We start from the raw sequence: 72,089 nt of genomic DNA on the forward strand, positions 1-72,089 counted from the left end.
ACGGACTTTAATCACGGAAGGGTGCAGTGTGGAATGTACTGTGTGTCCATCTACACAACGGCGTACTGGGCATGCTCACACACTTAGCATTTGCAAAGGGCCATCTTGCATGCACACGGACTCTACTCATGGAAGGGCACAGTGTGGAATGTACTGTGTGTACTGGGCATGCTCACACACTTAGCAGTTGCAAAGGGCCATCTTGCATGCAAATGGAGTGTACACACAGAAGAGCACAGTAAGGTATAACTGCCCTCACGCACAGGGCAGTCACACATGCAGTGACCTGTACACACACAGCTGCCATCACAGCTGTCACAGGTGCAGCTCACACACGTACACACTGCAGTGTACACTGTAGCTGTCAAGTCAGCACCATGTCGTTGGTGCAGCACTACACAGCCTTACGGTCCCACAACACCATGTGACACATGACCACTGGGCTGTACAGTGGTGTACACCAGCTGTGCAGAGTACACACGTACCAACAGGGATCCAACAGGTGTTATGCATTGCAATGATACCAGTATACATGAACAGGTCGGCTCAAGACATACCGTGGCCCTTACACAGCTGTGACACCTGACTGTTGCTGTACACCAATGAACACACATCTCGGTATGTCATACATGTGATTGTGTGGATGTGTGCATGGACTGCACACACAACACATACATACATAGCCTTTGATGTACCTCGTGCATAACACTGGCCTAATCAATGCTACACATGCGAATTGAAGGTGGGCCCATGTCTGTTGAATGCTCACACTACAGGGGGTAGCAGTGTTGACCGGGACACATACCCTTGTACTGGTCGCCTGTGACACCCGTGATATCATACCGCAGTCCATGTGTTATGTATGTCAACACACATGTCCAACAATAGCAATGCATACAAACATGGCAACAGGAGACACATGTGACATCTGTACTGTGCATGCAGCAAACATGCATGTGCAGTGGCCGATGTCCGTAACATAGTTGCACCTACCTACGACATGCAGACGCAATGCAGACCCATCATTGACATCTGTATACGGTGACATACAAACAGCACGTATGGAGGGATGTGTGTACATAACGTGGTGAACCACCTGTCTAGATGTATGTGAGCAGGGGGTGGCTCACAGTTGTGTCACACACCATCCAATCATGCCATTTGCAAACAGTACGCTATGTCGCTGTTACGTGACGGTGCTGACATAATGCAAACACAGCGGTCAGGTGTTAACAACTATATGTCACATGGCACCTGTAACACCTACATCCTCCCGTGTGCATATAGCAGCACATTTGCCAGATATAGCGTTGGTACACATAATGCAATCAATACCGCTGCATGTCCATCAAACGTGTCATCATATGGCAGGTGTATCATTCCCAGCACTGCCATGTGTGTCCGAATGTGTGACCAGGGATGCCACATATTGCAGGGAAGATGTCCCAGTTGCTACACATCCCTGTACACCATTGTAGAGATCTGTACATACGTCAGTGTGGGAAGCATGACGTTCACCGGTGAGGTGCATCACACACGTCGGCTGTCCGTATACACATGTGTGGTCACCACAGTGTGTGTGTGTCTGTATGTATGTCTGGTGCTTGGTGTGAGTGTGTATGCTAATATACAGTGGGAAATGTTCTCTAGCCCTATGTGGTGACTAACCCGTAATGGTGATGCATTGCACAACCCTGTTGATGCCATAGGTCCCAGCCATACTGGCTACCGGTGCATGTCCCTTCTCTGTGACATGTCATGTGGGTGCATAGTACTGTGAGGGTGATGACCACACAGTCAAGGGTCCCCAGCTGCGCACTATGGGGTGTGCGTTATAGTGGTGTACACCCCATGAATGCGGCCATGTTCCCATACTGGTACAGGGTCCTACTGCTGCACAGTGTGGCCTCCAGCTACCAAGTGACACCTCACATCATCATTGGCCAGGCCGCTGTGTACAACCCCTGCACCATGTCACCATATCTGTAATGTGTCCTGCTATGTATGTCACGTCTCTGTCCAGTGTAGCCTGTAGCACTGACCACATGTGTCAGGTGCAGTATATGTGCGGACATCTGTGTCATGTTGGTGTGTCCAACAGTCAGGTTGAGGGTACATGTAGCATGCTGATATTGCCAGACATGCCTGTGTGTAATCCACAGTTACACGTGGGGGACTGCAAACACTGCTACCTGTAGGCACATGCAAGTACACCATAGGAGGAAACCAGGGTATCACAACCAACATGGTGCTACAGATGTAACCGAGACACATACCGTGAACACATCACAATGCATGCTGCACCTGCACTACATGGTATGACTGGTGCATGTCGACAGTACACAACCTATGTCACATACACAACTCAGTATTCACACACAACCACTGCAACATACACATCCCTCACTATGCATACACAGGTATTACATACACCTCTCACTATGCTGTTCACCCTGTGCATCAGAATATTTGTGCATAACCCTGCACAGATGGTGTGGATGACAGGGATGCGGCACAGGCTTCATCATATGCACAGGGTGATATGTTTGCCAGGGGCATAGGCTGCACCAATGGATAACATCATGTGTGTGTGTAAGGGCCAGTGAGTTGACTGGACATGTCTGTGCAGAATGCATGTGGATGTTGTGGAGCCCTACAGTTGTATTTGCTGTGTGCGTGTATGTGTGTACACAGTTCTGCCATTTGTGATGCCTACACGGGGTATAATTGACAGCCCCAGATTGTACAGTGCAGGATGTACAGCTCACTGTGTCCGTCCATGCCCACGTGACCTGTGCCTGCCTGGGGTTGCACGGGCACTACCAGGTGGAGGTACAGAATGGCTACTGTCCGACGACACATGTCCGCTGGAACCGTGTCCCCGCTGAGACCATCCAGGGCCATGTCCACATGGCCTGCTGTGTCCTGGTGTTGACAGAATAGCACCAGCTGCACTGCTACTGCTACCGGCACTATGGGAGCGGGCATGTGAGGTGGCATGCTCACGTCAACCTACACTAGGTGGTGTTGCTGGCCTACGTCCACATGGCCTACTCCTCACTCCTACCAGGTGTTCCAGCACAGACAGCTCCCGCTCGTGGATTGCCATGCCTCGGTCAAGGATTCCGACCATTTCACCTAGTCGCCTATCCAGAACATTAGCAATCTGCTATTGAGCATTTGCCAATGCTTGGATGTTGTCATTTAGGGTATGGATAGCAGCCCTCTGCAGCCTCTGCCCTTTTCTGTTCTGCTGTTCAGCATGTGCCTGTGCCACCATTACAGTCTGGAACATGCGTCTGGTGATACCAGCTGCTGCGCTCTGTCCTGCAGGTGCATGTCTGCCAGAGGTCCTCCTACGAGCAGCACCGGCCACATGCCTGTGTGGTGCATCTGCAGTCATTACACTAACACCATGGTGTGTAGACACACCTTCTGTAGCCACCACACGTTCCTGTTCCACGCCAACAGACACTGACTGTCCTTCCTCTATGGCCACCGGTGATGCGGTATGTGTTGGCAGCAGAACTGTGTGCGGGGAAGAGGGGGACATAGCTGGGATGGTAACCATTGGCACAGATTCAGCCCCTGACAACCCTGCCTGTACCTCATGCATATGTTCATCACCGCTAGTATCTGTGGGGACACTAACATCAGATGGACCGCAGGAGGGTAACGCACCTACATCACCTGTGAATGCAAAGAAATACTGTAAAGTACAATAGACACAGACACAGACACACACACACACACACACAGACACACACATAGACACACAGACACACACACAAAGACATACACACACAGACACACACACAGACACACAGACACAGACACACACACACACAGGCACACACACACACAGACACACACACACACAGACACACACACACACACACACACACAGACACACACACAGACACACACACAGACACACACACACAGACACACACACACAGACACACACAAACACACCATGCATGTGATTTGCCAGATGGCATGCAGCATGCCTACGATACAGCAGAGGACATGCAGCTCAGACATTAATAGTGTTAGTAAGCATACCTCCCTGGGGTGCACACTACAGCAAGCAGGTGTCATATCAGTAGCCATGCAGTTCACACATTCATGGTAGTATGCATGCATCCCCGTGATACACCTTGTGGCCCAGAACAGGATAACAGTACACATGGCTGACGTGACCTTGACATGTAATCTGCTGACATGTGCATTAACATGCATACATGTATGAAACAATGGTGTCCTGACACATGTACAGCATCATAATGGGCTTCACATTGCAGTGTTGTGTGTATGCCCTACAGATAGAATGCATGTTTAGCAAATGTGCATGAGCATGGGAGAGTAGTGTGAGTCGTCTGCATTGCTATACAGTGTGAAGTACAGACACTGTGCCATTGCATGGCAACATGAGGCATGTATGTTGCTGTAGAATGCATAATATGTACACATTGCATAGCCATAACTGCAACACAGTCGTGATGTTCGACAGATCGTATATGGTAGACTTCAGTGACACCTCCAGTAGCTGTGCACAGGCTTTAAGGTTGTCCAGTGTACCACATCAACTGTATAATCGGTCAACTAAGATTATAATTGGACCATGTGTGGACAATGTGCAACAGGGTGTATACACATCCCAAGTACTGTGTGGCTACATGTCTCTGGCCATCCCCCATGGCCATGTGTGCACATGTGTTGGCCAATTGCGTGTGATGGGCATCTTCTCCACATGTCTGTGTGGTCCCATATGACATACATCCATACATGTCAGATATGTCACAATCCACAGGGCTATGCAGACAACGGGTTGTATGTTTGGTATGTGGGGTATAGGTCATGCGATAGTGTGACAATATTGCAGACAGAACACTACATGTCTGGGACATGTCAGGTGGCACATCACAATGTGTGCACCCAATGCAGGGGCATATGACACAATGGTGACACTTGTGGGCTGCCCATATCACAGCTCACTGTGTGGTACTGTGTGCGTACCACACATGTTGTTCCAATGCATACTACATATGCCTCCACTGTAGAACACCTCCACCGTTGTATGCACAGCTGACCACACATGTCGCATTGACAAGTACTGTGGTTTCAAGTCTGTGCATCATTACGTTTGTATATATTGCACATGGGTGGCGTGTGTGAATGCATGGTGGTGCGACCTGCATATTGTGACTGGAACAAACATCAGGTGTGCAAGTGTTAACTGGCCACATGGCAAATAGATCTCCACTATAACATGCCTGATACTGATGACAGTCTCACCTGCCACGGACCCATGTCTGTGCGGCACACCAGAGGTACCTGTATAGGGGTGACACACCAGTATGAACATTATCCATGACTGTATGACAGCCACAGGTTGCACTGTGCATGTGAACACATTCACCTGTGTAATAGCATGTAGTATGCACATGTGTGCATACACAACGTAGCATACTGTAGTATGCAGCATGTGTGTCCACATACCTGGCATATGTTGTTACTTTACATAATGTACAGTGACACATGCAACTACATGGGATATAATAGCCATATGTGCATTACTGACTTAGCAGGCAACTCCAGGCTCATTGGTTGGGAGACACCCACCTCCACGATGGCAGCTAGTGTTTCTGGATGCTGTTCCCTGGGTGTCCCCAGACTGGCCAGTAGCTCCTCGGTGTGTGTGAGTGGGGGCTGGGTTGGTGGCCCTCCATCTGTTCCACCTTGTTCCCTGGTGATTGCAGTGGCACGCTGTTTTGCATGTCATATCAGGTCCATGCAGTGTCTGCGCACCTGCTGGTAGGTGCGGTTATGGCCACCCACATCATTCACCCTCCTGCTTAGATCCTGCCACAGGTCATCCCACTGCTGGGCATGCTGTGGCACATGGCTGAACAACAAGTCATAGTTGTCATGGAGCTGTGGGATGAGGACATCATCCTCCTGGCGGGTGTATGCTGGGAGGCGTGTATGGGGCATTATCTGTAAAACATAATGATGGTGACAGGTCACAGTTTCAGAGATGTACAGAGATACTGCTGCACATACATTTCTATGACATCTACTGCATCTGCACAGTTATCTTTGCAAAGCATCATGACACTGACATGACTGACGTGTTTGTGTCACACATGTCATACCAATTATGCATTGGATATCATCACCATATATGTGTGTCACCTCATTACAGTGTTCATACTCCATGTAAATGCTGTCTTGCTGTGAGCATGTCTATTTGCCTGCACTTGCGTTCTTACCTATCTGCACATGCCTCGATGTGTCCACGGTACTACTGTTGACCTGGATGCTGAGTATATGTCACATATCAACACAGACACAGCCGTAATGGACTTGAGCAGTGACAATGCACACATAGGCATGGACACCTGTACATGCATGTGTTTTGCCATATACATCTACACAGCACTGTACAACTGTTCAACATCCTGACACGGATCGCCTGTATTACACATGTGATAGACATGGGACAATGGATAGTCAGACGACATTTGCAGGGATGGTCATCAACCATAGCATGTGCGGGCATGGTTTTCACGCTATTACAGATGGCCATTGTGCCACCGCAAGCTGCATCAGTGCCACATTACTGATCCAGTCAGTTGATAGTACAGCTACCATGCGGCCATCACACCATGTATGACTGGGATGACATCTGCAGCTTTGATGGACAGGGTTGCATGGTATGGCGGGAGTATGTCACATATATGGCACAGGGATCTGTCCAGCCTGTGGCAATCCTAGTATTAGGACGGTGGCTGTCCATGACATATGTCATATAGATCAAGATATGGACATGTAGCATGTCCATCATCATGGTGTAGCAAATGTCCTTCTGCAAGGTAGACAGCATGCTGCATAGTGGAGGTGTGGATTGTGAAGGCTGGTATCGTACATCCATGCATAGCCATTACCCCTTACAGGTGGTATGTGATCCAATATTGGTCACCACAGTGCTGTATATGCCTGGCCAGTGATCTCCGTGCTCATGGATGGCACCCTGACATGACATGGTTACCTCATATGACTACCTAAGGGACCTGGAGACATCACCATGTCGGGGGGTGCACTGCACAGCACCATCCCTTACACAGTGTCCATAATGTTGACCACAGCCTAGGTAGTAGTTTATGGGTACAGGGATGTTCACCTAGTGGTGACACTGCTGGTATCATCCATCAGACTGTGCACATATGTCACACACCTCACCCACACAGCCCATTCTGTATGTTGTTCACAACACTGACACAGCTAAACTGTTAGGTCATGGCCATTCACAGCCATTCACAGCCTTACATACACAGATGCCTAACATTTGTCTGTGTGGTATGGGCTACAGTGAGGGTGGGGTACAACACATTAACCTTGTTCTACTGTATCTGGCACTGATATGCTGTGCACATGTCACTCTTGCACCTTTTGTAGTTGTGAGTCTGTCAACAGGCCACTGGTGGAACACTCCTGTGACATGCAAAGGTATTTGTAATCAAATATCCATGCTATCTTATACATCTGTACTGCTAACATCTACAGTGCTAATGGTTCATGGACATGCACACCATACTCAGCAGGGTTATAGCGCGGTGCCACCCTAAATGACTGTCATCACCACTTGAGGGTTGATATTATCCAACACCCTATCTGTATTGTATGGTCATGCTAGGCACTTGTTCAGAACATGTGAGCATGTCATGAGCTACTGATTACTATAGCGCCCATTCCACACCATTTCCCACAGGTACACTGGCTGTCCTACACTTCCCAGCTTGCTTAAGGTACGACAGCTGTTGTACACACGTAACGCACCTATCCTGTGGGACATGGTTGTATATACAGGCATGTCCAACTGTCACGTACGAATGCTACTGCCTGTCTATATGAGGGATATGTTGTACATGTGGCAATAGAGCAATTGTCTCATGTACACATTCAATGCTCACCTACCAACATACGGCACTACTGCCTGTGGGCGATGCACGTCTGCAGCTGTGCTGGGCCCATAGCTCTCAGGTGTACCTCATTACGGGGAGCGTACCTCATTTGGGGTTCTAAAAGGTGCATGTTCCTCAAGGTTCCACATTGGAAGGGTCTGTCACACATTCATTGTTGTACATAGTTTACCTGCTAGCCATGGCTAAATAGATGAGAATCATATTAATTCATTGGAATATCTGTTTTATATGTAAGACCAGCCTATTTTAGCCATCATATGCCCTTCCTAGTTGACGCTGTTAGTAAGCCAGTTGTAAGTGTTTCACGTTTCGCCCATTTGTCACATGGTATGAGGGCTAATGTTCCTCATTTTGGGGACAGGAGGCTGACAGCTATGGCCGGGGGTCATGCTGTCGCCAACCCTGACTGCAACTGACAGTCATTTGGGGATGTGTAACATTCGCAACACACCCCACCCATCACATAGTCTCACATGATCTACACCACTGGCCACACCTACGAGGACAACCTGTGCAGTACGTCTCCATACTCACTGTAGGCACCAGAGGCAGACCCCATCATGGAAGACAACATCACCAGCTTATAGCCCACAGACTCATGTGTGCCCACCACATACAGCCAATAGTGAGTTATAACGTTCACAACACAACAGTCATAGCTGACTCTGTAGGGTGTCACACTGCAGTTCCACACAGCAGGCTACACAAGGCGTTAGTCGCTTACATCTTGCTGTCGGGTAACTGCTTCTGCAACATAACCTATGCACCCATGCCACACCTCACCAGGTACGATATGTCTGTCATTCGCCATGTTAGTGTCACTGCCCTGTGATGCCACTTCACAGACTATGTGTGCAGGGACATGCAATAGCTCACCAGTCTTATAGCCCTGAGGGTGTGGGCATAGCCCTGGGGAGCATTTTGCATTTGTCCGGACACGATACCACTGTACAATGACCAACTGTGTCACTTTAACAGTTGACTATGCTCCTATTGTCATTCCACAGGCATGTGGTATCTGTCCGCTATGACTGTCCTGGTCAAACACAATGCTGTGGCACAGATGACTTGCACCTGTCGGCCCTGGGAGAACAGCTCACATGTAAGGCTCTTGCTGCTTCTATACTGCCTGTCTTGCACAGTTTCCAATAACTGTCACCGGCAGGGCGGTAACTGGCATGCGCGACATGGGGTCATGTGACACATTGCTTGCATCTTCCTCTGTAACGCACGCAGGCAAGGCACACCTTATAATGCACCACTCAAACATCTCTGCAGTGAATGGGACCTGCCTCTAGGCTCTTTAGAGCACACCTGCAATGACAGGTTATAGACAGACCATACCTTTCAGGCACATACCTGGACCGGCACACCCACAGCTGAGGGGTTCCCATATCCCACTATGTTTTGCACACATCATGGCAAGTTGCTTAGCACAATGTATCAGAGGTGCTCCATGTGCAACTAACTGTGTCCGGGACTGCTAAACACATTGTAACAAGCGACAGAGTCAACATCATACCCCACGGGTAACATACCTTCTATGGTGGTATAGTGGACAGTGGGCCTCAGCTACTACTGATGTGTGACTGACACTACCCCACACTTCACTGGGATAGCCACTCATGTACCGAAACATCCATGATTCATACCCTCCGCTCTGCTGGATCAACCCATACACACCACCTCCAAGACCTACATTACCCTTTGCATGAACACTACCACCATGTGACTGGTGTTACACACCTGGGGTTATCCCCTCATTGGTGGATTCCGAACATATGCTAATCTACCTTGTTAGCCACATCCCGGCAACACACCCATCACAGCATACACAGTACATGTGTACTACAACACCTACTACACACTTCTGCTGACAGCAGTTGTTAACACCATGACACCCGTGCAGATGGACAATGCACATACAAATGCTGACACATACCCCAGTGCAATTAATTAGCATGTACACAACTGCATGGATCATGCTATTCCACACAGAGCCATGATGGTACACACCAGATAACAGATGCCACTCTGGTGGTCATGTTCCACGGACATATGATGTACAACAACAGGTGTAGGCTGTTGCACAGTGTTGTACATTCCCATGTGTGGTGTGGCTCACTCGTCAGCCGTGGTGGGGACACAGGGTCCCTCATCACATACTCCAAGACTAGCTACGTAAACATGACTGCCACACATTCCGACGTGTACCACCAGGCATTATGGTGGTATGTCAGTATTCGATGGCAACACCCACATTTGCTGTCACATACAACAGTCACTCAGGAACATTGCAGACCCAGGTATTGTTGGCAACATGCTGGAGGATGGATTCAATGCTGACAGTACACCCTCTCACTCACTACAGGGCCGCAATCCATACATGAACATTGTGGTGTCCCTGTGGTCACACCTACACAGTACTGACCTACACTCTATATGTCCTGGGACACTGGCCCCATGTCACCTTCCAACGTCCACGGCTGTGATGTCCACCAACCTCTGAATTACATGTCTCCCCACAAGGCCACCATATTCAGTAATAGCCTTGTTTCAGACATTGTAGCCCCTGAATGGCACACAGCAGCATTTATCACACTACACACAGGTGGCACCACATTGCACGAGTGGGACTATAGTCCTACACACCTGACTGGACTGTTCTGCATGGCTATGGGGCGCATCATCAAGGACGTCATTCTCAGAGACATTGTTGGGCTCCCGTCCTCTGCTGCCACCCAGGTTGGGCTTGTTAAGTCCAGAGCATGTCCCCTACACATGGTGGACTCCTTTCATACAGTTACCAGGGCAGTTGCTGATGGTATGGGAGTCCACACATCCTACATTGTCCTCTCATTGCCTTTCAGCACCATTCCCCATTCTGGTATTGACAACATACACATCCACCTGCACATCGTACCCTGTGTCTCAGGATGTTATGCTATGTGGCTCATGGACAGGACACACAGTGAGTTCAGCATACCATAGTACCTACTTCATGTCAGGTACATTTGGCATACCACGGTCCTCAGTCATAGGGCCCCTCATGTTCAGTATATGCTTCCCTGTGGAACCGGCTGGCACAGGGGACTTTCCCTGCCTAGATTTTGAACCCCTACATACCAAGCACCATGATTGCTCCACCAGCTGATACTGACTCCGACCATACGGGTATCGCTGTGACAGATACATAATATGACTATCATAGCATCAAGCTGCATGACACAAGGTGCATGCACATCACCTTTGCATTACACCATTCACCCACTGACTATCACATGGATGGTAGTCCCCTACATACATATCACATTGTACATGTTTGCAGGACACACATATGTCGCACCCACTCCTGTGGTTACCGTATTGCCACTGTGGCGTGGATATCTTCCTACGTGGCCACACCTATCTGTACTGGGTGTGTAACTCATACATAGGCACCCATTGCACCTCTGCACTCAAGACATCTACACACATTCAAGGGTACACCACCCCATTTAGGGTGTACCTTACACAACAGCTACAGCTTTACATGCCACAACATTAACACACCATGACGTTTACTGAGCTCCGACAGTTTAAATATGCAGCTGCACTATGAACACCACATCTGTACACATTTGCATACTACATACTCAGGGGTGACCTCTGCTGATCAGACAGGGCCCATGTCCACAACATTATTAATGGATATACTCCTCATACGTAACATAAGCAGAGGCCACTGCGAGCAACATGCTCATGGATATGTGCACACACGCCACAATGAGTGGGATGTGCTTCTGGTTTACATTCCCAAACCGGACACTCACCATGCTGTGGAACATAAGTCCTATGTACATCACGCAGGGACACTCAGTAGCACTGTTCATGTGATACCTCCCTTGGTGGTTGGGAGACACATGTAGGCCTGGGATCACTGCAGTGGCTGTACTGTGCAGTGGTGCAGGTGACACCTGGCTCTGCTCTTCACAGGACACTACCCTGGAGAGGTGCCACTAGTGCGAACACTGTAGTTGTGCTTACACATGGACTTGCCAGACTGCATAGTACCCCACTATGCACCTGTGCAGCTATTACATGTCCTTTGTGCATGGTTACTTGGTAGCCCTTCCATTTAGATTAGCTATCATGCTATTACTATGTCCCATACCTACAGGCCATATGTATCCTGTTATTGTACATACCAATAGATGATACCTGTGGTATGCATGATATGCCTGTTATGCTGTGTGGAATATCTGTCATATCTACCTATAATACTATACATTACACATATGTCACATAGTATCCCATAATGCAAAGCATACTTGCTCAGCGAGACCACCTTACATATGTCATTAACGTTATATGCCCATGCACATGCGTGCTGTGACAGTATATCAACATATACTATCCCTTGCTATGGCACGTCCTTGTTGGACATACCCTACCACTGATGGCGGGTTGTATGGCATTGTTCTGTTTAATGGCCTCATGCAGCATCCCTTGTGGTGTCTGTGCTGTGTACCTTGTGTCTCACTGCTGGACGCACAGATTCTACAAGCGTTAGTATGCTCAGCAAGACATCACTACATAAATACCTTTCCCCACTTTATGCATTGCAGACACGTTTAATTAATGCAAACCAGGCTATACATACAGTAAAACTAATTAATACAGATCATGCTATGCATAACCTTACATATCGGGCGTTCTACATACCTTGTTGTCGTTACAGCATTTTGTTTCTATCTCTCTCACAGTGTTTCAACTGTTATTTGGTATGAGCATACGGTTTGAATGTCTGGCAAGTCATCCTTATATACGTCGATACCTGAAACATGTGGATTCTTCCCACCAATTGGTGCTCCTGAGTGACTAATTACCTGCATATCAGCTGTGCAGCTACTCCATTCACCAATTACGCGGCGACAGTGGGGTATAATTGGATTCTCCACCTGGGCGTTGCCTATTTACCCTACCTTCGGGGAGACGGTCTGTATTGTGTTTTGTTATGTGTAACTGCAACTGCTATGTATGGAGACAGGTATAGTTTGGATTCATGTCCCCCGTGGATTGTGTGTGACAGGTAGAGTATTTGGTTCAACATGTGGGTGTACCTGTCATCCCGACGTCTGATAACGGAGTATTGCAATCAAAACCTGTAACATGGCTGTTTGTTCCATTATACAACGCCTGCAATTTTGCATGTCGCCTTTAATTGTGTCTCTTACACGGTATGTTGAGGGTTCTGCAGATGTAATTGGCTGACTGGATGTTTGTGCTGCTATTACAGTTTGTATTGCTTTAGTTTCTAGTGTGGTGGATGTCGGTGGTTGTACGTAACATATACGGTTTGTGTGCCTTGCATTTCTACATAATCCGTATATATGTGTGTGGGCTCCATCCCTAATTGGGGAGCTAACAGTTAGTAGACTTATGTTACGGGATTGTACGTTGGGCCATTGTTAATTGATTTCTATATCATCTGCAGGTGAGCTTGCTACTTGTATACCTCCGTAATTGCAGCGATATATCAGGGGATATGTGTAAGTGACAGCTATCCCTTGTATTTCTGTTCCAGATATTTGCAGTCATTGTGGTTGTGTTGTTAAAAGAGCCTGTTTGCCATGGGTTGCCACCTTTTCATATGGTCATTGTTGGACACTTGCAGGACACAAAGCAGTGTTTACAGGCCAACATGTAGCCAGGGTCAGTACACAGGTAGCACATACTTTTATCCTCACTACATACCTATTGTTGTGTGACTTTGGCTACTTATCATATTGCATGTAACATTTAAGTTTCTTACATACAGGCATAACTATTAAATATGACTGTTACATTATATATGGGACATATTTATGTCCTACCATCTCGGACATTTGCCCTTTGTACTGTTTTATGTCAGGACACACCTGCCCAGGGTGGGGATGTCCCTCCTACTGTGGTACAGGTAGTAACCGTATGCCTACAGCTAGCTATACCCACACCTACCATACTGATCTGCCTCTGACTTGGCACCAACATACACATGTTGTGGACACACACACACATTACAGTCACACAGACACGCACATGGCACCCTCAACGCACACTTACACAGACTACGGCACTCACAGACACAGTTGAACATAGTACCTACGTGGACGGTGACACCGGCAGCGGTGACTAACTGTCCCTTCATATCATCATACTATTACTCACGGATGTACTGTTCCGGTACTGTGTTCTATCAGTCTTTCAGCCTCGTGGTTACGCATGTCGGTATGTTACACATTCCATGGTTGGCGGTATCCTATTTATTTGTACCTCCAAGATGTTATGAACGTCGTTGAACTATCTATTCTATTTGCAGATATCGCTGAATCCATCTATATCACCATATATCCCTCTATTGCCCTTTCTATCTGTATTATATATATGCATATGTGTACATATATATATATATATGTATATCTATATATATATATATATATATATATATATATATATATATATATATCTGGCGGGGAACGTGACAGGCACACAGCACCACCATATGCTGTAAGACTCATGTACTGTTCAGGTGTTGGCATTCCGTGTTCCACTGGCTGTTGTGTTTACAATGTTTGAGGGCTGCCTATGTAGGAGTCACACATTGGGCCACCTATACATTACAATTTACAGGTGGTCATGTTTGTGTGCCATCCATTTTACTGTGTCTGCAGATGGAGAGGTGTCAGTCCGTAGGGGCCTACACGGCCAGAGTATGTGCTATACGTTCCCTCTTTGCCAAGGCATAGGCATATTGGGCACGCCTCCGTCTGCCTACTGGGGCTGGCACAGTGTGTTCATGGTCTGAATCCCCCTGTGCCTGTACTGGCCTTGGCAATTGCGGTGGGCTATTTGGGCCTTCACCATTTTGCCCCTGCTGCAGCTGCTTCCGCAGGATCATATTATGTAGCATGGCACATACTATGACGATGTGGGCACACGTGCCGGGATAGTACTGCAAAGCTCCACCAGATGTATCCAAGCACCGGAACCATGATTTCAGCATCCCGAACACACGCTCTATGATGATTCTGGTTTGTGCGTGTGCCTCATTATGGCGTTCTTGCATGGGTGTGTGTGCATTTCTGATGGGAGTCATCATCCACGGCTCCAGTGCATAGCCAGCATCCCCCACGAGATGGCCATGTGGGATGTCCCCCCTGACAAATACCTGATACAGCTGTGAAGCATGCCAGATATGGGAGTCATGGTAGCTTCCAGGGCTGCCAGCACACACATCCATGATAATGCCCTGGGCATTGCACACGACCTGGCAGTTGATGGAGTGGAATTCCTTGCGGTTTATGTAGCGCATACCCTGCTCATCGGGTGGTGACTTGATTTGTATGTGCGTGCAGTCTATCACACCCAGTACCTCCAGGTATTGTGCCACACGGTGGAAGTGGCGCATATTGCTGGCCAACTCCTCCTGAGTTCTGGGGAAGTATATCTGCTCATTGGCATGTGGTATCATGGCATCCAGGAACTGGTGTAGTACCCTGGATGCTGATGCCTGTGAGATACCCATTATATCCCCAGTTGGCCTTTGAAAGGTACCTGTGGCCAGTATTCGCAGGCTTACACATACCTTCGTGTCCACTGGTATGGGTTCCCCTCTGTTGTTTCTGGTTCTCAGGCGTGGCCGGCACAGCTCCACTATTTGCTGTAAGATGTCCCTGTCCACCCTGTAACGCTCTACTATCTCCAGGTCATGTAGCCCCTGGTAGGTTACCCTTGGTCTGAACACTCTCCTTCTCCTCCGAGGCCTGCGGTGGTTGTCGGCATCATCCTCCACAACACCGTCAGTCTCTAACACATGCTGATGAATCACAGCTATGGCAGCTCCCAACATGTACATTTTAAAAGTTCCCCGTGTGTTTACACCTATGGTGCGGAGTTTGGGAATACACAGGTGTGTGTTGGGTGCTTTCACACTTTATACTATTGTGCTGTGAACACCGATGATGTCATAGGGTGTGTATATACGTTCGTAGCTACAGGTTATGTTATGTGTTTTACTGCCGGAACTACTATTGTGGTGCCTTTGGTGTTGAATTACATTTGCCTGCCGTGGATTACCTCTTGACCTTCCCTTTACATTTCTGCTCGTTGCACCTACCATTTTCTGGTGTGCATCCTGCAGCCTACTTTCATTTGTACTTTCCTGGACCTGGCGTATCTTGCGTTATGTGTGCTACTGCCGGTCTGCTGTCGGTTTGCTTTGCTCTGCTGTGTCAGGTCTCCTATCTTTGCAATCCAATACCTCCCCTCCTTTCTTTGCATTCACATGCCTCCCCGATCCTGTTTTGCAGGTTTCTGCAAGCGGAATTGTCAGCTGCCGTCGATTGGCCTCCGTGGGTTGATTGGTGTTGATTGCTCATCAGTACTCCAATTACCCTACTTACGCATTTCTTTCTTTTCTTCCCCTGACCTTCCTGTTTCTGCTATTGTTTGCGGTGCGTGTGTCCGATTACTGGGTTTCGGGCACGTTTTCATCCTCGTACACATGCGCTTTTGGCCACCATGTGTGCTCTCAGCTACACGATTCCTCCCCACCCCTATCCTGCAGCTTTGCTTAGCAACGGACAGGCCAGATTTGCAATGCTCCAATGTGCTTAGTGCTACGGTGGCACACCCCTCTGCTGATGTCATGTATCTCCTCTGAGCCACTCCTCGGTGTTATACCACTGTGCCGTATGGTACAACCTTCCACAGGTGGGACATTTGCGATTCAGTATTATCTGCCTCATTTGCATGGCATTGACTACTAATTCATAGTTACCGCACCAAACACTATCACAGGCCCTTAGCAACCCTTGCACCTTGGTTGTGGTGTTCCATGCCTACCATTGTGTATTATGCTGTAAACCTGATTTCAATTACGTTGCGATTTTATGACATTTTTATATTATTTCTTTATGTTACAGCTTCCGCACACATGCCCTGCGGTTCTGCTGTGCGTTACTGTGGACATGACATTAAATGTTGTTATTTACATGTTGTGCATCTTTTCTTATGCCATTGGCTGTGTATTTCGCCATTGGCATATGTTAACGTTGTGATACCTGCGTCTGGCCCTCTTCCATAGCTCCGATGTTCTGTTTGAGAAAATGTAAACTGTGTTTTTTGGTTTACATTTCCGTGGGCTTACGCTGCGCCTGCACCACTTCATGAATCGCTATATGCCTTCATTTGCATGGTGCGACACTGCACATGGGGTGATTTACATACCTACGCCGGGGGCTGCGCAGATCTGGCATACGCCGGTAGTGCACGTGGAATTGGATCGTACCTGAATCGCTCGGCGGCCATATTTGGCGTTATAACGCCTACGCTATGCGTGCGCCTGGCGCAAGGTTCATGAATCCTGGGGATCGTTTTTATTTATTTATTTATATTATTTTACATTTGTTGACCTGGAGAGTCCAACTGGATTACAAGTCCATTTTCAGTGGAGGCCCGGGGAAAAAATCTCCAAGAGAATAATTTTTTTTTACAAAAGATAGTTTTAAAGACAGACTTTTGACATACATTTTCCGTAGAAGAGACTTTGACATACATATTAACTAACAGATAGGATAAATTCATTCTTTACAATATAATATTAAATGTTAGAAAATATTCCTAAGTTTAGGATTTCTGTGATAGTTTTACTCTCAAAGTAAAAGCAGAGAGATGTAGAATAAGGCTCCAAGAGAGCAGATGATGCTCGCTATAGTTGAGAAGGATAACAAATTGATTTACTATATGTCTTCTCCATGGTTTTAGTTGCTTGTGGAAAGCACAACATTGCTGAAGTAGTTTTCCCTAACTCCTAGAGATGGTATGAGCAGTCCTAAGTGGGTACAGTACTATGAATGGTTAGCTCAGCAGAGTTATTTAAGTTAGGTGAAGTGTTTTAATGAGACATTAGCCAGGGGGGATGCAGAAGCACAGTTGATTACTCAAAACGTGAGTTTTAACAAGTTTCTTGAACTGTGATGGGGATTTGTTGTAAGTTATGTGGGCAAGAAGGAGTTCCAGGTTTTTGCTATATAATGGCTGTAGACAGACTTACCAGCTTTATTGTTACTTGTTGGTTGTTGGTTACTTGTTGGTTACTTTGAGGAGGTTTTGTGTGCTAGACCTCAAGGGCCTGGTGGTTGTATAGGATTGCAAAATATTTTGCAGGGCTGGGGTGTTTTCAGAGTTATGTATTATTTTGTGGGCTAGTGATAGTTGATTGAGTTGAAGTAGTAGTGGTAGTTCTAGCCAATTGATTTTTTTAGGCATTCACAGTGATGTGTTCTGATGGGAGACGTTGTAGCAAATTTGGCTATCTTATTGTAACAACTATCAAGTTTGTTTAGGTCAGATTTACAGAGATTTGAAAGCACGGGGAGGCATAAAGTAGGGTGGATAGTAAGTGAGTCCTCGGTATTGCAGTTTTGGAGTGGTCAGTGAGAAATTTTTTATTGTGATACAGTAGGCCAAGTTTTTTATGTACTTTTTTATGGTTATAGAAATATGTAGGTCAAATGTAAGGTGATTATCTATTTCAACCCCTAAGAGCTTGGTATGATTTGTGGGGGTGATTGTGGTGTTGTTAAAGGATGAGATGAAGAAAGAATCAGTGGGAGGTATGGCTCTGTGGGAGCTAATGAGTACTAGCTTTGTTTTACTTGAATTCAGAATGATCCTTTGGTTTGTAATCCAAGTTTCTGCTAGGGAAAAGCATTCTTGTGTTAGGGAATGAAGGGTGTCAATTGATTTGACTGCACATATTATGGTGGTATTATCTGCATATTGCACTATTGAGGCTTTAGGAATACTGTTTGGGAGCTGATTGGTGAACAAGGTAAAAAGAAGTGGCCCCAGGATGGAGCCTTGGGGTTCTCCTAGGGAGACTGGTAGAGAGGGGGAGAGTTGGTTTTGCCACATAACAGCTTGTTTCCTTCCCTCTAGGTAGTTTTTGAACCAGGAGATGGCAGGGGTGGTAAGGTTTAGAGTTGCTAGTGAAAGAAGGAGTTTATTATGGTTAACCATATTGAATGCTTTGGACAACTCAAGGAAGGTGGCAGATACAAGGAGTCAGTTGTTTCTGTGAGTATTGACAAAGTTGGTGAATTCTGTTAGTGCAGGGGTAGTGCTATGGAAGGGTCTAAAGCCATGTTGTTGTTGTGTTGCTATTAGATTATTTTCTAGGAGATATTTCATTAGTTGCTTGTGTATTACCCTCTCTAAAATTTTAGATAAAGGGGGTAGTATGGCTATAGGGCAGTACTTATTGAGTTCCAGAGAGGTTCCCCCTTTATGTAGAGGAATGATATGTGATATTTTCCATAGCTTGGGTACTATACACTCTGAGATAGATCTATTAATTAGGATGGAGACAAGATATGATATGGCTTCTGCAGCCAGATGGAGGTTTTCAGTGGGTAATTTATCTGCAGCTAGAGATGTTGGTTTGAGCTTGTTGAGTAGTTTTTTTCAATGTATTTGGTTGGTTTTGGGTGGAAGCTGAATTGGGGGCAATTGTTAGTTGGGGTGGGGGGTGCATTTGCAGGGGGTGGGGATATTGTCATAGGGTTGATTGTTTGCAAGGGTCTGGATCGTTTCTGTAAAGTATTTATTAAACTGAGTGGGGATGTCTTCTTGGTTGTTATCTATTTTTGGGGTTGAGGTAGTTGTTTTCATGGTTGTAGAATAGAGTTAATTACTTCCCAAAATTTGTGTGGGTTGTTCCTGTGCTTATCCTGTAACTTTTGGTGGTAAGATGTTTTGTCTGTTTTGGTGAGTTTTTTGGCTTTGTTACGTAGTTCAACGTATATTTGTTTGTTTAATTGGGATTTACTGTTGAGGTAGTTGGTCCAGGCCTTGTTTCATTTTTTGAGGAGGGATTTTATGTCTGGGGTTAACCAGGGGGCATATTTAGTTTTAATTATTGTTCTGGAGGGGGCATGATGGTTAAGGGTGTTTAAGAAGGTAGTTTTGAAATATAGTACAGCTTCATCAAGAGGTAGGTTTTTTAGGGGGGGGGGGTCCAGTTACATATTTTTAGGTCGTTTATAAAGTTGGAGCGGTTAAATGTTTTTTGTTTCTAATTAGGCACGTAGATATTTGGGTCAGTTGTGGTGATTTTGATATGAGTAAAAATGTGGCTTGGTGGTCATTCAGGGTGTCTGGTAGACACCCTGCTAAGGATATCAGTGATGGGTGGGATACAAGTATCCAATCTAGAGTGGACTGGTGTTTGGTTCTCTTATCTGTTCTTGTGGGGGAAGTGATGAGTTGGGTTAGGCCATGTAGGTTAATATGGGCGAGTGGGTTTTGACTGGAACAGTTTTGCCAGTAGTATTAAGGTCTCCTAATACTATGCTTTCCTAGGGGAGGGAGTTAGATATCCATTCTAGTAATTTTTCTTTAATGGGGATATTGTTGCCTGGAGGGATGTAGCAGCCTATGATGTTGATGTGTTTACTATCATTAAGTTTTAGTTTTGTTAGAGTGAGTTCAACTTTATCAAGGTCTGGGGTTGTCATGCCTAATTTCTCAAGGATGAGGTGAGATTTAAACACTATAGCAACCCCTCCCCCTTTTTACCTATTCTGTCACTACAAATTATATTGTAACCTGGTGGATTGATTTCATTGTTGTGGTTGCCTGGTTTAAGCCAAGTCTCCATTAGTATGACTATCTCAGGTTCATAAAAGGAGAGTAGTGCATGAAGGTTGTGGACTTTGTTTAGTATACTTGACATTTAAATTTAAAATGAGGAGCAAGGATTTGTCTCGGTGGAGTAGGGTATCATTCAGGTTGAGGGTTGGGGCTCCTAGATTTTGTAGGCCCTGGGTTTGGGTATATATCACTGCAGCTAATGAGTTGGGCTCTGAGGTAAAAATAGAGTTTGAGTAGTTTGTTTAGGGTCTTACAGTTCTTTATAGTTGTTTGGAACTGGTAGTGTGATGGCTGTAATCTGTGTGCATAGTGGTGAATAAAGAAGATTTGGTAGTGGTATGGGACTAGTTGAGTGAAAGGGTGTGTTGTAATAATATTAGTGGAAGTAGTTTTTCTTGGTATGTGGATAAAATTAAGTTGTTTTGGTGGTTGGTGATAGAAGTTAGCAGTGGGAGGGTAGATATACCTAGGAGCAACAGTAAGAGGTGTATGGATATGGGTTGGTTTGGTTTGATCATGTGTAAGAGATCTGCTTGGGATGGGGTGGGTGTGGTGGATGATGAGAGGTGTTGTTTGTGATTGTAAGGTAGTTAGATGGAAGATTGTGCTTACAGGATGTGGAATAGTGGAATAAAAGGAAATGGGTACAGGGGTGGGGCAGATTCAATGATTGGTGGTTAGCATGAGGGGAGTGGCTAACTTTAGTTGAAATGTAGCACTAGTGGGGGCGGATGAGAATAGGGGGCAGGGAGGGGAGGAGAGTGAGACCGAGCACAGCAGGGCTAACGGGGGCAGGGAGGGGAGGAGAGTGAGCCCGAGCACAGCAGGACTAACACTAACTCCAATTATATTCCTAGGCTTACTTGTTTCTTTTCTTTGTACACCAAATGTTTTTACTTGTTTCTGTTTACACCAAATGTATCGTTTTGGCTGTATTGTACTAGCTTAATTTTACTCCAAATGTGTCTTTTTGGCTGTATTTTACTGGTTTAATTTTGCACCAAATTTATGGGCTATTTTTAAGCTATATATTGTATCCTTGAAGAGATTAATTAAGGGCTGCAGAGTATATTTTATGAGCTATGTCAAGGGGAGCAGGGTGAAATTACTGTGTGCAGGGTAGATGTGTAGGTTAAAGAGGTAAGAACCTTGAGGAAAATCTAGCTAAGTTACACAATATGGAGGGAGCCTAGAGGTGCCTTTAGACCCAGGACAGCATGAAACAGTACATAGGTAGAGTGATATGGTACTAGTACATGTTATGGTATTAACCTTATTCAAATTGCAGGTTGGACTTCAAAGACTTGTATCAGGGTAAAGTTTTTTAGGGTGATGTCCTTTCAGTCAGGAGTTTCTTATACTGGGGTAGTTTGAGGGGGGCTGCCTAGAAAGAAAACATTTATTATGAGAAAGACCTTATCAGCACTAATAACTAGCCACCAGTCAAGCAAGCATAACACTGTCACTTAAACTATGTAATATACGGTACTTCAGACGTTCAGCTATGAAGCACAGTATATGCTTTTTAGTGACATAAATGGTCTACAAACAGTTAAAATGTTTCACTAGCTTTATAGACTACTCTTGCAATCAGACTATTATGAAGGTAATAATTGTTAAGGTTTTCTACAATGCTGTTTCCTTGTTTGATATTAAACATTTAATCTAGATGCTGGACAATAGCTATCAAGTACATTTTCCTTGTAAAATCAGTCCTTAGGAGAACAGGTAGCTAGACAAGCTAAGAGCGGCCATATGGTAAGCAGCTCTGTTAACAGATTTTTAACACAGCAAATAATTAGCTACTTTTCCAAGTTTAGGAGTCTTAGTATTGCTTTAAAAAACAAGCAGCTAATCAGGCTAAAAGTGGACATATAGTATGCAGTTCTGTTATCCATTCCCACTATCACAGTGTAATTCTTAACAAATAACCTTTGCTATTGTTAGAAAAATATGCATTTGAATATATGTGAAATACTAGTTTAAAAGCAAAGTAGTATGTAATGCATTTTATTCTATTAATGATATAACAAAAAGGATGAATTCATGTGTAATTGCAAAGTAGTTCTGAAACTGCAGTGTGGCTTGTAGCAAGTTGACCTCTGACCCTGGCAGTTGCTAGCTTAGCAAGTCTTAATGTTTATGCTTCTCATAAGTGATTATCTGCTGGGTCAGGAAATTAAATATGTGAAATAATGAAATCTTCTGCTCTTTCCTGCTGGGATGATTTGGCCTTGTGTATGTGTTACTAAGATAACACGCAGCTGTTGGGAAAGTGTTACCGGGAACAAAGAAGTGTATTAAAAGACTGAATCTGCTATTGTATTCGAACTGATGTGAAACCTTGAAGAAGTAACTTTACAGAAAGACATTGTGTCTGACCAGGTGGATAGCAAGGCCGTATTGTTACCAGAGGAAAACTTTTTTAAAATATACAGCATCAACAATATTTTATGAATAGGGGACTGTAAGCTAAAGTGATGTAGATGCCCTGTGACATACCACGTCAGTAAGGTGGGCACAGCTTGAATGCAAAGACTATAAAACTTGTATACTTCCTGTTTCATGTTAGACAAAATTCTGTACTTGTACGTTTTTTGCCTCCTGGTGTACACTAGTAAACTTTTGAACTTGAACCTCCTGTGTATTGATTTCTTGATTTTATTTAACAGTTTGGTCCTTCTTAGCCAGAAATCCCTCAGACAGCTGCAGATCAGAGTCTACCGGTGGTCGAATACTGCGCAAGAGAAGTTACCGAAACGGTTCTTCTTGGGTGAAAAGACCTCCGACTGAATTGTCGCTTAAAGAGGCTGGCCACTTTCTGATCTGTGGCAAAAGAGCAGATCCTGGATGGCTCAATACCGGAGGCTCAGGTAGGAAGATTTTGCTTTTTTTCTGTTTTAGATCAGGGACTAGGTTACAGTATATTATTGTGAAGATTTGTTATGCAGATCAGGGACAAAAGGAATTACTGTATATTTGGTCATAGATCAGGGTAACAGAATAAGGTAGGCAGTTATTCTAGATAAACTGTGAAAAGGAACTGAAATCTTGATATCACGTGATAAGAAGGGTTACGTAACATTTTTAACATGGGAAATCAGTGCACTAAAACATCGCGAGATCCGCCCCTAACCGAAGACACAAAATATATGCAATCACAACGTTCTGATAATGTTAGGTATTATACGAAATGGGTTAACAAATATAAATTTGATGGCAAATTAGATAAATCTTAACTGGTTAAACTCCTTAAGCAACTGAAATCTGATGCGGGAGGTCAGGCAAAAAAGCAACGCCAATTAGGCATTCCTCAGGCACACAGGTGGATTGAGGAAGCAAACCATAGGGAACAGAAGACTAAGAATTCAAAAACATTATTTTTAGACAAAGAAGATAATAATATAGTAATAGCAACAGCTCCTCCTCCCCTACCCCCTCCATTGCCTTTTTCAGGATATGAAGCGAGTGGACAGGCTGGTCCGCCTCCGCGTTATCCTGAAGTCTCAGGGAGACCACAAACATTTGTTAGAGATCCTATTGAATCTAGGTCCCAAGCGCGTAAAATACATGGGGATGCAGAATCATATCAAATAGAGAGAAACCTACAGGATGAGAGTGAGGAAGAAATATGTCCACTTATAGAGGTCCCAAATCCTCAGGCAGGACAAGCAGGGCAGGACCCAATACTCTTAGTATACAGACCATGGACCCCGGAGGATATCCGGAAAGCTACTGAGGGAATTTTCCATCCGAAAGTTAATTTTACGAAATTTTTAGAAGATTTGCAAAGGCATGAGGTTGAGTTACCACTTGAATGGGGAAGAAGTAGAAAAAGTAGTAAGACAAATTATAGGTCTAGATTGGCACATGATTTGTGGCACCTGGAATCCTCGTAATGCAGAGCTTAAACCACTCCCACATAGTGACGCAGAATTAGACAATAGAGTGAAAGGTCTTACAGACCGAATCTCTGAGAAATGGAAACCTAGAGCATACTGGACTTGCATTAACCAATGCATACAACAGGAAAATGAGACAATAGATGGGTACTATGCTAGATTATTGGAATGTTTTAATAATCATAGCAGTATGACAGTTCCTGAAAATCAAGTGAATGATTCCCCGTATGAACAGCAATTGAAAAATGCATTTTTAAAAGGCTGCATTGCACCTATCAGTAGTTCATTACGAAGCACATGATAGACCATCGAACAGGTAGGCTACAAGCCTTACTTGAATATGCTAGACATGCTAAAAGACATTTCAATAGCAAAAAGAAAAAGAAGGCGCAAGTCTTCACTGCTGAAGATGGAGCTGAAGTGTTTGTGTTACAGTCAGGTAAAAAGGGAAAGAAAAATGCCCAGGGAAATAAGCAGTCTGACAAATGGTCAGAAGATTTTGAAGAAAGAAAAAAGAGAGGTGAATGCTTTAAGTGTGGAAAGAAGGGACATCTAGTGAGGGATTGTAAACAAAACAAAAAGGTAATCACAGAAGACAAGGGAGATGAGGACTGACTATATGATAGTGAAGATACATCATGCAGAGATCAGAAATCATCAGGAGAAGTTAATAAACAGAAAACAAATGTAAATGTGATAGAAGGAATAGAGGAAGTGCAAGTAGATATGGAGGATGACGAAAGTGAAATTTTGGATTTAGCATTATTGAGCCTAGACCTCTACTTAGCAGATACGAAACCGGAAGTAACACTTCTGGTGGAGGGAAGGGAAGTTAAATTCCTGTATGACTCAGGAGTGTCACGGACCCTGATACACCCCTCCAAGTTACCAGAACATTCTGAATCACCTGATTATATATTAGTGAAAGCTGCGAATGGACAGCTATACAGGGAACCACTTTCCCATGATATAGCAATAACTGACCCTGTTTCAGGTATGACCCAAAGAAGTAAGATTGTTGTTTCTGCAAAGTGTCCAGTAAACCTATTGGGTAGGGACCTTATGCAGATATTTGGCATAGCAGTAGTTCCAACTGTACAGGGTATGGAGGCACAGAGACAAATGGATACCTTTGTAGTGTGATCGGAGGGTGAAACTTTTTACTGGTACAGCCAGGACCTAGTTACGACTGGTCCACGGGCAGTAACCGAGGAACTGATGAACGTAGCCATCAGTAAAGCCCCCTCCCTTGACACTGATCGACAGCATTTGTTACACTGTACTCTATACTACTGTAATACACCAGGACCTGATAGAGAGTATGAGCAAGAATTGTTCAGAAATTGTGCAACTAGATTAGTATTGCGTACTTTGTATTGGGATAATGAGAGGAACAGTGTGGTTAGCTGTTCATTACCTCAAGAATTCCTTACACTGTATAGATCAAATCGATTGCCACATGTCAGCTTGACAAAGAATAAAAACGTAAAATGGGCAGACTTAGGAGAAAAGGTAACGAGGTGGGAAAAACAGACTGACTTAGAGTTGTCAGAACAGGGAATACAGAAACAAAAGTTGAATTTGTTGATGCAGACACATCCAGCTGTACACTTGCAATCTAGCGAGGACAGCTGATTAGCATTTTTATTAGAAGAAGAAGAGAAACCCTTATGTGAGATACTGACGGCTCTTTGGTCAACAGGCAAGTCAGATGTAGGACTTATTCGAACAGCAGGACCAGTTACAATTACCCCAAAGTCAGCATTTAGGCCACAGAAAAGACAATACCCTTTGAGAAAAGATGCAGAAATAGGAATCAAGCCTATAATAGCAGCATTACTCAGGGAAGGAGTACTGGTAGAATCTCCTGATTCACCATGTAATACACCCCTATTTCCTGTTAAGAAAGCAAACGGGGAATGGCGGATGGTTCAAGATTTACAAGCTGTAAACAATGCAGTGATACCCAGAGCACCCATGCTGCCAGATCCACATACTTTGTTAAATGGCCTAAAACCGCAACAAAAGTACTTCTCTGTGGTACATATCAGCAATGATTTCTTTTCTATACCTATACATCCTGATAGTCAATACTGGTTTGCATTTACATTTCAGGGGAAAAGGTATACTTATACTCGACTACCACAGGGATATTGTGAGAGCCCAACCATATTTGCACATGAAATGGCTAGCAACCTGGCAGGGTTTACCCCACCAGGATGTAGTCAAACTCTACTTTACGTAGATGATATCTTGCTAGCAGCCCCCATCCAGCAGCAATGTAGGGAAGATACTGTAGCGCTATTGAAATTCTTAGCAACACAAGGACACAAAGTGAACAAAAGTAAGTTACAACTCTGGAAAAAGCAGGTTAGATACCTAGGATATGTGATATCCAATGAAGGTAGGATATTAGACGAAGATAGAAAGACAGCAATTCTACAAGCACCCAAACCAGCAACCAAGAAGGAAATTATGTCCTTCTTGGGGACAACTATTTTTTGTCGGAGTTGGATACCAAATTATGCTTTGGAATCTGCTCCACTGACTGATTTGATATATAAAATGCCAATGGCAGCACAAGATTTGTTACAATGGACAACCGAAGCAGAAACGGCTTTCTGCAGTTTGAAGCAGTTAATAGCTTCTTCATTAGTTTTAGGACTCCCAAATTATCACAAACGGTTCTTTCAGACCATAGATTATAAGCAAGGATATATGACGTCAGTACTGATGCAACAATATAGGGATAAGCAACGCCCCCATTCATCACAGTTAGACCCAGTGGCGTGATCTTTGCCTCAGTGTGTACAAGCAGTAGTTGCAGCTGCAATGGCAGTACAGGCCTCAGCCTCAGTGGTGTTATTCCACCCTCTCACATTGAGAGTGCCTCATGCAGTCGCAATAATTTTACTGCAAGAAAAAGTAGCATATCTCTCCCCTGCTAGACATCTTTCATGTATGACTATACGGCTGAGCCAACCTCATATGACAATTGAACGATGTACAACATTAAATCCATCAGCATTACTTCCAACTCCTGCGGATGGCACACCGCACAGCTGCCTGCAGGAAACTGAACAGTTAGCCTTGCCTAGACAAGATCTCACAGATATGCCCTTGGATGATGCCGAGGTGACATATTACGTGGACGACTCATGCAGAAGGGGCCCTACAGGAAAGAATCTAGTGGGGTATGCAGTAGTTACAGACACTGAAATTTTAGAAGCCCATCCCCTACCACATAACTTATCTGCACAAGCAGCGGAATTGGTAGCTTTGACATGGGCATGTACTTTAGCAAAAGACAAATGTATAAACATATATACTGATAGTATGCTTTCTCTACAGTACATGTATTTGCGCAACAATGGAAAAATAGGGGAATGATAACATCTAGTGGAAAACCAATCAATCATGCGCAATTTATTTTGGAATTATTAGAATCTATCCAGTTACCTACTAAAGTAGCTATTTGCAAATGTGTCGCTCATACAAAGCAACAGGATAAGATTTCAAAAGGAAATGCGAGAGCTGATGCAGCTGCAAAGCAAGCAGCCTCAGACTCAGAAACTTTACTTTTGAATGAAGAGTTACAACCCTCTGAGATTTTAGATTTAGACATGTTAAAAACAATGCAGACGCTTACTACAAAAGCAGAAAAACAAAAATGGGAAAAACAAGGCGCAATTCTTGAAAACGGACTGTACATTTCCAAAGAGAAAAAAACTATATTGCCATCTAATTTATTTAGATATGCAGCTTTGTTGAGCCATGGGCAGTGCCATGTCTCAACAGGGGGGATAGTACAGTTAGTAAACCAAATATTCCAAACATACGGATTCACAAACTACACAAAAAAATTTTGTGCAGCTTGTCATACTTGTAACAAGCACCATGCACAAGGGGCATTTAAACCCAAGCAAGGAAGCTTTCCTATACCACCGTATCCGTTCCATACTATTTGTATGGATTTCATAGAATTGAATAAGTGTGAAGGGAAAAATATTGTCTAGTCATTGTAGATATGTTTTCTAAATGGGTAGAAGCTTTTCCAACCAAAAATCCAGATGCAGCAACAGTGGCGAAAGCCCTGATAAAAGAAGTAATCCCTAGATTTGGCATACCAGAAAGGATTTATAGTGACAATGGCACACATTTTGTCAATCAGACAATCCAGAAACTTGGAAGATTTTTTGGAATCTCCTTGAAGAACCATTGTGCCTACCACCCACAGTCAGCAGGACTGGTGGAAAGGTACAATGGAACCCTTAAAAATAAACTCAGAAAGTTAGTTAGCGAAACTCAGAAGAATTGGGTATACTGTTTGCCTTTAGCGCTGCTGAGTATGAGAACGGTTCCAAATGTAAAGGGTTTGACTCCCTTTGAAATGGTTTTTGGGAGAGCATATATTGTGCCTCAGTGGAAAGCTCTCATGCCTGCAGAGCAAGAGGCTGACAGTTCATTAGCTAGTTATATGAAGAAACTGTTAACAAATAAATCTGTTTTGCAGTTTGACTCTTTTTCAGATAAGGAACAGACCAGACCGGTGGAAGCAGTTTTGATTCCGGGAACGTGGGTGTGGCTAAAAGTGACGAAGAGGAAGAATTGGGCGAGTCCAAAGTGGGAAGGACCGTACCAGTACTGTTGGCGACGCCTACTGCAGTCAGAGTGGCTGAGAGGACATCCTAGGTCCATTTGACACACTGCAAACCGGTAAAGAATTTTCAACTTGATAAAAACCTTGTGACTGATATACAAGGGCGAAATGGCCAAGAACAAAGCGAATAGAAATATAGATCAACCCCAGAGATGTTGCATAATCATTTTGTTGAGTATACATTTATTGACTATAATTGTGACAATTTTCCTCTTGTTGTGGTTTATCCTACACTCAACCACACAAGTGAAAGTGGGAAGGTGTGATGAAACATCCATAGACTGGCATCCAAATTTTAACACATACCTAGCCATGAAGCGTGTATATGCAGAGACTATGAACATTTCAAATTGCTTGGTCTGTACAGCTATACCAACAGCATATGGAAGACTGATAATGTCCACTATCCCTCTGGGAATAAATGAGACTTGGGAGAATTTACTTTTCGATACAGGAACTGTGAGATCACAGGACAAAATAGCTTTATTTTTACCTGTCACACAAAAGGGAATTGTATGTTTCTATAAAAATGACACTCTCCAGGTGGGCTGGAGCAATTGTAATATAACAATATCTTATCGGTGTTATATTAAGACTAGTAATGGCAATACTCTTTGAAATACTAATTATGACTCATATTTGAACTCACTGAAAACAACCATGGATGAAATTCGCAAGAATCCTGTTTTATTTAAACAATTGTCAGTTATAGACCAGAAAATATTTCATGAAGGGTTAATGCGTATTAGTACTAAAGTAGAAAATTGTTATTTTATTTGTGGGAAAAAGGCATATAAATGGCTACCTGAGAATTGGTCCAGCAGTTGTTTTTTTGGTTATCTGGTTCCGGCTATAAGACATACTGCAGAATTACCTTTGGGTAAGATACAAAACGTGAGAGAAGCAGCCCGAAAACCTGAAGGTCCAGTCGAGAAACCTGTAAATCCAGTAGGACGGATCGAAGCTGGCTGGAAAGACCATAATAACGTAAAGGACAAAAGCAAATTGACTCGTATGGACTTGAGTGACAGTGCTATATCTTGGGCAGGAATATTCCCAGCATATGGAGCAGTCAAATCAATCTGGGAGTTGAGGAAACAGTCGAAACTTCTCGAAGTAATGAGTAATGCAACTTTCTCTGCCCTAGAACTGGTGACTGATGAACTGAATGCAATGAGAACTGTTGTGCTACAAAATCGAATGGCTCTTGACTTCACCCTAGCGGCGAGAGGTGGTACGTGCGTGCTTATCAAGGAAGAATGCTGTGCATACATACCGGACAATAGGCATGAAATTAACAATCACCTAGAGGTAATTCAGCAAGTATCAGCCATGACTGAACCAGGCCCAAACCCACTGACGGACTTTTTCCAGAATCTATTTGGGGGGTGGGGTTCCATCCTAATGAATATTCTGATTGCTATTTGTGTGGGTATACTCCTAATAGGAGCATGTGTTTGTTGTGGAATTCCCTGCATGAAAAGATTAATCAAAGATTTTATTGATGTATCTGTTACAGAAACTTTGTACCAAGATATTGAGAATGAAAAATTAATCTCAGATGAAAACTTTTTCTGAAGTATAGATCAAAACGACTCACCTAGCTGAAAATCCTTAATGGAAGAGGTTAGGAGACGAAATATCATTATGCATACTTCAAAATAGAATAAAAAGAATTAATAGGGGGGAAAATGTTAGAAAAATATGCATTTGAATATATGTGAAATACTAGTTTAAAAGCAAAGTAGTATGTAATGCATTTTATTCTATTAATGATATAACAAAAAGGATGAATTCATGTGTAATTGCAAAGTAGTTCTGAAACTGCAGTGTGGTTTGTAGCAAGTTGACCTCTGACCCTGGCAGTTGCTAGCTTAGCAAGTCTTAATGTTTATGCTTCTCACAAGTGATTATCTGCTGGGTCAGGAAATTAAATATGTGAAATAATGAAATCTTCTGCTCTTTCCTGCTGGGATGATTTGGCCTTGTGTATGTGTTACTAAGATAACACGCAGCTGTTGGGAAAGTGTTACTGGGAACAAAGAAGTGTATTAAAAGACTGAATCTGCTATTGTATTCGAACTGATGTGAAACCTTGAAGAAGTAACTTTACAGAAAGACATTGTGTCTGACCAGGTGGATAGCAAGGCCGTATTGTTACCAGAGGAAAACTTTTTTAAAATATACAGCATCAACAATATTTTATGAATAGGGGACTGTAAGCTAAAGTGATGTAGATGCCCTGTGACCACGTCAGTAAGGTGGGCACAACTTGAATGCAAAGACTATAAAACTTGTATACTTCCTGTTTCATGTTAGACAAAATTCTGTACTTGCACGTTTTTTGCCTCCTGGTGTACACTAGTAAACTTTTGAACCTGAACCTCCTGTGTATTGATTTCTTGATTTTATTTAACAGCTATGTTTGCATTAGAAACACGTGGAGCAAACACAGTGCCTAAGTACATGGGAGAGGCTATCTAACATGTCAGAATACACTGAAACATTGTCTGAGCATTTTTTTACATGAAATGCAGCTAATTTCTTTAAAATGCAGAGTTTAAACACAGTTTAAAGCTTTATGCAGAGAAAAGTAGCATACCAGGTTGCAACTGGGTCAGGGAGCACCGAATTTTGAAAATGGTGGTTTCAGGGGCAGTATTTGAAACCTCGTATACGTAGTGCAGCAGGGAGGAATTAAGGGGCTAACACGAACTCCAATTATATCCCTAGGCTTACTTGTTTATTTTCTTTGTACAACAAATGTATCTTTTTACTTGTTTCTGTTTACACCAAATGTATCTTTTTGGCTGTATTGTACTAGTTTAATTTTACTCCAAATGTATAATTTTGGCTGTATTTTACTGGTTTAATTTTGCACCAAATTTATTGGCTATTTTTAAGCTATAGATTGTACCCTTGCAGAGATTAATCAAGAGCTGCAGGGTATATTTTATGGGCTATGTGAAGGGGAGCAGGGTGAAATTACTGTGTGCCGGGTAGATGTGTAGGTTAAAGATGTAAGATCCTTGGGGAAAATCTAGCAAAGTTATGCAATATGGAGGGAGCCTAGAGATGCCTTTAGACCCAGGACAGCATGAAACAGTACATAGGTAGAGTGATATGGTACTAGTACATGTTATGGTATTAACCTTATTCAAATTGCAGGTTGGACTTCAAAGACTTGTATCAGGGTAAAGTTTTTCAGGGTGACATCCTTTCAGTCAGGAGTTTCTTCTACTGGGGTAGTTTGAAGGGGACTTCCAGGTTGTGCTTGCAGGCTTATGAACAAAACAAGGTGTCAAAATGTTGAGAGTAGGATAAAACAGTTTAATATAACACAAACAAATATATTTAGGTTAGTGCTTTTACAATTGCCTGTTTCCTCAGATCTTAATACAATAACATCAGTTACTAAAACTCTCCTTTTAAATATTCTGCACAACCAATAAAAACAGACATATTTAATGAGGTAAACTTCTGTTCTTTAGAATAGGTTTAAAAGAGATGGCACTATTCAGACCTGGAGGAGCATATGCCTTAAAGTCAATGATCCATTTTAATTCAACACATTCTGTCTCATTATACAGGTCACCTTCTCTTGGACTATCATTAACCTTTTGTAAAACCAAAAACTTAAAACTGTGGTCCCCCCAACATCTGACACATGCTTGGCTAATGCATTAGTTAGTTTGTTACTACGTATATGATTTAGATGTTTCAACACCCTTTCCTTCCACATACGATTGGTCTTATCTATGTAAAACAGTCACATAGGTTACATCTAGCTATATAAACTATATTTTTAGTTGAGCAATATGCATAGAAGGAAAACTCTATTGATTTCATTGTCACTGGATGTGTAACCATGCATGTTGACCAAATATCGGGGCAGGCTTTGCAAGTCCTACATGCATATGTCCCTTTACACTGTGAAATAAACTGTCCATAAGACCTATCGTGCTTATAACACCAGCGCTGCTTCAAGTTTTTACAATTTTTGAAGCAAAATTTAGGGGTAGATTCTATCACCTTGCTTAGTTTTGGATCCGTCAACAGAATCGGCCAGTTCCTCTTAACAATCTCACATACTCTATTGACCTCTCCAGAATAAGTCAAACACATTCTATTCATTACCTTCGTACCCACAGCCTTTTCACTCTCTATAGTTACAGAAGACTGATCAGAAAAGAAAGGTTTTATTTTTGGTGTTTCCATCTTATTAACGTCTTCTATGGTTCTCTCTACTTCCTCAATTCTATAGCCTCTATCAACAAGATCTAGGCAAAGTGCATTGAGTGCTTCCTGTAGTGATGCAGGATCTGTATATAGTCTTTTACACCTAAATACCTGATTTTTCACTACATTCCTAGTAGCATGTCTACGATGCATGACAGACCGGTGCAGTATGTTATTTACCTACATTTTTTTTCTATATTGCTTAGTAGACAAACTGCGAAGCATGTTTTTACTGACTGTAATGTCAAGAAAATCAATGCTATCCATAGAATAGTACAACCAAAAAGACAAATAGGTAGTGGTACTCTCCAAATAAAGCACAAAGTTTTTCAGATCTATCTCTGCCATGCCAAATGAAAAAAATGTTAACCACAAAACGCTTTTAGAAAGCAACATGCATCTCAAACATATCGTTAAAGACTGACTTTTTCCCAATTGGCAAGAACTAAACTGGCATACGTATTCGCACATGATGTGCCCATAGCTACTCCTACTATTTGAAGGAAGTATTCAGAGCCATAAAGAAAAACATTGTTCTCCAAAATTAAATCAAATAGAGTACAGATCATGTTAATCTTTGTATTGGGGTAACCACTTTCCTTAGTAAGAAATTGTCTCACATTTTCAACACCATCTTCATTCGGAATTACCATGAAAAAAGAATTCACATCTAAGGTAACAAAAAACATACTTCTGATTGCATCCTCATTTCTATGCTTAGCCCATATATAGAGATGTTCCAAAAATTGCTTACTGTCCCTCAAAATAGTCTCCACTTTGTCTCGGACACTCCTAAGTTGTTTCTCAACATATATGGACATTGTCTCAGTGAGCCATCCTCTCCCAGACACAACTGGTCTAAGGGGAGGGTTGAATGGATCTTTATGTATTTACAGCAGACCATATAGCACTGGTATAGTGGGATGTTCAACAGAAAAAATATGTATATGAAGAATAATCTATTTGATCAGTCATGAGCATATCATATACATAAAAATTAAGTCTGTTAATGATGCCATTAACCCGATATTTCTGCAGAACTACATATACAGTATTGACATATAGCATTTCATGAATTTTGTTCAAAAAGTCTAGTTTATCAAAAACAACTATCCCTCCTCCCTTGTCTGCTGGTCTAAAAACCAAGTGTTCTGCTCTTTTCAATAAATTCAGTGCCTTATACTCCTTAAATGACAAATTAAAAAAGCTGGACTTACAGTTTTCATTAAAACTTTTCCTCAAATCATGCTCACATATTTTAATAAAAGCTTCCATTGCCGGAGAATTATCATTTGTGAAAGTACTTGGTTTCTAAAACCCGTAAACATTATGCACTTCAGCATTCTCATCCACAAAAACAGTTTTTAGCATAATATTCCTAGCAAACATTTTCAAATCTAAAATAGTTTCAACCAAATCCATTTTAGTGGCAGGAATAAATGAAAGACCTTTATTCAAAACAGACATTTGTTCATTAGTCAGTTCAATGGATGACAAATTAAACACCAAATTGTTTATTTGCGATTGCGTGTTTGTGGGCCTGTTGTGTGTGGGACCTTTGGTTTGAATTGGTAGATCGGATTTTAGCCTCATCCTTCTGCAGCTGCATGACCTCCCTAACCGCTTCTCCTGCCTGATAGGGAGTGCCTTCTCCAAAAAACCCGCAGAAAGTTGAGCACTTTTGCTATTCCTGCTGTGATTATTTGAAACAGAATCACTATTTACTGCATTCTTGTTCAAAACTTTTGGCCTCACTACTGGATCATTAACTACATCAAACTGAACATTAACTTGCATATTATCTGTGCTAACTAAATTAGCTTCCATGTTACAGCTATTGCTTGCATCACCATTTGCATGAAGTAACCCTATTGTTTCCAGCATACACAAATTCGCAGAACTAGCATTAATACAATTATTATCACCTTTAAAAACATTTGCAGTAATATTCATATTAAATCCTTCAGTCACATTTCTAGCTTCCTCAATATTCACATTTTGATGTTAATCACATCAGCTACAACAACATTATCCATAAATTGGCCGTTTTCTAATTGTCCTGATTGTTTATGGCCCAAATACTGTTCTTTCAAATTTTTCTGGTAAGTAAGTCCTGTTTGTACATCCTGCAGGTCGGACGACACTGCCGTTGATATTGCCGAAGCTGCAAGATGACCTTTTTCCAGTTTTTCCCTCTGAGAATAGGAATTATTAAAAATGTAAGCACCCGATGTTTGTGGCACCTTAGCTCACTCATTCTCAATCACTACAGGAGCCCTGGATGTCGTACATTGTTCTAATGATGTAAAACCTTCCACTGAGCCGATTGGTTGACAGCTCCTGGACCAGGAGAACACATTACCATCCCGGAAGTCTGCGTAGTCTCTTCGTAGCTTCTTTACTTTTTCCTTCTCCAGTTTTCTTTCATACAGGGAAATTTTTTAAAGTAGCTCATCCATTAACTGATCAAACTGATGTTATTATATTAAGGTCTGAGGAAGCAGGCAACTGCAAAAGAGCTAACCTAAATATATTTGTTTGTGTTATATTAAACTGTTTTATCCTACTCTCAGCATTTTGAGGCCTTGTTTTGTTCATAAGTACTTGTATTTTTGGGTTTGTCTGGTCCCATTACAATCTATCTGGTTCATAGTATTTAATTTTTTGTTTATTGGGACCATGGCTGAGAGTATGGATTCTGGAATTAATTCTGATTTGACTAAAGGACTAAGTGAGTGTTTGCATCAAGGCAAGACAATATTGAAAGAAGGTGCAACTATACTTCAACCTAGATTGGCTGCAAATCCTCCCCTTATTTGTGTGAGTTTTAATGATGAAGATGTGGCAGATGTTAACATTGATTTTAATGAGATGTTCCTGTTCAAGAAGGCTCTAAAGGAACCAGAAGACAAAATATATAAGCATAAGCACTTACTTTGGCAGCGCTATCATTTTGCGGCTGCCATATTCCACAAAATAATTCCAAGAGGGCTTTGGGTACTAAAGATGCCCTCATATGGTAACAGTTTATCTGAGCTTTTAAAAAGGTGGCAAGTTTTAAATCTGCAGTTAAGTCTGGACTACTTGGCACTTTTAAATTATTTTTTCCATCCAGAAGAAGATTCCTTGGCTAAGGATATTAATGAGCTGACTCTCTACTTGACTGGTTCCTTTAAAGGGGGAAATATTTGATCAGTTAATGGATGAACTACTTTTAAATATTTCCCTGTATGAAAGAAAACTGGAGAAGGAAAAGGTAAAGAAGTTACAAAGAGACTATGTAGACTTCCGGGATGGTAATGTGTTCTCCCGGCCTAGGAGCTCTCAACCAATCAGCTCAGCAGAAGGTTTTACATCATTAGAACAACGTACAACATCCAGGACTCCTGTCGTGACTGAGAATGAGTGGGTTAAGGTGCCATGAACATCGCATGCTTGTATTTTTACTAATTCCTATTCTCAGAAGGAAAAACTGGAAGAAGGTCGACTTGCAGCTTCGGCAATATCAACGTCAGTGTCGTCCGACCTGCAGGATGTGCAAAAGGGACTTACTTACCAGAAAAATTTGAAAGAACAGTATTTGGGCTACAAACAATCAGAACAATTAGAAAATGGCCAATTTATGGATAATGTTGTTGTAGCTGATTTGATTAACATCGAAAATGTGAGTATTGAGGAAGTTGCGAATGTGACTAAAGGATTTAATATGAATGTTACTGCAAATGTTTTTAAAGGTGATAATAATTGTATTAATGTTAGTTCTGAGAATTTGTGTATGCTGGAAACAATAGGGTCATCTCATGCAAATGGTGATGCAAGCAATAGCTGTAACATGGAAGCTAATTTAACTAGCATAGATAATATGCAAGTTAATGTTCAGTTTGATGTAGTTAATGATCCAGTAGTGAGACCAAAAGTTTTGAAAAAGCCTGCAGTAAGTAGTGATTCTGTTTCAAATAATCACAGCAAGAATAGTAGTAGTGCTCACATTTCTGCGCCATTTTTGGAGAAGGCACTCCCTATCAGGCAGGAGAAGAGGTTAGGGAGGTCCTGCAGCTGACGGAGAAGGATGAGGCTAAAATCCGATCAGCCAATTCAAACCAAAGGTCCACACACAACAGGCCCACAAACATGCAATCGCAAATAAACAATTTGGTGTTTAATTTGTCATTCATTTAACTGACTAATTAACAACTGTCTGTTTTGAATAAAGATCTTTCATTTATTCCTGCCACTAAAATGGATTTGGTTGAAACTATTTTAGATTTGAAAATGTTTGCTAGGAATAGTATGCCAAAAACTGTTTTTATGGATGAGAATGCTGAAGTGCATAATGTTTGCGGGTTTAAAAAACCAAGTACTTTCACATAATTCTCCAGCAATGGAAGCTTTTATTAAAATATGTGAGGATGATTTGAGGAAAAGTTTTAATGAAAACTGTAAGTCTAGCTTTTTTAATTTGTCATTTAAGGAGTATAAGGCACTGAATTTATTAAAAAGAGCCGATCACTTGGTTATTAGACCAGCAGACAAGGGAGGAGGGATAGTTGTTTTTGATAAACTAGACTATTTGAACAAAATTCATGAAATGCTATATGTCAATACTGTATATGTAGTTCTGCAGAAATATCAGGTCAATGGCATCATTAACAGACTTAATTTCTATGTATATGATATGCTCATGACTGATCAAATAGATTATTATTTATATACATATTTTTCTGTTGAACATCCCACTATACCAGTGATATATGGTCTGCCAAAAGTACATAAAGATCCATTGAACCCTTCCCTTAGACCAACTGTGTCTGGGAGAGGATGGCTCACTGAGCCAATGTCTATATATGTTGAGACACAGCTTAGGAGTGTCCTAGACAAAGTGGAAATTATTTTGAGCGATAGTAAGGAATTTTTGGAACATTTCTATATATGGGCTAAGCATAGAGATGAGGATGCCATCAGAAGTATGTTTTTTGTTACCTTAGATGTAAATTCTTTATTCACAGTAATTCTGAATGAAGATGGTGTTGAAAATGTGAGACAATTTCTTACTAAGGAAAGTGGTTACCCCAATACAAAGATTAACACGATCTGTGCCCTATTAGATTTAATTTTGGAGAACAATGTTTTTCTTTATGAATCTGAATACTTCCTTCAAATAGTAGGATTAGCTATGGGCACAACATGTGCGAATATGTATGCCAGTTTAGTTCTTGCCAATTGGGAAAAAGACTCAGTGTTTAGCAATGATATGTTTGAGATGCATGTCACTTTCTACAAGCGTTTTGTGGATGACATTTTTCTTCATTTGGCATGGCAGAGATAGATCTGAAAAACGTTGTGCTTTATTTAGAGAGTACAACTACCTATTTGTCTTTTTGTTTGCACTATTCTATGGATAGCATTGATTTTCTTGACTTTACAGTCAGTAAAAACATGCTTGGCAGTTTGTCTACTAAGCAATATAGAACACAATGTAGGAAGAATAACATACTGCACCAGTCTAGCATGCATCCTAGACATACTACTAGGAATGTAGTGAAAAATCAGGTACTTAGGTGTAAAAGGCTATATACAGATCCTGTATCACTAGAGAAAGCACTCAATGCACTTTGTTTAGATCTTGTTGATAGAGGCTATAGAATTGAGGAAGTAGAGAGAACCATAGAAGAAGTTAATAAGCTGGAATCCACAAAAATAAAACCTTTCTTTTCTATCAGGCTTCTGTAACTATAGAGAGTGAAAAGGCTGTGGGTATGAAGGTAATGAATAGAATGTGTTTGACGTATTCTGGATGGGTCAATAGAGTATGTGAGATTGTTAAGAGGAACTGGCCGATTCTGTTGACGGATACAAAAATAAGCAAGGTGATAGAATCTACCCCTAAATTTTGCTTTATGAATTGTAAAAACTTGAAGCAGCATTTGTGTTATAAGCACAATAGGTCTTATGGACAGTTTATTTCACAGTGTAAAGGGACATATGCATGCAGGACTTGCAAAGCCTGCCCCAATATTTGGTCAACATGCATGGTTACACACCCAGTGACTATGAAATCAAAGCTTTCCTTCTGTGCAGATTGCTCAACTAAAAATATAGTTTATATGGCTAGATGTAACGTATGTGACTGTTTTTACATAGGTAAGACCAATCGTATGTTGAAGGAAAGGGTGTTGGAACATCTAAATGATATATGCAGTAACAAACTAACTAATGCATTAGCCAAGCATGTGTCAAAGGTTGGGGGGAACCACAGTTTTAAGTTCCTGATTTTACAAAAGGTTAATGATAGTCCAAGAGAAGGTAACCTGTATAATGAGACAGAATGTGTTGAATTAAAATGGATCATTGACTTTAAGGCATATGCTCCTCCAGGTCTGAGTAATGCCGTCTCTTTAAAACCTATTCTAAAGAAGAGAAGTTTGGCTCATTAAATACGTCTCTTTTTATTGGTTGTGCAAAATATTTAAAAGAAGAGATTTAGTAACTGATGTTATTGTATTAAGGTCTGAGGATGCAGGCAACTGTGAAAGCGCTAACCTAAATATATTTGTTTGTGTTATATTAATCTGTTTTATCTTATTCTCAGCATTTTGATGCCTTGTTTAGTTCATAAGTACTTGTATTTTTGGGTTTGTCTGGTCCCATTGCAATCTATTTGGTTTGTGTACTTGCAGGCTGCCGACTGGGTCAGGGAGCACCGATTTTTTGTTTACTGTTCTGAAACACAGCTTTAATTTTCTTTTGAGGAATGTCACAATTCACAAGGTAAAATATTTACATTTATTTTAATGAATCATATAATAACAACAGTTATTTATTTTTCTAGAATATTATATATTTATTTTTAATCCTAATCTTAAAACGAATATAGCAGTCACTGATTCACAGAATAAAAGTAAACTGGTTTTGATTACCTTTAAAGTAAACTGGTTTGCCTAAATTTACTGTCATAAAACTTCCACAATAAGGTGCTACTTATCTGCCTGATATACTTCGGCGATAAGCTCTCTGGAAGGTCTGATTGGCTCCACACAATCTACTGACTGGTTCTGCGTGTTGTATGAACCTTCCCCTGTTATAGTCTATAATCTTAGCTCCCCCTCCCCCATTGGATCGCGTAGTTATTCTCCTCCCCCACTATCTACCCAAACTTATAAGTATTAGCCCGCTCTTGTGGCGCCATATTTATAACCCTATCTCCCTTGTGTAAGCGTCCCTTGGTCGTCCGCGTGGTGTGCTGCTCGTAAGTACCTACTTGTTTGTTAAATTACACTCCAGTGTATAGTTTGCTCAGACTGCGCTATTCCTTTTTTGCATGTTGTAACTGAATTGTGCATTAGTTTGCTAGACGACAGAAAGGAAAATCTAGTTAATCTCTGAATTTCAGTGTTGTTCGTAGGCACCTAGTTATTTGTTTATCTACACTGTATTGCATAGTATGATGTAACTGCTTGATTCCTTTTTATAACTTGTATCTGGAAAGTACTTTAGTTTGTTAATGATAAATAGAACAGCTAATCTTTGATTCCTATGCTGTACATAAGTAATGTTTGATATAATTTACTGCATTAAGCCTTACTCCTGGTCATATAAGCTGCATCTTTTCTAAATGTTATGGTCCAATTAAGGTTATTTCATTGACTACTGGGATCTAGATAGTACTGTCTGATATTCCTATTCCGTTTCTAATATATTGCTATATCACTGATGTAGGGTGGGATCTTTTATTTAGTCACTGTAAGCAGGAACATTTTAGAAGCGTTTTTGTTAGCTGTTTGTTCTATCGCTAAATTGCTGGTGCTGTGCGGGAAGTTTTAACAACTGTAAGCGATAACTGGTTAAAGAGTCCTAGTGACTGTCTTAAGGCTGGGCGGGAAGTTCTAGCGACTGCAAGCACTAACTGTTTAAAAGAGTCCAAGTGTCTGTGTTAATTATTTTTCTGAAGGAGGGAGATAATTACGCCTCTACTTGTTACACAGGTTAAAATAAGAAAGGAAATGCATCTGGTTCAGTAACATTTAACTCTAGTTACTGTCACTTATGTATATGTGAATACTTTGAGGAGATGTTGTTGACTGTATTACTCTTTGAAGGGTTCAAATGAAAGTGTGGTTTAATCTTTAAACTAACGTTTGTGGTTATACTGCTATGTCGTGGGTTCTGTAACACTGACTACATGCTATATTGGCTACTCTCATGTCCTTACACCTACCCTTGTACTCCACTACACAGCCTCACCCTTCTCCCTGTATGTACCTCCTACCTATACTTATAACCTTCCTATTTCTCTTCCTTTTTTAGCCTGGAAGCCAAGTACTGCTAATCGGGTTGTCCCCCACTGCTGTAGGACTTCCCACAAGTAACTTACTTCACAGAAGCCACAATGCAGTGTCCCAAAGTGTGAACACCTGGAAGCATCCCTTTATATTTCCCAGCATTGGCTATTGCTGATAGCCCTAAAGATTTGATGTATGTGTCTTTAGTACCTTTTATTTTTTTAAATTTCCTAAGACCTGTCTGAACTGGGCCAGCACACTCGCGGAACCTACCTAGGCAGTCTTATCTCCCATTTAGAATATTTTCCTGTTTAACCTAAAGTTGAGGTCTTTCCCCCTTACGCCACTAGATGGCAGCACAATACAGTGACTTATTTTCTATAAATCTGCTGAGGTTTATTCTTCATCTCTATTAAACTAACCTTATTTTGTAACCGAATTTATCTATTAAAACGAATATAGCAGTCACTGATTTACAGAATAAAAGTAAACTGGTTTTGATTACCTTTAAAGTAAACTGGTTTGCCTAAATTTACTGTCATAAAACTTCCACAATAAGGTGCTACTTATCTGTCTGATATACTTCGGCGATAAGCTCTCTGGAAGGTCTGATTGGCTCCACACAATCTACTGACTGGTTCTGCCCCGCTTCGCTCTCCTACCCTACCCCCATATCCCACCCACCCCCAGTGCCCTTACACTTTTACCTCCCTAACCACACCCCCTCCCTGAGCCATCCTATCCCCTGTAACTGTTCATTAATATAACTCCTTCTCGTCCCTCCTTAACTACCTTATCTATTATCTCTCTCTTAATTACTATAACCCCACCTCATCCCTCCTAATTTTACTCTATCTACTCCCTCTCTCCTAACACCTACCTTTCACTTATACTCATAACTACTCCTCTCAGGAAAACTATTACCTTTCCTATACTTTAACTTGCTTTTTACAGATTAACCCTACCTCCTAGGGCTTACAACTCTTCTTAGCAATATGTCTCTCATATCTAAAACTATACTAACTAAACTAATACCCACATACATATGCTCTCTATGCTTAACCTTCAGCTATCTCCTTATTTCTTATGAAAGAGCTAATTATTTCCACTTTACTAACTGTCACAGACAAACAGCCTTCCAACATCCTAGCAATACTTATACTCATTCAAACATTATAAGCACCCCCAACTACCTACTACCCAAATACCATCGACATACACACATTAACTTCAACAATCCAAACATAAGGAGGCTAAAATACCTGACCAACTTCTCATGCAAACCATCACTTGAACTAAAAATGCCAATCCTTAGTGATGGTGACATCCTCCCTAACCCAGGACCAACTAACAACTCTACTGACATAACTTATAATATCTCATACTCTACCCCACCTACACTAACCACTGTTTCTAACGCCTTACTTATTGGACAACTCAATATCCGAAGTATTAACAATAAGATTGCCCATCTCCATACCCTCCTTGATACTCACTCCTTTGACATTCTCTGTCTTATTGAAACTTGGCTGAAACCTGGTACTAAAGACAATGCAATGCTTCCCCCTGGATATAACATTTTGAGAATGGACCGCTTAAAATGTAAGGGTGGAGGAGTAGCACTTCTGTTTAAAAATGGACTAAAAATCTCCTCACAACCTTCCAACCCATTAAATGATGATAAAGCTGAAATCCTTACTTCTAAACTACAACTAAACCCTAATAAATCAATCTATAGCATCTGTATCTACCTACCTCCTGGCAATAATTATACTAAAATTGAGAATATCCTAAGTTGTATATCTTCTTCCTACCCACAAGAAACAATCATTTTAGGAGATTTTAATTGTGATTGGTCCTCTGTCAATACAAATAATCCTTCATCTCATATAAATCTTCATGGCTTTACTCAGACAATCAATAATCCCACAAGAATCAATAAACCCAATAACAAAGAAAGTATTTTAGACTGGATTCTTACTAACAAACTTCAACAAACATATACAGTAGGAACTTTGCCTGATGATGTAAGTGATCATTCCTTAACTTACATCATAAGACAAAAGAGTGACATTAATTACACCCCTACCTAGAGGGTCTCACGTAGCAATACACACTTCAACCCATTATTATTCCAAAATGAACTAAAAGCCTGTAACTGGAATCTTCTAAAAACCCTAACCCTTGAAGATGCTATCAATTACTTCAGTACCAAATTCCTATCAATCCTTGACCAACATGTTCCAAAACGATCTGTCAGAGTTAAATCTAAACCTGCCCCCTGGCTGCCCAAAGAGACAAGACAAAAAATACTACTTAGGAATAAATCTTGGGCTAAATGGAGAACTGCAAAAACTATTTCAGACCATCAAACCTTTAGACAGTTAAGAAATAGCACTAAAAAAGCTGTTTTTACAGATAAAAAGAACTATTACTGTAAACTACAGCAAACTCATCATAACAACCCCAAAAGGTTCTGGTCAACCTTAAATTCACTCCTACATCCAGGCCACTCTAGTACACCTTCCCCTTTAGGGGCCGAAAAGAATACCTCACACCAAACTGCCAATGCCTTTAACTCCTTTTTCACAGACACCATTAATTCACTAGCAAGTCAACTTACTATAGACAAATCTAACCCTCCCACCAGTATATCTGCTAATCTCCCCATATTTCAACTACAACCTATCTCTACTTCCTACATCCTAAAACTCATCCAAAAACTCAAACCTTGTACCCCATCTGCAGATCAGTTACCATCTGAATACCTTCAAAAAGCAGCTGAAGCAGTAGCTTATCCCATATCCCTCCCTATAAACAGAACCATCAATGAAGGAACCATCCCTGCTATCTGGAAAATTTCCCACATAATCCCATTACATAAAGGAGGCAGCTCAAACGAGTATTCTAACTACAGACCTATAGCACTCTTATCACCCTTAGCAAAAATTATGGAGAAATGTATTCATCATCAGCTAATGCACCACTTAACTCAATATAACTTACTAGCCAACTGCCAACCTGGCTTTAGGCCATTTCATAGCACTACCACAGCTCTCCTATCCTTTACCGAGTATATCAATAGAAACCGCAATAATAGTATCCTGTCATCAGCACTCTTCATAGACCTGTCAAAAGCCTTTGACATGGTAAACCACCATATGCTCTTAAAAACCATTGAATCTCTCTCTCTAGATACCAAAGCTGTTCAATGGTATACTTCCTACCTTAGTAACAGGCAACAGGCTGTTCTCTGGGAAAACACACTTTCATCCCTTCTGCAATAATAGTATCCTGTCATCAGCACTCTTCATAGACCTGTCAAAAGCCTTTGACATGGTAAACCACCATATGCTCTTAAAAACCCTTGAATCTCTCTCTCTAGATACCAAAGCTGTTCAATGGTATACTTCCTACCTTAGTAACAGGCAACAGGCTGTTCTCTGGGAAAACACACTTTCATCCCTTCTGCCATTCTCTCTTGGAGTACCACAAGGTTCCATCCTAGGTCCTCTCCTCTTCTCTTTATTCATAAATGACTTACATGTAACAATACCTCAAGCTACATGTATTCAATATGCAGACGACTCAACACTCATATGCTCTGCAAACACCTCCTCCGAACTACAAACACTAACACAGAATATATTTAGCACAGTTGAGGCATGGTTCTTGAAACGCTGCCTCCTTTTGAATGCCAATAAAACCAAACTCCTGCTTTTCAGGCCTAATAGTAAGTCCCCCCTCTTAGACTTCTCTATTACTTCCAGTAATGGTACACATATAGTCCCTGACTCTACCACTAAACTGCTAGGTATTATAATTGACAATAACTTCACTTTTGATAACCACATCAATAACACTATTAAAAAACGTAAATAGAAAACTTGGCTCCTTATATAGAATTAAAACCTTTCTAACTCCACATGCCAAAATTACACTCGCTCACTCTCATCTTATTTCTACTCTTCTTTATGCCTCACCCATATACACTAACCTAAAGAAAAATAACTTCACTAAACTAGCAAATGCATACAATAGCATTGCTAGATTTGCTACTGGAAACCCATTTAGAACTCACCACTGTCAGAATCTACTACAACTAAACTGGCTAGAACTGAAAAATACACTATTACTCTCCCAACTTACCTTTGTTCACAGGATATTTCACCAACCAAAAAATACCCCTATACTTTCTGACCTTATTTCTCCCTATTCTAATCTAAATTCACTACGCTCCTCTAATAAACTTCTTGTGGAGCTAACTAAGTCCAATAACATTGCAGTTGATTCACTATTCTCCAACACCATAGGTAAATACTGGAATTTTCTACATACCACTCTAACTTTTACATCATCACCCTTCCTCTTTAAACAAAAGCTCAAACAACATCTAAAAACACTCTGGCTATGCCCATACATCAATCCCGACTAATCTTATGATTCTACCAATTACTCTTCTCATAATCACCCTCTCTTACCTCTCTCTACTCACTCCCTAGAGTAGACAATCTCAAAAACACCCTTGTTAATTAGCCTCTGATATGAATTAATATAGAACATTGTATGGTTGTATGGTTTATATTTACTTAATCAATTATACTCTTCATGAATGTTTTACTAAAGTATAACTCCCCTATTCTTATACTTTAAATAAAAGTAAATGTCCTCCCTAGTATAAATTTTCAACTAGTATATTTTAAATTGAACCTTATTTCTGTCTGTATTTTTACTAACTACTTGCTTTCTTTATGTAATGACTTGTTTGTATTAACTTCAGTGTGGAGCTTTTCTCCCCGCGCCTCTGCTGAAAATGGAAATATTTCCAGTTGGACTAGCCCGGTAAACAAATGTAAAATAAATAAATAAATAAAATCCTATTAAGTTTTCTAGTAGTAAGGATTTGAGTGTTATAAACTAATTTGTTTCAGTTTCAGCAACACTCTTTCTTTTTATTTTATTTTGCTTTCTACATAAAAGTACAATATATATTCAGCTTAAATGTTCTACATATCATTATTTTATGTACTAAAATAGTAACTAATTTAATTAGATGTTTCATTCATTAATTTTGCCTCTTGGTTCTGTTTGACAGTCCTAAAATATAACTGTTAATATAAAGAACTTCAGTTTTTTTAGAAACCTGTATAGTTTTATAACATGCTGGTAAATGTTTTTAGCTTTTTTTAGTATTTTAGTGTGGTAGTTGGTGAGCTGTAGTGTATTAAAAACTTTTCTATTTGTTTCTTTGGTTTTTTGTTAGTTGCTTTGAAAAATGGGGTAGCTTTTAAATTGTTTTAATAATGTTTCTTAATTTGTGGCTCATCTTTTGCAGTCATGAGATATCTTTTAAGTTAAAAAACAGATATTGCTGAGTTTTTTCCCACCTAATCAACTGTTTTTACTAAAAGTACAGTTTGAAAGCAGTCTTCAGACTGCCTTTACTTGCCACAGCAGCCCAGCTCCATATTCATTATAAAATAGGAAGTGCTTTGTGCCTTTCAACTCTCAGCTGTGAAGGAATAAGAACATTTATGTATCCCAATGTTGAAACAGGCTGCAAGCACTATTCCTATTAATTCACAAGTGAATACTTGTAAATATTGTTAAAATAGAAAGGTTTGGCTTGATTTCTATGCTTCATGTAATTACAAATACTTTTGTTGGTCTATCACTCTTTTCTTTTTTTTTTAAATATTTTTTTATTTTCCAAATAATATAATGTTTAACAATACAATCATCAATAAACAAGTATTATAAACCTTTACATACACTATGTACAATTGACTTGAATAAAGGAGGTAAAATTAATAAAATATATGAAATTAGTAACAAAAATTATAATATTCAATTAATAAAGTATAAAGTTACACATTAATTATTTAGGGTTCATTTTTAATGTCTCAATAAGAGTTCAAATTTTTTCCCCAAGGATTGTTTGTTCATGTTTTAGGTGAAATTCTCGATTCCTTCACCTTGATTTCTAATGTCACTGTTTCTTCCATCAATCTCAAGAATTCTTCCAGAGTAGGTTCTTGTGAAGCCTTCCACTTTCTAGTTATACATTTCATTGCCACAGCTAATATGGTCCAAAGTAGGTATAGATCTTTTTTATTCATTCCAATAGTATCATTAACATTTAAGAGGACTAAAGATTTGGTTAAAATAAAGGTATCTGTGAATATAGCTTGGAGAAAAATAGTAATTTCTTCCCAGAATTTTTTTATATTAATACAATCAAAAAAATATATGAGACCAATCAGCTTTGCAGTTTAAAGAACATCTCCAACAAATTGATTTATCATGTGAATTGAATTTGGCTAGTTTATCAGGTGTAATAAATGCCCTGTGAATATATTTCCATGTAAATATTTTCCATACTTGTAAATTAAATGTTAAGTTAACAGAACATAAAAGATTTGTTTTACTCTCAATTGATAGATTAGTGTGACATCCTTTTGCTATGAAATTCCAATATCTTGCATTAGGGTTAGTTTTATATGTTATCAATATTTTGCATAATTTTGAAATTAGATTCGTCCAGTTATAATTGTCATAAATAGCTTCAGATATTAGACTTATCAAATTTGGACTCTTTTTATACTGTCACTCTTTTCTCATGCAGTCTAAATGAAAAATGCATTAAATTGCACTGGTTCTATCTCACACAGAGAGAGATAGAGATTTTTATCTTCAGAGGCTACTAGATTTGCACACTGTCAGCTGCTTTTCTGGTTATGGTTAGTTATATCTTTGAAAGATGTTATGGGTAAAAATGTTTATGGCCCTTGGATTCCTAATTTGATAAGATGAGGTATATATATCCATTATATTTTCCTTGTATTGTCTTTTTTCTTTCACTTCCTTTTTTGCAATCACAAAGGGGAATCATAGGGTTGCTTTTGCTGTCACTTCACAGAAGCGTACACTTGTAGCATGTTTTACTGACCTTAGATAAAGTGTTATGAAATTATTAATATTTAAGGATGAGAGGGACTTTTTGTGGGGGAATGTGTTTGTTGTGCAGGTGTGGGGAAGTTTCTTTTCTGATCTGTTCTATATAGGCTGTTTGAACTTGCAGCATGCCTTTTGACTATCCAGAGTCTCACAGAGTGTCGTGATTTTTTCCCTTTCATTTTTGGACTTTTCACTCTGCAATTTGTGGTTTTCTTGAATTTTTTGTGATAAATAAGTGAGAACTGAATTCACTAAGTGATAACAAACATTTGGGTCTGGAACTTTATGTCTTTCAGAAGATGTAAGATACAATGCTTTTTGTTCTGTTGGCTTTCTAGGTTTGTGGGAATGATGTTTGAGATATGTCTCTGTTTTGTGGGCTTTGTTCCCCCATTGATTTTGGCTTTGTTCATGTTTTTTTGTGCTAAGATGTTGAAAAATATGCCTTACAGTTTAAATGGCTTTCTTAATTACAGATGAGAGGATTGGTCTGGGTTTTGGCTAGGAAAGAAATGTAAATTGAATAGTAAAAGAAAAAGCTAACTATAAGTAGGCTGTTTTGAGTGTGTGAAGGGCATGAGATGCTTTGTGAAAAGGAAATGTGTGAAGTGTTTAGCTCTTCAAGTTTGACTGACAGTTGTATTATGTTTTCCTTGACATCTCGTACATTCTCAGTTTTTCAGCATAATCAGTCACAGGATCCATTTGTTGCATGTGTGTCTTTGTTTTGTGTGTACCTTATTGTGCTGGCTGCTGATCGGGCTCTGTACTCTATTCATTACATTTTGGCATTTTATGAAGATAGTTTAAATGTTAGATTGCCTTCTGATTTCCAGATTTGTATTATGATCTAGTGGCTATTGATGGGTCTCATACAATAATTGCTTGGGTGAATAGTATTGTCATCACCTTTGTAGTTTAATATATCCTTTAGCTAAAGAGAAAAGCTATACTAATAGTTACTGTAATACATTATATCATTAAAATTCACTAGCTACATTTTGGAAAATATATAATAGTTTTACTTTTAAGGATGGTTATGATTAGAATTTAGTACTCATGATGTGCTATGATTTAATATTCACACTATAATATAATTAGTTATTTTATAATCTGCATGTAACATTGTTTTTAAGGCAGGCTTACAAGTGTGGCAGAGGTTGAAGGATGTAAGTAATAAACCATTTTCTTTTCTTTCTGGCAATTGATATGGTAAATGATAAGCTCAATTTGATTATTTTTAGTTCAGTGAAATTTTAAATAAATAAATATGTGTTTTAAGTTAGTAATAAAATCTAATTAAACAACATTAAAGTTAATTGCAAATGTTTAAGGCAGTTTTGACATTACTTGCATAGTCATTGTATGCAGGTTTAACAGTTATTAATTAGGGATAGGTATTATATGTTTAATGGTGATGCAACTGGCATATTATATTGAAGTTTGCTTTTGAAAAAAAGAAAGATATACGAGTGTCCTTTGTGTGCTAATTTGTACTGATGTTGAATATATTATTAGAAGTAGTAGCAATAGACTGAGATTAGGTAGTGCTAGGATAATGGTTGAGAGTGGTTTGCATGATTACTTCAAGCCAGGAATATTTTATTCCATGTTAGGGGATGCAAATATTTTTGTAAATAGTATGTTAATAGTTAGTTTAATGAACTTGTCCATAACAAAATTTGATAAATTGGATGTAGGTCCCTGATTCAAAACCATAACTTTATTTGTTTTTTTTTCTTTTTTTTTTTTTTTTTAGTTATTTTAATTATGTCATGTATCTCGTTAAATAGTAATGGTCATAATAATCCTATGAAGAGAGGTAGTTTAATCAAATACTTAAAAGTAAGTAAAGCTCACATTGTGGTTTTTTTTTTGTTTGTTTTTTTTTTTTGCAAGAAACATGTGTTCACTAAAGATTTAGATAGATTATTTAAAAATTATTCAATACTTGTGGGCTCACATTTTAAAAAAAAGGAGACCCACTCTTCAATGAAGTCATTGATTATGCCTATGGTAATTGATACTTATAGGTTCATAGGTAGGTATAAGGCTATCTGCCTGAAGGCATTTATAAGCCTAGCCAGAATGTGTTGGCTTTCGGTGACCCCTTAGATTAGTTCCCTGTGCCTCTGTCCAGCAGAGCCACTGAAGTGATCCCCGAGGTAAACTTTCTGTTTCCCATCCACTCGTCAAGATTTCTTTTGAAGAGTGTTAGCGAGGAGCTCTACCTAATGTAGATTGGAATCTTGTTCCAAAGCATGGGAAGTCTCTGTGACAGGAATCTATCCCTCCAGCACGTCCTATTTATTGTTGTGGTGAGGTTTAGATCCCTAGAGTGTGTGGCTCGCAGGGATAAGGTTTTCTTTAGGTGGTGCATGTCCATCAATTCTGGGTTGGACATGGCCTTGTATGTAAGGCAGAGATCACCTCTGAGTAGGCGGTATGCAACCAAGTATAGCTGTAATTTCTTCATTCGAGCTGCATAGGGCATTTGTTTGAGGCCAGTGATCCTCTTGGTGAGGTACTTCTGTGGTCTTTCCAGCTGTTGCAGGTGTCTTGTAATTATTCTAATTCTGTATTCTAATAAGAATGGTATCCTGGGATTGGTAGTAGTTGAAATTAAGTATTACATGTTTGTCAATGTGTATTGTATTCCTAGAAATGGATCTATGGTGGCTAAAAATATTTAAAGTGTTCAAAGGATGAAATTTTTCTTTAGAATTTATAAATTTAATAATGAAGTTGTATAAGAATTCTTTATAGTTTGTTAAAATTAGATCCTTTTTATCTAGCTCCTTCAAAATATTAAAAGGCACAAAACAAGGATGCCCCTTGTACTCTTTGTTATTTGCTTTGTCAATACAGCCTTTTGCTGATTTTATTAGAACTAGTACAAAGATAAAAGGGTTTTCCATAGATGATAATTATACATCTAAAATTCTGTAATTTGCTGATGACATCTTATTAACAAGCAGTGACATTGAATCTTCATTAGAACATGTTTTTATTCAATAAAATATTTTGAGATTTCATGTTTAAGTTTCATTCATAATAAAACAGATATAATAAAATTTTTATAAAATAATATTTTAATAAAAAATAAACACTTTCTTAAAAAATTGCAAAGAATTTAATTGGGAGAATATGCAACTTAAATATTTAGAATTATTATAAAATCTAGTTGGAAAGATTTGGTTTTGGTAAATTATAAAAATATAATTGATACAATACTAGATCTAATTGATAATTGGAATAAATGTTTTATATGCTGGAATACAGACTTTCATTGATTAAAATGATAATCTTACTAAAAAGTGTATATTATATACAGTTATTGATTTTACTTCCATCCAAAATGACTCTTAAACATGTTAAGTTCTATTTTATTTAAGTTGTTATGGTATCCCTAAAAAAAAAAGAATAACTTGACTGGCATGTAAAAAGTTGGGAAAAGTGTGGTATTGTTTTTTTTAATATTGAACTACATGCTGAGTCTGCCATTATGACTATAGTAAGTCATTTGCTGAATTCTTCCTATATTTCAAATTGGAAAATATTACATGAAATAATTTTAGTTTCAAACTATAAACTTGAAAAAAATACTAATTTAAATATGGCTTTAATAGAATATATTGGGTCCTAAAATATTTTTGTTTTAAGATTAGAAATCATTTTGTTTCTATTCCTGTTGTTAATTATATTATGACTACATTTAGGAGAATTGTTGAAACTAATCATTTTGTCAAAAAAATGTTAGTTCTACTGTTTCCTGTAGCATTTACTAATGATTGTCTGGAATCATTCAATTAAGTAAAGCACTTGATCTTAATGATAATGATTTAAAATGGTTGTATCTATTTTTATTTGGCTCTAAATTACATTCAGCTGACTACCTTTTGGCTAGATATAGTATAGGGAAAATAGTATTGAAATATTTAAGGAATTTCTTAATAATAAAATAAAAATACTGTTAAATATGAATACAAAACCCTTCCCTAAAGTTCTGGAATTTTTCTTTAAAATTAATAGTGATGTGACTAAACATAAATTGTATTTATCAATCATTTATAGAATTTTAAGAACTAAGCTTATAGTCTTTGATTTGTTATTCAACAAAAATTAATGATGCACTTTTACAGATATGAATAAAAATTATCTTTGAAACCTGTAAGTAATACTGCTTCATAACTTTATTGGAAAAATTTTATTTGGAAGGACTTGCACAGAATCTTTTTAACTCCTCATAAGATTGCCTTAATTTATAAAACAGACAAAATAAAATGTTGGACATGTGATGAGGTTCTAGATGCAAATTTGCTTCATATGGCTATAGAATGTAAAATGGTTGTTCCATTTTGGTTAGTGTTCAGAAACTTTGCTAAAGCATTGTGGTCAGACAATTGTACTGTTAAAAATCTTTGATTTTATTTAATGCCCCAATTCCAGACTCCATACCTAGAAGATAAGCGGCGCTCCTTTGGCCTGTTCCAGCTATTATGGAATTGGAAGAGTAAAAATATCTTCTCTTTAACTGAATTTGTTTACCTAGCTAAGACAGTATCTAACAAAGAATTGCAAACTGTTTATTGGTAAACATCAAATATCACACCAAAATATTTATCCTGGCAAACACTTAGAGATTTACTGGTAAAGTATTAATAGCTTTGTTTAATGTAAAATTTTGTTATGGACCATGTATATATTTTTTTGTGATTATGTTTTATTAATTGTTATAGCTTGATTTCATACTGTTTTAAAATGTAATAAAAAAAGTTTATAGAAAAGTTTGCATATGATCAGGTCTGTACAAGTGATGTCCTTCTGACCTTAATGAATCCAGAAAACTGATTCCCATACAGGAAGGAATAACTTGCCTAGTTTGCATGTTTGCCTAGATATGTACTACACAGATTTATATCTAGGCAAGAGTACATAATTTATTTGAATAAGGAATGTTCCAGTTTAACAACATATCCTCTCATGATTCCTAGCTGAAATATTCTCTTTCATGTGAAACGTTGCATATAGGTTCATAGGTTTATAGGTTCATAGAAAGTTACTAGGCTAACAGCCTTAGGGCCCTTACAAGCCTAGCCATATTTATCCTGAGTTGCCCCAATTGTCAGTGGTTAGGTTGAGTGAGGTTTGCAGATGTAAGGGTCTATGGTAATTAATACCAACATCCTCTATCCAGGAGGGACATGAGCGCCACCCCAGGAGTGAATCTGCAGTCACCCATCCATTGGTCTAGGTTGCATGATGTATCTGTCTCTCCAGCATGACCTGCTCATGTCAGAGGCTAGGGTGAGATCCCTGGAGTGAATGACCCTTGTGCAGTTTGATTTATGAATGTGCAGCATTTCTATCAGGGCTGGGTCAGAGACTCCCCTGTAAGCCAAGCACAAGTCATCCCATAGCAATCTGTAGAAGACAGAATACAAGTGACAGAGCTTTCAGTCTTTCTGTGTTAGACTTGTTTTGTATACCCTGTAACTTCTTGGTGAGAAACCTCTGTGGTCTCTCCAATTTTTGCAGGTGCCTGGTGAAGTATATGCTAAAGGGAGCATTGTACTCAGTTACTGGTCTGATGAGGACCAAGTATAATGGAATTATAACATTCTTAGATCTAGATGCAATGCCTTTACTTATAAGAATTTCACCACTCAAAAGTGTAACAAGCTTTACTTCCTGAAATGAGGACATCTTTAAAAGTTAGTCTGAGTACAAAGCGTAACTGCCAAGTTCAGCAAAAAATTAGTTTCATTTACAGATATATTTGGCATTCATGAGTACTACTAGAAGCAAGAATCCTCATCATGGCCCCACTCACTGAAATGGACAACTTAGTAAAAATTGCCCCTTTACTCAAAAATTGTATCATGCTGATGTTGTTAAACTTATGTAAGGGATGCCGTGATAATCAAACCCTGCAAAAAAAAAATCATTGTGTAAATCTTAACATTGTTCAAATGATTTATCAGCAAATTGTGTTGCATAAAACACAAATCACTTTGACCATAGAGGAGGACTTTCTACCTAACTGCAGAAATTTGTTACTAAGATTTATCAGTTTTAATAAGAGGGTATTAAGCATCATGTTTTGGGCAAATTAAGGCATAGTTGCTGCTTTAAAGATTAGTAAAATTAAGGAGTTTCTAATACCTACGCAATGTTTGTCTTTTCGGCTTTTCCCGGTTAGGGGTCGCCACAGCGGAACTGCAGTCAGCTAATGATTGGCAGTAGATTTTTTATGGTGCCGAGTTGCCAGCCCGATGCCCAACCTTCAGCGAAGGCACGCCCAATCACGCATGTCTTTCGGAGGCCACTCGACCACGGGGAGGACATGCAGACTCCAGACAGAAGGCATTCCAGCCATGAATCGAATAGGAGAACCTCTTGCTGTGAGGCAACAACGCTACCGCTGAACCACCATGGCTTCTTCTAATACCTACACAATAATGCATTTGTTTATTTATTTATTGACATTTGATTACAGCAAAAATCTGATGGGGTAGAAGCCCATTTTCAGCAGAGGCCTGGAGAGAAAATCTCCAAATTATTACAAAACATTCAAAGAAAAATAATTCTACAATCTTCAGAAATGAAACAAAAACATCTGCAGTTTAAATAATTATAAAAAATTAGACATAATATAAAAATATTGGTTAAGAGTCGATAGAAATTTTAGACAGTTTGTATAGAACTTAAAGGTAAGAGAGTCTAATACAAACAGGGATTGCAATATGAAGTCAGGGAAAAACAGGTTTATGGTATATTCAGAGAGAAAGTCAGAGAAGAGAATCTGATAGAAGTAAGAAAGTAAGTGAAAAATGGAGACTAAGGAGGTATAAGGAATGAAAGGGTACTTTTTCAACTTTAGGGATATAGTTTATCCTGGTTTTGAGCAAGAAAAGAACCATATTTTAGCTAGGAAGTCTTTCAGAGTGGTTTTGAAAGATAGGAGGGAGGGTACTGACTTGTTGGATACAGGTAAGAAGTTGCAGGTCTTAGCAACCTTGTACAAGTACAGACAATGCCCAGCAGATTTGATAGGTTTGTAAACAGACAGGAGTTTTTGTCACTGGATCACAATGACCGACTGGAAACATAGCTGTGTAGAATGTTTTCAGTACTGGACAGATAGATGGATGCTGGATAATTTTAAAGGTGGTAAGAAGCTGTGTTTATGTTAGCTGATGAGGCAGTTCTAACCAGTGTAGGCTTTTTAGTGCTATACAACGATGGGTTCTGAAAGGGATATTTGTTAAAAATATAGCAACTTCATTATAGCATTGTTTAGGTATTAATTTTTGTGAAGCCTGGAGGTTAGTGAAGATGGGAGTGCCATAAAGAAGTGTGGGGAGGAGATAAGTGGTCGTAAGTGTAGTTTTAGTTGCTTGGTAGGAAAGGTTTTGGCTTTGTATACTATAATGGTGCAGTGGAGAAGTGAAAGAGTGAAATTTTCTTCTAAGCTGCTATTTAGAAAAAAAAATAAATAAATACGGCGTGTTAAATTAGCAAGTATCATGGAGTGGTATAAAAACATGCAATCATTCTAAGGAAAGCACACATTCACAAAATAAGCCCACAATAGGTACACATAATTTATGAATTTCTAAATCAGATTCTTTTGAGATTAGTATTTCATAAATGTCTTCTGAATGACTGCATACATGTAGGTAGACAGAATATTGTGATATGCTCATGTTTACATACCAGTGTATATTTGTTTTGCAGGCAACTGATGAATATATACTTGGATAGGTCCAGCCTTGCATGAAATGACCCTAGGTAAATAGTACCGCCTCCCAGTGTCCCTAATTTCCTGTAGCTTCCTATTCCACACTTGCTAATGCAGCACCCCTTCGCCAAACATTTCTTTAGTCAAGAATTACCTTCTCCCACAAGAACATAGTTTATATTCTAAACTAGTCTTTTTGAGTGTCTTTGGCAACTTGATTTTTTTTTATATAAAAGGGGTCTGTATCATATTTTTCTCCATATAAATTATTTTAACTCCTGCACACCTTAAACCAATATAATTAACTTTGAGGCCAAAAATCTTAAAGCAAGTGAATAAAACTTTTGCCACTAAACTCAGTTGTCAGAAATTCACAACAGATTTATTGCAGAAAGCCAGCCTTTAAAGAGCCACCCTTACTACATGGGCTGCACACAGATCCACATAAATTAGACATAGATAGCAGGAGTGAGAAGTAGCCACTAAATGAGCAGAAAAGCTAGACCATTCGATAGAGAAGCTAAGCTGTCTGATTGCACCATTTCCAAGCTATTAGTACACAGGAGCAAGCCAGTAAAGCTTTATATACATTCTAAGTAATGGTTTTTCACTTACATTGAGAGCACATACCTGCCAAACATACTTACAGAAGACTGGAAGGTGTTTTATGCCACACCAAAGTTTACAGTAGAGTCATAAACAAAGTATACAAATGACTGTTTGAAAGCTCATTTGAATTGCCTAGCTATATGCATCCGCAGTTCCTCAAACATGCAAAATATTAGATGAAATCTCTTAAGATAATATGTTTTTATCCTCAGCTACAGAACTGATCTAGTCAGTGATTCCAGTTCTAAAGACACATACCGAACTTTATCTTCATGTAAATGTACTTTACTGCTATGAGCGTAAACTGAGTAGTGCTATATAATCTTCCCTATTCAGATGAAATAAACAGCAATTTTACTTCTAATAAAATGACAATATAGTAAAATAGTGCAGTCTGTCATTGTACTGTGCATATTAGGCAGATGTTCAACACAAAATATCATAATGTTAAATGTCATAGTGGCAGTGGAGGTATGTGCACCAAAGCATCTATTCACTGTGTATATAAGCCTATGTCAGGGTCCTTCTTTCAAATTTCATTATGAAACTTTTAAGCTGAATCAACAAAGTGTTTTCATATAAAATACACCTAATATCACTGTCCTTTCCTCAGGACTAAACCTGCAACTCAGTGCTGTGACACAAATTCATAGTATCACTTTAGCTGATTAAAATGTGGTATATTATAATTGGTATGTTACAAGTCATTATTTTTTCTTTTCCAGTGAAATATAAGGATTTTTAAGTCTGGCATAATGAGAAATTGGTGCCACATATATATTCAAGATATTACCTCTACCTAGCCTTTTGAGCAGAGATATTGGGAACTGGGTACATTCCAGAATGTGCCAATGAAAATGCTCTGAAAGATTAAATTTGCTATTTGTTTTTTTTCTAGCTGCTGCTGACTGGAGACCCCTTGTTTCCCCATATGTTGGGGGTACTCTGGGTGTGTGTCTGCTTAGCTGAGTGAGCCTCTTCCTTCCAGGGTGGAACAGGAGTACAGAAGTCAGGGCCTTTATATTATTACCACTGGGTGTTTCCATGATGGCCTTCCTCATGCTTACATGAAGGGCTAATGTCATCTGGGTGGACATGCAATGGTGCTGCAAGGCAAAAGCCTACATGTATCTAATGCAACATTCCTCTTTTGCTCACCCCTGTATTACAGGATCAGCTCTCGTCGTGGCTTGATATCATGATTAGGTCTCATGAAACAACTATGTCCCCTGCACATTTCTAGACCTTCTCCACGGAAAGATGTGTGTGGACAATGCCTACCCATTCCACATCATCCTGGCCTACTCGAATAACCTACTAATCAAATTCTTGTCAATTGAGCCATAATCCATGCTTTAGCCATGTCTGTAAATAGAGATAGCTTGCTGCCTGTATATGTTTGAAAAACAAAAAGCTTCATTCCTTATAAACTCATTGAAGGTTTGGAAAGGGACAAAAAGTCACACACATTTTCTATTTTACTTGATACTGTATAACATACTTGTGCTTCTGCATTTAATTATGTTATCATTTTTGCATGCTATACTTCCCTACAGGTCAGTATATCTGAGCCATGATAAAAAAAAACTACATCAAGTAAAGGCTTTATAATGTTCAAGTTGTTCCATATTTACAGAATGTATCATCCTCCCCTTTCACCACTGCTCTTAGGCATAATGATTCAGTTAATAAATGCAACAATTGAAATCAGTGGATACTGGAGTGGACAGTGCATGCACTGCTACAACTGTCCACAATTAATCTGGTTTCTTTCCAGTAAATACTTCAGTTAATTATCTGCTGCAGAAAAACATCCCTGAAGATTGCAGCATTTCATATCTCAATGGTGCATCCATAGTGATAAATCAATCGGCAGTGTTTTAGTTGTTTGAAAGCCTGACAGTGCCTTTTCCAACATCAACAGTAGCTCAATTCTTTTAAATCCTCACTTCTCCTGGTAACATGTACTGCACAATGACATGATTTCAATTATTATACAAATAAAAATATATTTTAAATGTCATTTTATAAAAAGATTTACAAATATGTATAATTTTACATGCTTTTTACGCATATTGTGAATGAAATGTATAAACTCTGAAGGATGCTCATTGTCATCCACATTGTCACTAAAATTGAATTAAAATCTGCAAATTCTGTATCCAAGTGTAAAGGTTGCTAAAGGAGCAGGTAGGAAATTATGTTTCCATGGCTAGCTCTGATGTTGTTATTAAGCATTGTGTTAAGGCAGCCTACTGTAAATGTGGTGCTGCAGGAAATAAAAAACAATTTAAAAGTGGATGGTAAGGAAACAGAATTAGTTAAGTATATCTCTTGGGATTTCACAACCGCAAAATTAAACAAAACAAAAAGGCATACCACAATTGTATGTAGTCCTAGTCAACTGCCTGTTTTGCTTATGTTTACAGCTAGCCCTGCATATGGTGGGAGACATAGAAATGTATTTTATTGAGAAAATGGGGTTAAGTCTTTATGTTAGTAGTCACAATAAAGAAGCATTGCTGGAGGGATGCTGTGATTTATTAATGTTGCAGTCTCAAGTGTGCCAATTTGTCTGTGATATTCCATTTTTAGCAAAGAAAACAATACAGTTCCAACCTTCCTGAAATCAGCAGTTTGGCCTTTGTAAGAAACACAGACTGTTCTACACAGGATTTGTTAGTTGGTTGACATCAGTAACATATACATCAGCATGCTTCTGGCAGATATCCACTGAATCATACACAAATGTAGTTCTCTGCTAGTCACCTTCCATCACCACTCATGGTAGCTAGCAACCTATAGTGACAACCATCACAGTGACATCGTCCACTCTTCGGGTCTGTGAAGCTGCTTCTGCTGTATATATTAGTGAGTTTCTGGTATTTTATGTTTTCATTTCTTATAGAAAAAAAACACTTTAAACGCCAAAAATGTAATAAAGTAAAGCTTTCAGGTTAACCACCCTTCATCAGTACATAAAGTTAATGACTCTCATCAACATTTAAATAGGGACAACAATAAAATCGCATGATTCAGCCAGCCTATCCTAACTTTGTAACTAACAATTAAATATTTGAATTACTTCATTCAAAGCAACTTTCATCATTTTTAAAAAAACATTTAAAATTTAACATATTATATTGTACAACAAATGCATATAAATACATCCTATAAAATCATATAACTATAATCAATTCCCTTATAAACTAAAATATAAATTAATTCACATTCTTAAACATTCTCTCTCTGCCTTTTAATCAATATAGGTTTTATAATGACAGTATTGTTTAAACCTGGTGCAACATCTGCTTGTAATCTAATGATCCATTCATATTCTTTTAATTCTAAAATATTATTCATATCTCCTCCCCAATACCCATATCTACTATATCTATGCCTCTAAACTTAAAGGTATGTGTGTTGTTGTCCATAATGTGCTTGCTTAATGCATTTGTTACCACTTTTCTTCTAATCCCGGACTTATGTTCTATTATACGTTCCTTTAATTTTCTAGTTGTCTTACCAACATAAAATGCTGTGCAAACTGTACATATTGCAAGATACACTATTTGAGGTGTATTACAATTAGCTGAACATTTAAATTCATATTTTTCTTTTGTAATGTGATGTTCAAAATTGTTTACTAAATCATAAATGTCAGCACAGCAGCTACAATTGTAGCATTTCAATGTTGCATTTTTATGTTGATGTATAACTCTCTTTCCTTTAAAGTCCTTATAACACAGTTTTTGCTTTAAGGTCTCCAAGTTCCTATATGAGAATCTAGGTTTCATGCCTACTTGATCTTTAATCTCTGGCATGGCCATCAATATAAGCCAGTTTTTTTTCTGAGAGTTTACTGTGTACACTTCCTGGAGGACCTCATTTTGAAACGTATGATTTCTGTTTAGAAAGTGACTAATGTAGTACAACCCCCCCCCCCCTCGCAGTATCATAATTCATGCATGCTAACCCAAACCATACCACTCAACTTTACCAAATTCCTCTGTAAATACCAGTTTTGAGGGCAAAATATTAGGGTGCCACAAATTCCCGAGTGGCCCCTTTAATTTCTGAATTTCCTGAAAGTTTTTTTTTTTACTCCTGATGTCATCACATGCAGGGCATGTGCAATGACATCAGCTTCTGCAGACTGGTCTGTGTTCCGGCAGTGGCAGTGCACAACTTCCCCGGCTCGTCCTCCAGGTAAAATATGTACATACAGCTTCAGAGAGTCTGCACGTAATGACTGTGCATAATGGAAAATATGTACATACTTCGGAGAGAGAAACAGCAGCTTCAGCGAGTCTGCAGGTCTGTTATCTGGTATCAGTGTACTGTATTACTATATTACTAGAGAAACGGCAGCTTCAGAGAGTCTGCAGATCAGTTACTTTCGGGCACCAGTGTACTATTACATTTATGGAGAAACAGTTTACTTAGCAATTTGTATAGGCAGCAGCTGATTGCCGGCATTACAGCAGCTAACTTTCTACCTTTGCATTTGTGTGCAGGTGGATGCATTACTTAATTGGAAACTGTTTACTTAACGGCTGATTGCAGGCATTACTTTTGTTAACAGCTGATTTGTATTTTTGCAGGCAATACTTTTGAGACTGATTACATTTATTTTCTTAATGGCAGAGTGTGCATGTAGTGTCATTTAATGGCTGTGCACTCTCTGCAGGTGTGTTACTTTTACTTAATGGGTGTGCACAGCTTCCCCTGGCTCCTATGCACGAAATGGCAGCTTCAGCATGCAGGTCTGTTACTTTCAGGCAACAGTGTACTGTATCACATTTATGGAGAAACTGTTTACTTACTTAATGGCTAATCAGGAGCTGATTGTAGGCATTAAAGTAGGAGGATGTATTACTTTTGAGAAACAGAAACTGTTTACTTAATTATGTGTGTAACAGCTGATTTTGATTTGTGCAGGCAATACTTTTGCAAATGATAACATTTTGTACTTAATGGCTGATCAGGAGCTGATTGCAGGCATTACAGCACTTTTGAGAAACAGAAACTGTTTACTTAATTACATTATCTGTCTGTTAACAGCTGATTTTGATCCCCTGACTCCTATACTAGACACAGCGTGTGTGTGTGTGTGTGTGTGTGTGTGTGTGTGTGTGTGTGTGTGTGTGTGTGTGTGTGTGAGAGAAAATGCCTCCATTAGATATAACTGCTAGTTAGAGTTACTCAGACTCAAACCCTGTACCTTATGTACAAGGAGCAAGAACCTAAAGTATCTACCCATACCACCACCACTTGTGATTCAAGGAGTTAACCATAGTTCTCAAGTCACTAAATCAAGATAGCCATTTAAGTTTATCTTCCTATCTTTCAGGAAATGCATGGTAACAGAAAACATTTTATTCTAGCAACTTTTCTAAGATTATACAAGCAATGTTTAAAATGTGTTCCTAGTTTTGGGCCTTTGCCCCCCAATAAATTTTGGCTTTTTCCAGATTTCTTGTTTTGCATAGTTCTTCAGGGGGAGAGAAGTTTAGTGCTACTTATGCCAGGTTTGCTTGTGTTGTTAGTATCACAACAGGTAGAATACTTGCTTTTGATGCAGAAGGCTGTGGGTTTTATTCCTGCAGTATATAGATGGATTGCTGATACTGTACTGTGTTGTACTTTTAAAGTGGGTGGATGCTGCAGTCCTCAGAATTTGGCAGAGATACCTAGTAACTATGAACATGTTATCAGTTTGCCATCCATCCCCTTTTGCAACATTAATAGCTTGTCATTTTTTTTAATGTAAGATACACAATTTATTCCTCAAGGGCAACGGGTACTTTATTTGTAGGTGAAACAATGAAATATTAAGTTGTTTACTAGCAGCAATCTCTTCATTAGTTACAGATCTCACAGATCTCTTTAATGTGGAATTATTTAGATGATGTTTACTTCTGCAGATATTGTGCATATTTACTGATACTGGTGGGTTGTAGTAGTTTGAGTAGACTTTTTATGATGGAAATGATCTGAATTGGGCAGTTTTGTCATTATTAGTTCATGCATTTTGTTTCATTGCTTACTGGGAAAATGTTCAAAACAAATAAATTTAAAATGCACTCTAACAAGTGTGCTGTATGATACAAGGAATGTAATTTAATACAATCAGGAAGGTGTATCAAAGAACACATGTATGTTTCATGTGCAAAGGGCCTATGATTTGAAAACCACCCAAAGGTAATCTTTATCTTCCACTGGCCAGATGCATTTTCTTTGAATGTGGGTTTCAATGCTGTTTCAATGAATGTGAGTTTCAAGGGCAGAGAAGTTTTAATGCTAGTCTATTTTCATTGTGAGACTGTATTGCTTTGTTTAGTGGATGTCTATTAGTATTTGTGCTATAAAATGTAAAATTAAAATTTTAAATGAAATCCAAATAATCATCGCAGAAGTAAAGCAGTACACACATTACAGTGTTTATGGCAAATGGGGTGAAATAGCCAAGTAATGGGACATTGGAATGGCTGCAGGGGGGATGACTTTGTATGGGTGTCCCCATTTGACCATGATTTTGTGAGGGGTGAAGGGCAGCAAAGTCAAAGACAGACCGAGGTGACACAAACTCAAGCTATGCCACTGATCAGTAGGCCATGGATAAAGACTTTTGGAGGTCCTAGCAAACTATAATATTCTTTTGCTAAGATTAGAATATTGCCTACCATTAAATGCCATACTTTTACCACAAAACTCACATATTGCAAGTCACCAAAAGCAAAATCCTAAGGTTCATCATCTTCTCCCTTCCCAGTGAACATCATTGCTACACATTTCAAAACATAAAAAAAAGAAAAATGGTTACCATTTACTACAGGGTCTGGGGGGGCTTATTTTGGCTGCCTGTTCTTCAGTTTGCATTTAAAAGTTGGTATTCCACAATTCCATTGGAGTGGGAGGGTTACATAATTATGTATCCAAATTTTATGTTAATCAGCGTACAGATTTGTACCAATTTTTCATGGGCCGTTGTCCAGATTTTTGATGTTTCCAGGTTGAGAGGCATGATTCTAACACTAGCTCAGACACTAACTTTAGCCTGAACCATAATGCTAAGCTTAACCCTGACCGTGACCATAACACTCAACAAGAGCAAGTGCAGCTTATACTAGCCATGGTCCCATTCATACCACTAATACTAACTGAGATATAACATCATTATCATCAGTCTCTTTTTTTTTCGACATTTTCTATATGGGGTAAGGGGGGTTGTGTCAAATGTCACCACCTCTAACTAGATTCAATGTTACTCTCCTACCTTATTCAAAAGTCATGCCTGACTGTCTCACAAAATCCATCCATCCTCTTTGCTAGGTGCACTTGTTTCCTCTTGCCTTCATCCTCTCTTTACAAATCATCTTCAAGAGATGGTCTGTTGCTTTTCTTTACATGTGCCCAAATGACCGTAATCTGTTCTATTTGACTTTCTCTGTAATTGAAGCTACTTAGACTTATGACCTGATGTCTTCATTTCTTTATCTGTCCCATAGTGTGCATTCTACCCCCTGTCTCAGGCACTTGATCTTTATCAGCTTTAGCTTCCTCAGCTGATTTACCTTCACTGCCCAGGTATCTGTACCATACAGTAGTACTGGCCACACCACTGTTTTGTGTATCTTACTTTTTAGCTTCTTTGGTATTTTTCTGTAATGCATTATCCCTGGAAATCTGTGCAAGTTGGCTGAAACCCCTCTGATTATAACTTTGACCTCCTCATTCAGACTTAATCTTCTCCTTAACCAACTCTTCCAGATATTTCATGCTGTTAACGTGTTCCACTATTTCCTCATTCTATCTTATTTCTAAGATTCTTCTGATTTCCCCTGTTTGCTGCCACTATAACTGTCTCATCTGTAATCAGTTTCATGCAATGTGCCTTCAGTTTTGTATTCTATTCCCCTATCCTTTGCTGAAGATCTTGCTCAGAGTCTGCCTATAATATCACATCATCTGAATACAGCAGCTTTATTGATCTGTCCCTTCTGACCTGTTTGTTAATGTAGTCCAGCTCCAGTATGCACAGCACTGAGCTCAGAGCTGAACCTTGATGCACACCCACTCCAACTGGGAACCACTCTGTGAGTCTGAACACTGTTCATACTTGAGTCATTGGGTACTTGCACATAGCTTGAACTAATTCTACCACTGTTTCTGGGATTTAGAACCACACAGAACTGTATAATTTGCATTTCATGGGACTTTGTCATATGCTTTCTCCAAGTCTAGGAGTGCCCATTTGAACATATTCCTCACTTCTGGCTTCTTCTCAACTATATGTCTCATTTCAAACATTGAGTCAGTTGTGTTGCATCCTCATCTGAATCCAAATCGCTCATCTCCCATCTTTCATTTTACTACTCTGTGTATTATTTTTCCAATCACCATTTGCAGAACTTTTATGCAGTGTGATAGGAGTTCAATATCTCAGTATTGCCCACTTTTGTGAATGTCACCATGAGTATGCTTATTCTCCAGTTACCTGGAATACACATTTCTCTCCATACTGCTATGAGAACCTTTAACAGCCAACTCAAACTCAGATGTGTCACTTCACAATTGTTAGTTTTGGGATGTTTGCATTTCTGTTAGTGAGATTTTTGGTGTATAATTTTTGGTATTTAAAAATCAAAGTGAGTGACTTTGCTACATTGTCAGGCACTCAAAACAGATGATAAGCTATATGGTAAATGATAAGTTTTCAACAGTATATTCATTTATTTATTTGTTTATTGACATTTATTTACCAGGAAAGTCCGACTGGACACAAGGGCCATTTTTCAGCAGAGGCCAGGGGAGAGAAGCTCCAAGGTAACAGGTTTAATGCAATCAGTATTTCCAACAACAAATTTTAGAATGTAGTTCAGTGTGGACATAGTGTAGTAGTCAGTATAGTAACATTTGTATTGATATTCACAAAAAATACTACATAAGCATTAGATTGAGAATTTACAGGTAGACAAGTGGCATATAATATTGGTAGGACTAATTTAAGCAATACATTATTGTGAGGTATTAGAGGGAATAAGCAAGTTAAGTGTTACTAGAGAAGTAGCGATGGAATGGAAATTTGGTTGACCTAAGTTAGAAGCAAGTAGAGCAGTTTAAGTACTGCAATAAAGTGAAGTATTAGAAGGGGTTAAGAAGGTTAAGTGATTTAGTGCTTTTAAAGGGAGGTATAAGAAGGTGAAAAAGGAAGTTTGCAGAAGCTATGTCCCAGCAGGGATGAAACGAGACAGAGAGAAAGTCTTTTAATAATGGTTTGAAAAGGTGAAGGTGTGAGATAGACCTGATTAATATAGTAATTTTATTAGTTCTTACTACATTATTGAAATTGAGACTGACATCACCAGCCCTTTGTGGTTTATAGATGATAAGCAGTTGTTTATCAGTTGACCGAAGTAGGCAGTTTGTTAGATAGTGTTGGAGTATGGAGCTAAATGCTGGGCAGGCAAATGTTATATAGACAATTTTGTAGGTTAAAGTGAGCTGAGTATAAGAAAGTGGTGAGGAAGTTCAAACCAATTAATGTTGAACATTGGCAGGTCTGGTAAGTTTTTTTTGCAAGCAAACCTGACAACTTTGTTGAAACATTCTTTAAGTTTAGAACTAAGTGAGACTTTTAGGTTGGTCTGACAGGATGTCCATATAGGAGAAAGGTTAAGAGGAAGGTGGTAGACAGAGTTAACCTGGTACAGTTTGCAATTTCTTTACTCTATGAAGGGTACCTGGTTTGTGATGGGTTTTTTCAATGCCATTGTGGATATGTAGCTCAAATTTAAGACTGTCATCAATTGTCATGCCAAGTAGTTTTATATGTGAGGTAACTTCAATTGTGATTATTATTTAAGGAAGAAATTGTAAAGGTGTTTTTTTTTTCATGGAAATGGGATTTTGGAAAAAAGAGAAGTAATTTAGATTTTTGAAGGGATTTAGTTGCAAATGATTAAGGCTTCCTGAGTAAGTCTCTGAAGACATATGAGATTATCTGAAGTGCGTATTACAGTAGAATCATCAGTGTATTGCTGAGAGGATTTATGTAGGTTATTAGTGAATATATTGAAGAGTATAGGGCTGGGAATGAAGTTCAGTGGCACACCAGTATTGACAGGAAAGAAGGGAGAAAAGATGGACAGCCATTTAACAGACTGGTATCTATCAGTTAAGTGGTTGTTAAACCATAGTAGTGTGGTGTGTGATAGCTCTAGGAAAGACAGTTGACAGAGGAGTTTTCGGTGACAGACTAGATCAAAAGCTTTAGAGAGAGATCAAAGAATACAGAGGAAACATGTTTGCCTTTGTTTCTGGCTTTGTTAATAGTATCTGTGAAGGTTAATAAGGTTGTGATAATGCTACAGGTGGGTCTAAAACCATGCTGTATGGGGATCAGGAGTTTTTCCTGAAGGATGTGTTCAAGTAGTTTGTGAATGCACTTCTCCAGACATTTTGATAAAGTGGATAATATGGCAATAGGTCTGAAATTGGTTATATCAGATGAGGTTCTTCTTTTGTGAAAGGGGATGATGAGGATTTTTTTTCCATGGAGTAGGAACATATGATTCCTTGATAGATCTATTAATTAGGTTAAACAGAGGATAGACTATGGAACTGGCAGCTAGTGTAAGGTACCCTTTTGGGAGATTATCTACTGAAGGAGAACAGGGTTTCAGAATAAGTAGTAGTAATTAAATGTAGGATGTCTGGATAGGTTTTAGGGTAAAAAAGGGGTTGTTTGCTGTCTGAGGAGAGGGCATGTCAAGATTAAGTGGAAATTCTTTAGTAGGGGCTTTAATGCTTTTGATAAAATGTGTGTTAAACTGAGCATCTATTTTAGAGGGAATGTTATTTGGTGCAGGGTTAGAAGTGGCGGTTGTTCCAGGATGGAGTACATTATTAACAGAAGATCAGGAAGACTGATTTAGTAAGGGTTACTACAGTAGATTTTCTTGTCTCTGTTAATCTCTCTTTTAGTTTAGTTATATAATCCTTTAAAGTGACTTAGGCTTTGGTGAGATCTATGTTCTAACCATTCTTTCCAAGCCCCATATCTTTCATGCATGCTTTGAGTGGATAAGCAAGGAGTATGATTATTCTTTACTTGTTTTGTTTAGTTGGAGCCAGAATATTTAGAGTTTTCAGAAAGTGATTTAAATTTGTTTACAGTTTCATTGAGTGAAATATTTTTCAGTACAGACCAGTTAAAAGAACTTAGGATTCTATTAAATGTGTCAGGGTTAAAATTAGTGAGGTTACAAGAAGTTCTAAGTAAATGTTGTTTGACATAATGGGTACTAAGCCTGTTTGCATATACAGGGAGGTGATCACTGATGGAATCAGACAGGGTTCTGCAGAAGACATACTTAGTTGGATCAGACACCAATATTCAGTTGAGAGTTGTGCCACAGTTTTTGGGATAGTTATAACTTGTGGCAGAGAAAATGAGTTGTGTCTAGTTAATTAGCATTTTGTGGAGATAGTCTGCCAATCGTAATTGACATCACTTAGGAAGCATAAGCTGAGTGATCTCGGTAATCACCATAATTATCACCATCGTTATCATCGTCATTATGTCAATAGTGTAACACTTACCAGACTCACAGTTACTGCAGAAGGCTGTGGGTTCTATTCCCACATTAGGAAAATCAATTTTCTGACACTGTGTTGCAGCCTAAGGGGAGTGGCTATACTCCTGAGTGTGCTGTCTTTCTGATAAGAAGTTAAATCAAGGTGACATCTGCTTGAGTTGGGTGTAGCTCAGTTGATAGTAAAGAATCCCATTGCACCTATTGAAAAGAGTAGCAGGAATTCCCTGATGCCCTGACCAAATTGTCCCTATTATAAATATCACCTCATATCTCAGATGAAAAGATGCCACTAGCTTTGTGGGACTAACTTAGTCAACAAAGCATAAATAAATCATCACTGGTTTCGTTATATAGCTGCAGAAGATTATATCTAACTAGCAGATGTTTGCTTCAATTTTATCAGATTATGTATGTATGCAGGAAAGTATGCATACATTTATGTATGTATGTATTCACTGACTGACTGATTTGACAGCCCTTTTTCAGCTATGATCTAATTACACAAAGAAAAAAGACAAAAAGAAAGAAAAAAGGCAAAAAGTTGAGAAGGCATAAAACTACAACAGTGTCATAAGTCAAGAATCTACACGAAGCAGCAATTCAAGTGTTTTTTTTTTTTTCTTTATCAGAACTTCTGATTGCTTTATTTAAGCAAAAATTACATTTTTTAATTCACACTGACTCAAAACAGCATTTCACGTGTTCTCTCAAATTTCTGACCTCAAGGTAAATGTGTCTGCTATGCTATTTTGTTAATTTAATTTTCCTACTAAATGTTTTACCTTTCAGTACAGATTAATATATCCGACACGATTATACTCAAAAATAAGTAAATCCCTTAATGCAGACATCATACAGAAACAATCATGTTTCTCATCTCACCATGCCATTGATATTTGGCAAGTAAAAGAAGAAAGTATCTCAATTAAATTACTGCATTTCTGATGACAACGTCCTTTGGCAGGTAGCATAGCTACACAGCTTGTTATTTTATTTCCTTCATTCTTCTCTGAATCCATTTCTTCAACATAAGAAGACTGTTTTTATTCATTTTCACTGAATTTTAACCCATAGTACAGAAGATTGAGTGGGGGAGAGAACTGCCTAAAGGTGAATAATTTTAATGAGGTGTGTGACATCAAAGAAGTGTCTGATGAAGATCATTATACTTATGAGGAACAAATAAAGTGATGCCATATTCGAGGCAGGAAAATGCAGCAGTATAAGAAATAAAGAAGTATCCATATATACCATTTACAGATATAAGATGTAATTAAGACAAGTATGTTACCCATTTGTGTAGACAGAATTTATTTCTTAACATTGTGCTCTCCGATCTTACGCATTTCTCACTCAGTGCCATGTTATGGAATCTGGCTTAATTGGGTAAGGGGCGGAGTAATTTTCCGAAGAAATAAAGCAGTATGCTTGACTGCCGAGTGAGACTAGCCTGGAGATATCATCAAAGAAGAATGTTGAAATGGGCAAGGGGGCAGCAGAGTGTTAGTCTGAGCTCAGACAAATAAAATGGGCAAACTCCTGGGTTCCTAGTCTAGTATTTTATTGGTGGCAGTCTATAATGATGAAGTGTTAGGTCAGTTTGACATGGGGAGGCTTAAACCATTGGTTAGCTACCCATGTTGTTAAACAAATAGTGAAGCTACTGTTAGCTTGAATGCTTGCACTTTGTTGCTGTACTCATCACTGAATACTACAGATAAACCCTGTGCAATTTCAGGGTAGTATGTTGTTAAGCATTGAAAATATCTGAAAGGACAAAAAGCCCCATCCTTTCAGTGGTAGGTGACAAGCAGTTGAGCCACATACAAGGTGGGGTTTCACCCCCCCCCCCCCATAAAGTATTTTTTTTTGCAAGTAAAATGAGCACAGTTGACATTTCTAGCATGCTAGAGTTGAATTACTCATTGAGCTTTCCCACTATGGTAATAGAATAAGCATAGTAAAAGTTACCCACAGACTCTGTACTGCTGTTTCTACTACATTTACTTAATATGTATAAAAACCACAAATATATACAGCAATTGCAATAAATGGTACATGAATATAAAATACTCAGCAAGACTAATGCAAAAAAAAGGAGGCAATGTTCTCTATACTTATGCTGGTATTTATAGATGGATAGCACCATGGACAGCACAACATAGTATAGGAACTTGGGACACACAGGCTATGGGCAGTTTACGGACACTGATGGTATGACAGAAAATGTCAGGGGCGCAGCACATGCAAATGAGCACATAATTACACATAAATGAGAACGCCTATGTAAATGAGCAACACAGAGAATATGTAAGTGCAGTAGGCTAGATGAACTTAATTTATTGTTTTACTTATCAACATATTGTTTCATGGGTTTAGTTATAGATAACCAAATGAATGAAGCTGTACTGATCACTTTAGGTAAACTTGTCTTAAGATATAAAAAAAATCTGTTTCCTAAAAATGAACCTTGATTTGTCTGTTTTTTTTTTTTTTTCTTGAATGCATGACCAGCAATATACTGAGCCAAAGCAATCTTACTTGTAAATATCAGGATCAGCAAGTTTATTTAACGTTTTGTACAACCGAGTTATTTTCTTTAGATCGAAATTCAAACACTGCAGTGTAATTCACAGACAAACTTGATCATGTCTTATCGTTGGTATTTAATTATGACAATTTTTATCTTTCATCATCATCATCCACCCCTATTTTCTCTCTTTTTATATGGGGTTGGGGTATCACATAAACTGTAACCGTGTTCATCTTAATTTTTATTTTCAATTTTAATTATATTCATTTTAAGTATATATTTTAAACTCATTTGCCTTTTATGCCTATTCTTCTTTATGACTGAGAGTGTTATCCAAAACAAAATAGTCAGACACCCTTCATAAGGGATGCCAGCAACAACCTATTCATCGGTCCACAGAACTTTAAAGGCAGATGGAAGATGTACGGCCAGCAGCTTCTGAATGAAGAATAACTCACAGAAACTGTACTGCTGCAGACAAAACCTAGGGTCAGAGAAGAGTAGGAGCCCACCCTATAAGAAGTAAGAACAGCACTAAGGAAAATGAAGTCAGGGAAAGCAGCAGGCTCAATTGAGGTCACAGCAGATATGATTAAGATGCTGGGTGAGATGGGGACAAATGGCCCCTGAGGGTACTCATAGCAGTGTGCAGAGAAACGCATATAACATGACTGAAGAATATGCATACTAATATCAGTGTTCAAGAACAGAGGACATACAAAACTGTGGGCAGTACAGAGGTATCAAACTACTATCACAATGCATGAAACTTCAGGAGGGGGGGATTGATGAACAAATACACAGACTAGTAGAAAGCAGAATGGGAAATGAGCAGTTCAGACTCAGATCAGGATGCAGCACAACCAACCTGATGTTTGCAGTGAGACGGATATTTGAGAA

The sequence above is a fragment of the Protopterus annectens genome, chromosome 1.part1 (assembly GCF_019279795.1).
Source record: "Protopterus annectens isolate FY-2018-M chromosome 1.part1, PAN1.0, whole genome shotgun sequence".
In the NCBI taxonomy this organism is placed as follows: Eukaryota; Metazoa; Chordata; order Ceratodontiformes; family Protopteridae; genus Protopterus; species Protopterus annectens.